Below are 72,089 nucleotides of genomic sequence, written 5' to 3'. Positions count from 1 at the left end.
ATAAATACACAAAAAAGGGGAAACCTAGTCAGTTGCACAACTGAATGCATTCAACCCAACCCCTCTGAATCAGAGAAGTGTAGGGGGTTTCCTTAATCAACATCATTGGCACCCAGGGACCAGTTGTTTGGGTTAACTGCATTGCTCAAGAACAGAACAGCAGATTTTTCCACCTTGCCGGCTCAGGATTCAAACTAGTGATTTTCAGTTACTGGCCCAATGCCCTTAACTGCTAGGCTATCTGCCGAAGAACAAACCTTCGTTCATGATGATCCAACATTACATGGGTGACACAGTAAAAATGTAGTTTGATGCGGAAAATGTAGATATCAAAGAACACTGCTGTTCACAGGCAGAGTGGTGGGTGAAACCATTCACTTCAGAAAAAGGTGTGATATTAATAAAAAAGTTTCCTTTCATTATGTGTTGTCGAATTCATGCAAATATTTGCTGCCATGTTGTAAGGTTGGCAATACGAGAGGTCTTCAGACGTAACATTTTTGTATTATTTTCCTTGAAAGAACAACTAGTGGGTTTTGAGTGCTTCTCCCCTATTTGGAAAGTTGGTCTGTCTGCTCTTCAGTCTGAGAGAGATATTCCGAGAGCAGGTTTGTGTCTCCTTCTTCTGTATGTAAAAACTGTTTACAACTCTATAACAAAATAGTGTCTTTGGAAAACTGGTTCATATATCCCAAATTCAATAGCGAATGTGACTATGTACATATTTATGTTGCCGTTAATGCATTTAAAGCCTATTTCGGAAAGTTAATCAAGTGTTTGCTTCTTCATTGAAATATTAAGTTAATGTTTATTTTCTTACTACCTTAAAGGGTTTATATAAAAAGGGTTGTGCTCTGTATTTATGGGTTAATGTCATTTCACATTGAGGGCATGTATCATTACTGTTGCTCCTGTCTAAAAGATACTGTATATTGTGTCCTACCTAACGAGTGAAGGTGTGGCTGTGACTGTCCTGTCATCACTGTTTAAATATTTTACTGCAGGTATGCATTTTTACGCATGCACACATGAAGACTCACTCAAGGACCCAAGTATTGTGCATTGTATATCTATTGTCATTTTCTTTGGACTGTACTGAAATTGTTATTGTTCAGCTTCATGGCTGTCACAATAATGGGGGTCGTGTGTTAGAGCGATTTTGCATGTGAAAGAAGATGTACGACCTCCTTTTCCACAGCAACCAGTGATCTGGGTCAACAGCATCAATGTAACAGTATAGCTTCCATTCCTATCCTCTCCCCTACATGGGCTCAAACCAGGGACCCTCCGCACACAACAACTGCCTCCCACGAAGCATCATTACCCATCGCTCCACAAAAGCAAGGGGAACAACTACTTCAAGGTCTCAGAGCGAGTGATGTCACCGATTGAAAAGCTATTAGCGCGCACCCCGCTAACTAGCTAGCCATTTCACATCGGTTACACATACACTCAATTAGTATTTGGTAGCATTGCCTTTAAAATTGTTGAACATGGGTCAAACGTTTTCGGGTAGCCTTCCACAAGCTTCCCACAATAAGTTGGGTGAATTTTGGCCCATTCCTCCTGACAGTGCTGGTGTAACTGATTCAGGTTTGTAGGCCTCCTTGCTCACACACTCTTTTTCAGTTCTGCCCACGCATTTTCTATAGGATTGAGGTCAGGGCTTTGTGATTGCCACTCCAATACCTTGACTTTGTTGTCCTTAAGACTTTTTGCCACAACTTTGGAAGTATGCTTGGAGTCATTGTCCATTACGAAGACCCATTAGAGACCAAGCTTTAACTTCCTGACTGATGTCTTGAGATGTTGCTTCAATATATCCACATCATTCTCCTACCTCATGATGCCATCTGTATTGTGAAGTGCACCAGACCCTCCTGCAGCAAAGCACCCCCACAACATGATGCTGCCACCCCCATGCTTCACAGTTGGGATGTGTTCTTCGGCTTGCAAGCCTCCCCCTTTTTCCTTTTAGACCAGAGGACATTTCTCCAAAAAGTACAATTTTTGTCCCCATGTGCAGCTGCAAACCGTAGTCTGGCATTTTTATTGCCGTTTTGGAGCAGGGCTTCTTCCTTGCTGAGCGGCCTTTCAAGTTATGTCAATATAGGACTCGTTTTACTGTGGATATAGATACTTTTGTACCTGTTTCCTCCAGCATCTTCACAAGGTCCTTTGCAGTTGTTCTTGATTGATTTGCACTATTCACACCAAAGTACGTTCATCTCTAGGAGACAGAACGCATCTCCTTTCTGAGCGGTATGACGGCTGCATGGTCCCATGGTGTATATTCTTGCATACTATTGTTTGAACAGATGAACATGGTACCTTCAGGCGTTTGAAAATTGCTCCCAGGGATGAACCCGACTTGTGAAGGTCTACAATTTTTTTTCTGAGGTCTTGGCTGATTTCTTTTGATTTTCCTGTGTCGCCAAGCAAGAGGCACTGTGTTTGAAGGTAGGCCTTGAAATACATCCACAGGTACACCTCCAATTGACTCAAATGATGTCAATTAGCCTATCAGAAGCTTCTAAAGCCATGACATCATTGTCTGGAATTTTCCAAGCTTTTTAAAGGCACAGTCAACTTAGTGTATGTAAACTTCTGACCCACTGGAATTGTGATACAGTGAATTATAAGTGAAATAATCTGTCTGTAAACAATTGTTGGAAACGTTACTTGTGTCAACCACAAAGTAGATGTCCTAACCGACTTGCCAAAACTATAGCTTGTTAACAAGAAATTTGTGGAGTGGTTGAAAAACGAGTTTTTAAATGACTCCAACCTAAGTGTATGTAAACTTCCGACTTCAACTGTATATATAATTGAGTCAAAGCCACATACAAACATGGTATTTTTTGGCTTTCTTGAGTAAGGCAGCTCCAAAATGCAGGTGTTTCAGCCTAGTTCAGTGCTTTCTGTGGTGGTGGGGCAAGCCAGTAGAAAATACGGAGTGTTGTGCCGTGATTGGCTCAGTGTTCTGTCACTCATGGGGACACTACGTCACCACCAAGTCTAAGGGGAGAGCTAGAAAATTCTAGCCCTTTGGGTGCTGTCCTAGAGTTACACTAGATGTGTCCATCCAAGAATGCTCAAGGTCATTGGCCACAGGTAAAATTACGTCAAATCACATATGCACAGTAGCTTTGATTGGACTGATCATGTCAACATCATACTTTCAAAAATCTTAGCTAGTAGTCATCTTGAATCAAGTCTACAATCTACTGGCAAATCCTTTTTAATCCTTCTCATATGAAGAGAAATAATGAAGAGAAATTATAGATACAGTGGGGCAAAAAAGTATTTAGTCAGCCACCAAGTGTGCAAGTTCTCCCACTTAAAAAGATGAGAGAGGCCTGTAATTTTCATCATAGGTACACTTCAACTATGACAGACAAAATGAGAAAATAAATCCAGAAAATCACATTGTAGGATTTTTAATGAATTTATTTGCAAATTATGGTGGCTTCGTAAGAAGCATTTCAAGGTCCTGGAGTGGCCTAGCCAGTCTCCAGATCTCAACCCCATAGAAAATCTTTGGAGGGAGTTGAAAGTCAGTGTTGCCCAGCAACAGCCCCAAAACATCACTGCTCTAGAGGAGATCTGCATGGAGGAATGGGACAAAATACCAGCAACAGTGTGTGAAAACCTTGTGAAGACTTACAGAAAACGTTTGACCTCTGTCATTGCCAACAAAGGGTATATAACAAAGTATTGAGATAAACTTTTGTTATTGAGCAAATACTTATTTTCCAAATAAATTCATTTTGCAAATAAATTCATTAAAAATCCTACAATGTGATTGTTCTGGATTTTTTTTCTAATTTTGTCTGTCATAGTTGAAGTGTACCTATGATGAAAATTACAGGCCTCTCTCATCTTTTTAAGTGGGAGAACTTGCACAATTGGTGGCTGACTAAATACTTTTTTGCCCCACTGTAAAATGCATCGGTGCTCATTGGCCGTTGGACATAAATATTACACAACAAGTTGGGAATCTCAAATTCAACAATGAGTGGTTTGGAAGGAAACAGTGACAGTGGCTAATGTTAACTGCAGGCATTGCAAAGCAATCACTAGCCTGCTATTCAGTGGAGTGTATCAGGAATCGAGGTAAGACCCAGATGCAGACACATCGAATTGACAATGGTTTAATATTCCAACAGAGGCAGGCAATAGACAGGTCAAGGCAGGCATGGATCAGTAAACCAGAGGTGGGGCAACGGTACCGGTCGGCAGGCAGGCTCAGGGGAGGCAGAGGTCAACAATCCAGAGGTGGGTTAAAGGTACAGGTCAGCAGGCAGGGTCAGGGGCAGGCAGAGTGGTCAGGCAGGCGGGCTCAGAGTCAGGACAGCCAAGGGTCAAAATCCAGGAGGCCGAGAAAAAGAGACTGGGAAAAGCAGGAGCTGAGAACAAAAACACTGGTTGACTTGACAAACAAGACGAACTGGCAACGGATTAACAGAGAACACAGGTATAAATACACAGGGGATAATGGGGAAGATGGGTGACACCTGGAGGGGGGTGGAAACAATCACAACGACAGGTTGTGACAGAGTGGCTGTGTGGTCCCAAATCTGGGATTAAGGGGCTCTTTTCCAAGTTTAAAATTATAAACATTCAACATTGGCCATGCTGACAATGAAGCGTGATTTGTGTCACAAAACAACTGTTAACTCGGATCTGCGAAAACTTGACTTCAATGAGTTCAAGACAACAGGGAAGTACTGTATGTTTTGAATGGTCATCCAACTCAGAATTGTAACTCCAGCTTCTTTCTAGAGCTATGTCTTGAAGATCATTGACGTCATTGTGACGGAGACGCTGAAAGTCGAGAAGGAGGTGAAACGTTAAATAAAACAACAAACAAGGAACGAGACAACATAACAGTAGCATCTACGCATAAACACAGGAACATTACTGACTGGGGAAAGACCAGATATAGGGGAGGTACTAAGTGAGGTAATGGAGTCCAGGTGTGCCTCATGATGACGTGCAGGTGCGAGTAATGATGGATCCCAAGACCGGTGGTTAGTATACCTGCGACGTCAGGAATGGGAGTAGACGATGATGACATTCCTCTAAAACAGCCTATAGGCTACATGTGCACTGCCAATTCAGAACAGTAGGCTAAGTTATGAGGTGGAAAGGGACCAAAGTACTGTGAGGCACATGGGCTACTAACAGCTTACTACACAACATACACTTAGTATTACTTTCTTAGATACAGTAAACATATCTCCCTGGCATATTACATAATTTATGCAGCAGCATACAAGACATTTTTGGACTCACCTTGTTGTGCTGTTCTCACTTGAACAGGAAGGTGGCAAATTTCATTATGGGCAAATTTTGTCATCAAACTTTGTCATCAAATTCTAGCATTCTCTAGATTTATGGTGCTTTCAATACAACTGGGAACAAGGTTGACTCATAAAGTCAGTGTACTTCAGGCTGGAGCTTGAGAAAGAGGCCCGTGTTCCCGACTTGGAATTCCGAGTTGGATGACCATTCAAAATGTATTTTTCCAGTGGGAGCTAGTTTTTTTCTTTAACTTAATGAATTCTGAGATTTCCCAGGTCCGAGTTTCCAGTTGTTTTGAGAGCGGCAGAAGTCATGCTGGATTGACAGCATGGCCAATGTATTCAACCTTTTCTGGCCCATGGTGTTGCGTGTGAATGTTTATCCTTTTAAGCTAATATACCATTACAATGCTTAAAAGCCAGATCAATGCCAGTGGGCTGGACAGACCATAATATTGTGATCATAACCATGAACACCAAGGTTCCAAAGAAACCCCCTAGGATTGTGGTGAAAATACATTTTAAAACATTTAATCATGAGTTATTTCTAAATGATTTAGCTGCTGTACCCTGGGAGCGGATTAATCTAGAGGATGATTTAAATCACGCTACAGAATGTTTTATTGATTTGCTCATGGAGGTAATGGACTATCATGCCCCTGTAAGAAAGAGAACATCTTGGTGCACGTTCATCTCCATGGATTGATGATGAACTGGGTGAAGCTTTTTCTCAAAGAAATATGGCAAAAGTCTTAGCAGCCAAGTCAAAATTAGAAATTGATGAACAGAATTATAGAACATTACGTAATTATGCAGTTAAATTGAATAGAAAGAAAAAAAAGTTATTTTACAACAATGCTTTTACTGATTGTAAAAATGATTCTAAAAAGGTATGGAACACAGTTAAGGGCTTACTTGGTACATCTATCTCATCATGCACATGTAGTGTGGAGTTTGACGGGAGAATAATAACAAAACCAGTTGATATTGCCAATCATTTTGCAGATTTTTTTACACAGAAAATTAAATTACTAAGCAACAATGTAGACAAACATTCTTCCAAACAAGCTATTGTCCAATGGATTGATGATCATATTATGATCAATAAGATCTGCTCTTTTAGTCTACAAACGGTGTCAGTGGAGGAGGTGTTAAACCTGTTGAAGTCATTACCTGATGGTAAATCTACAGGTTATGGTCTTATGGACAATTTTTTGCTTCGCTGTGCTGCTCCCCAGATTGCAGTTCCTCTGAGATACATATTTAATTGGTCACTGGAAAAGGGGTTGTTTGCAAATGTATGGAAGCATGCGAAACTGTGTCCTATTCCAAAAGACTGTAAAGAACCCATTACTCCTGCCAATAGTCGACCAATTAGTCTACTCCCTACACTCAGTAAGATATTGGAGGGTATTGTGAGTAGACAAATGTGGGAGTATATGGAAAATAATAATCTGATTACAGCCAATCAGCATGCTTATCGCAAAAACCATTCCACTACCACTGCATTGGTTAACATGACTGACCAGTGGCTCAATGCTATGGATAATGGCAAATTTGTAGGTGTACTATTTTTAGATTTCAGTGCAGCATTTTATTTAGTGGATCATGAAATAATTTTGATAAAATTAATGCATTATGGTTTTAAGGAGGTAGTATTGAATTGGGTACAGTCATATCTAACTGACAGGAAACAGTCCACCTATATCAATGGTTCATTTTCTTCCCCTAATGTGTTAAACTGTGGAATACCGCAGGGCAGCTGCCTTGGGCCACTTCTCTACTTAATATATACCAACGACCTTCCCTATGCCTTGGTTGAAACTCAAGCTACTATATTTGCAGATTATACTACAATTTATGCAGCAAGACAATCGGTTCAACAGGTACAGCAAGCTTTACAAGGAGATTTGGAGAATATCAGGAAATGGGTTTGCCAAAACAAACCTGTTGCGACGAGCAATCCCGTATCCGGGAGCGTAATTATAGCCTCAAGCTCATTACCATAACGCAACGTTAACTATTCATGAAAATCGCAAATTAAATGAAATAAATATATTGTCTCACAAGCTTAGCCTTTTGTTAACAACACTGTCATCTCAGATTTTCAAAAAATGCTTTTCAACCATAGCTACACAAGCATTTGTGTAAGAGTATTGATAGCTAGCATAGCATTAAGCCTAGCATTCAGCAGGCAACATTTTCACAAAAACAAGAAAAGCATTCAAATAAATCATTTACCTTTGAAGAACTTCGGATGTTTTCAATGAGGAGACTCTCAGTTAGATAGCAAATGTTCAGTTTTTCCAAAAATATTATTTGTGTAGGAGAAATCGCTCCGTTTTGTTCATCACGTTTGGCTAAGAAAAAAAACAGAAAATTCAGTCATTACAACGCAAACTTTTTTCCAAATTAACTCCATAATATCGACAGAAACATGGCAAACGTTGTTTAGAATCAATCCTCAAGGTGTTTTTCACATATCTATTCGATGATAAATCACTCGTGGCAGTTTTGTTTCTCCTCTGTTCAAAATGGAAAAATGCACGCACCTGGAGATTACGCAATAGTTTTGACGGAGGACACAGAGCGGACACCTGGTAAATGTAGTCTCGAATGGTCAATTTTCCAATGATATGCCTACAAATACGTCACAATGCTGCAAACACCTTGGGGAAACGACAGAAAGTGTAGGCTCATTCCTTGCGCATTCACAGCCATATAAGGAGACATTGGAACACAGCACATTCGAAATCTGGTTCACTTCCTTTATGAAATTTCATCTTGGTTTCGCCTGTAGCATTAGTTCTGTGGCACTCACAGACAATATCTTTGCAGTTTTGGAAACGTCAGAGTGTTTTCTTTCCAAAGCTGTCAATTATATGCATAGTCGAGCATCTTTTCGTGACAAAATATCTTGTTTAAAACGGGAACGTTTTTCATCCAAAAATGAAATACTGCCCCCAGAGGTTCAAGAGGTTAAACACCAAGAAAACCAAAGTTATGTTGGTCTGTTCAACTAGGAAAAGGCCAAAACAGCATGGGATGCAATTAAGTATGGGAGGAGTACAAATTGAAGAAGTGGCAGAAACCAAACTACTGGGAGTGCAGCTAGACAACTGCTTATCATGGTCGTCTCAAATTACTAATCTATGTAAATTAAATATTAAATCAGCATGCATAATCAGAAGGATAGCTAAATGTTTACCAGGAAAAATTATTCAGCAAATAACACAAGCATTAATTGAGAGTCAGGTGAACTACTGTTCTGTGGTCTGGGGAAATGCATCATCAAGTGAAGTTAGGAGGCTGCAGAATGCACAGAATAAAGCAGCAAGGATTGTTTTAAGGTGGCGATATGGTTCTTCTGTTGCAGTCATGCGCAGTGTTCTTGGTTGGTCCTCAATTGACAAGATAATTGAAAAAAAACATGCTTATTTAATTTTATAATATGCATCATTTAAAATGGCCAAGTTCTATTCACAATGGTATTCAGTTGGTAAGAGACAGACATTCCGTAAATACTAGGAATAGATTGTCCACCATCTATGCGTTATCCAGACAGAAAAGAGAAATAGGCAAAAGAACATTTCGATTTAGAGCAATAAAGAAATTGAATAAATTAACTGAGCAAACTAGAAACCTTTCAATATATAAATGTAAACATTATTTTAAAACAATTTAAATATAGTATATAGAAATGTTGTGGGACTATAGTAGATGAAGAATCAATATTTTTTAGATTGAGTATTTATTGGGTCATTATGCTAGTATATTATGTATGTTTGTAATAGTGTGTTATAAGTGAAAGTGTGTTTGTATTATAAATTGTATTTTAATGTTAAGGACTCTTGGAAGATTAGTCCAAATAGGGACTAAAAGAGATCCTAACAAAATCAAATCAAATCAAATCAAGCTCGGAAAAGAGACCCTTAAAACCAGACTTGGACCACACACCCTCTCAACCGAATAGCAGGAAGGGGAAGGAAAAAAGTGATTGCTTTGCAATGCATGCAGTTAGCCACTGGTTGCCCCTCCACCACAAAAAGCACTGAGCTTGGTTGAAACACCTGCATTTTGGAGTTGCATTACTCAAGAAAGCAAAAAGAGACTGTTTGATGTTTTATTTTTTACATTGTTTGCAAACCTTTGTGACATATTAATGCCAAAATCACATGCAAAACAGGCATCAACAAATATATATATATATATATATATATATATATATATATATATATATATATATATATTTATATATATTTTTTTTATATATATATTTATATTTATTTTTTTATTTTTATTATGAAAAACCCTTGAATGAGTAGGTGACACACCTACTCATTCAAGGGTTTTTCATAATAAAAAAAAAAAAATTCTACATTGTTGAAATAACATGTAGTAACCAAAAAAGTGTTAAACAAATCAAAATATATTTGAGATTCTTCAAAGTAGCCACCCTTTGCCTTGATGACAGCTTTGCACACTCGTGGCATTCTCTCAACCAGCTTCTTGAGGTAGTCACCTGGAATGCATTTCAATTAACAGGTGTGCCTTGTTAAAAGTTCATTTGTGGAAATTATTTCCTTCTTAATGCATTTGAGCCAATCAGTTGTGACAAGGTAGGGATGGGTATACAGAAGATAACCCTATTTAGTAAAAGACCAAGTCCATATTATGGCAAGAACAGCTCAAATAAGCAAAGAGAAATGACAATCCATCACTGCTTTAAGACATCAAGGTCAGTCAATCTGGAACATTTGAAGAACTTTGAACGTTTCTTAAAGTGCAGTCGCAGAAACCATCAAGCGCTATGATGAAACTGGCTCTCATAAGGACCACCACAGGAAAGGAAGACCCAGACTTACCTGTTAATTGAAATGCATTCCAGGTGACTACCTCATGAAGCTGGTTGAGAGAATGCCAAGAGTGTGCAAAGCTGTAATCAAGGCAAAGGGTGGCTACTTTGAAGAATCTAAAATGTAAAATATATTTCGATTTGTTTATGTCACGCCCTGACCTTAGAGATCCTTTTTTGTCTCTATTTTTGGTTTGGTCAGGGCGAGAGTTGGGGTGGGCATTCTATGTTTTGTGTTCTATGTTTTCTATTTCTGTGTGTTTGGCCGGGTGTGGTTCTCAATCAGAGGCAGCTGTCTATCGTTGTCTCTGATTGAGAACCATACTTAGGTAGCCTTTTCCCACCTGTGTTTTGTGGGTAGTTGTTTTCTGTTTTTGTGTCCGTACCAGACAGAACTGTTTCGAATTCGTTCGTTCTCTTTGTTATTTTTGTTATTTCAGTGTTCAGTTCAAATAAACGTATGAACACGTACCACGCGGCACCTTGGTCCTCTCCTTCCAACAGCCGTTACAGTTTAACACTTTTTTGTTTACTACATGATTCCATATGTGTTATTTCATAGTTTTGATGTCTTCACTATTATTCTACAATGTAGAAAATAGTTCAAATGAACAAAAACCCTTGAATGAGTAGTTGTGTACAAACATTTGACTGATACTGTATATACATATACATTTTTTTTTTTACTGAACAGGTGGGGCTCAAAACACATGCCCTGAATGACGAGTCACCACTGACAATACCAGAGATATATTTTTCGGAGGGAATTGAATATCTTCAACTGCATTGAATGCATTCTGATCTCCAGGACTAATCAGGATGTAGATGAAAGTTACTTCAAAGCAGAAAAAAACAACTCCTCATTTCAGTGCAGCAAATCAGTAAATCACCATATTTTTTTTAAAATTTATTTTACCTTTATTTAGCCAGGCAAGTCAGTTAAGAACAAATTCTTATTTTCAATGACGGCCTGGGAACAGTGGGTTAACTGCCTGTTCAGGGGCAGAACGACAGATTTGTACCTTGCCAGCTCGGGGGTTTGAACTCGCAACCTTCCGGTTACTAGTCCAACGCTCTAACCACTAGGCTACCCTGCCGCCCATATAATCTGCCTGAGGGAAATCAATCTCTTTTTATTGATTGCTTTTCTGAAACTTTAGTACTTTAAATGGGTTTCATCGTCGTCAGCATTAGAGAGAGACAGAAGCAGTCTTTGGTCAAGGTATAACAGCAATCCATGCTTTGGTTTTGTTTCCATGGCACATTTTAGCATTTGTGGCACAAATCCCATTAAAGTTATCGTACCGAAATTAGCATTTTTCGCTAATATCCAAATCATTCAAAAGTGTCTAAAATTGATTGTGATGCTCAACAAAGTCACTTATACATGATTTGAACATGATGCGCTTCAATGGGATTTGTGACACAAATGCTAAAACGTTAGCACGTGGGAACGTTGCCAGGGAAACTAAACCAAAACATGAATTACTATCATACCTTGTCCATAGACTGCTTACAGGGTAAGAAAAACATGTATTTTTGTCATTTGTATGAACCATCCCTTTAAAACATATTCCCTTATTTGAACACAGGGTATGGCTTGTAAAATAATGATAAAGAAGTTGTATTTCATGTTAAAGTACATAAAACATAAATATTCAGTACAAATAGGCAGATATGCACATTACATCCTGCCAGTACCAAACCTACAGTATGTTCATGGCTTTTTCTACCCTCTGCTGCCACCTCCTGGCCATGCTCATCTACTGTAGTGTGTGTGTGTGTGTGTGTGTGTGTGTGTGTGTGTGTGTGTGTGTGTGTGCGTGCGTGCGTGCGTGCGTGCGTGTGTGTGTGAGAGAGACGTTCCCAAAGAATTTGAGCAATGGTAAGAGTCCCTCGATAATTAACTTGTCGTACTGAGATGGACACTCTCAGCTCAACACCACTTTTCTCCACTGGATGTCACATGCTTAAAGGAGCTCTATGTGAGGACTATCTCAAACCACTCTTAACTGGTTAGGGGTACAGACTTTGTGTCATGCATGACTAGTAATGTTAATTGGATACTTTTGCTTGAGCTTAACACTTATAGCCATTACTTTGCCTTGACCCTAACATGACATTTCTCCCAAATCCTGGCAGGCAGAGATGGGATCTGTGCTGCCACAAGAAGCCCTGCAGAGGACAGTGATTCTCCACAAAGGGTCCATGTCAAAGTCAAGGGACGCTGCACAGTAAAATAGTGAACGTTGTCTGAGAGAAAGCTCTAAGTACAGGCCACAGAATTAGGTTATATGCTATCAATCCATTCTTACTTCTGGTGGATATTAGCAATAGAGCCAACTGGATATAGACCAACTATATCAGTCAACCTATAGCTATAGATTGCATCAAAGAAATTATAATTTTAAAGTGTTCTCGTATCACTCACTCAAAAAAAAAGAAGCCAACTGACATTTACTCATGAGGTGCTGACCTGTTGCACCCTCTACAACCACTGTCATTATTATTATTTGACCCTGCTGGTCATCTATGAACATTCGAACATCTTGGCCATGTTCTGTTATAATCTCCACCCAGCACAGCCAGAAGAGGACTGGCCACCCCTCATAGCCTGGTTCCTCTCTAGGTTTCTTCCTAGGTTCCGGCCTTTCTAGGGAGTTTTTCCTCTAGCCACCATGCTTCTACACCTGCATTGCTTGCTGTTTGGGGTGTACAGCACCTTGCTGATGTAAGAAGGGCTTTATAAATCAATCTGATTGATACATTGCTTTCCAATTTTACTAATACATTCACAATATAGATTATGGTGACAGTGTCAAGTGTGAATCAGGGCTATATCGAGATTCATGTATAACATTTTTATTTGCCATCAGCGTGCCTACCTTGGTGCCAGTCTCTGAATGCGTCTCCTTTAAGAGTGTTTTATCACACGGTTGATGACGCTCTCTCGTGCTGTAAACACGGCTCGCTCAGCTGCGTGGCGGAGACAGCTCATACCAAGGGCCCGAGGTAGGCTACTGTATTTACGTAGACTGGGCTATTAAAACGCTGTTCACCTCCTCATATGATATCTGCAGAATCTCCTGTCTGAGGTGCAATGGCTAGGAAGACTGACATTCCTCCTTCATACTATGGTGAGTCGCCACGTTCGTCTTTGTTTAACGTCGGTAACCGTTCTTTCTTCAAGACATGACAAAGGATAGCCTACAACAGTATGCTTACTTTTGTTATTGGGTCGCTTCTAGCGCTAGCTCTGATTTCCAAAATCTAACATTGTAGCAAGATACAATACAATATTATGCACATGTAACGCTCATATAAAGCAATACTTTGTTACAAAACTGGATGCCGAATTAACCATGCGTGTTGGCTACCAAAATAACAATGTTTTAATTTCGAAAGTAGGCCTACTGGATATAATAATGCCATGATATTGTTTAATTCACTCCAGTCATGAAATGTAACACAAGTGAAACTTTCTATTATAGTTTGGCTATGGAGCTCTGCTTTTGTTGATCACAGAATACAGTGCACCCTCTTGGGGATTAACACTTGGCGTGCAGTGTACACAAACATATTGGTACAAAAGGTTATTGTTACAGTTTTAAACGCATACTCTGGTTAAATTCAACAATTATTATTAAAACTTTTCCATTTTCCTGTTCAACCATTGACAATGGATGACTTAAATGTATTGGTTTGATGAAGAAAACAAGTGAATTGCATCTGAAAGCCAAGATAAACAACAATGCTCATAAACAATGTCCATTGTTATTTGGCAAATAGGCAAGCAATGTAAAGAGAGTATTTGTTTCCCTTTGTCCCTAAGTGACAGTTTTCGGACTGGTTGGCATATGAATATTCAATCTCTGGGCAGATTGACTGTCCATTAGCTGGTCCTCTTTGTTAGGTTGTTTATGAAAATGATATAATCCTGGACTCGTGCCAGATGCCATAGAAGCCACATAACTACAGTATTTCAAGTGTGAAATGACAGCTTTTATGAGCAATAATACGGTAATAACACAGTTTGCCGCAGATTATTAGACAAAGGAGCACTGATACAGTATTGCAGGCAGAGCTATGTAAGCTCTAGCTATGGCTTATGTAATTACAGAGTAATAGTCAATACACTGAAGGCTATTTTACTCATGTCTGTTGTTATTACAGAAAGTACATGTCACAACGTCTTATAAGTAGTGATTTTACAGTCATGATTATAGGATGGCTTGACCCTCATTATAATCAATCATTACTGTGCATGATCAATCATTATAATTGGGTCATCCTTATAATAGCTGAATAGCTGAAACCAGTGTGTGAGCCAGCCCAGTCCAAGCAGCTTATCTGAACACATACAGTATCTTATCCACAATGTAGTCTTTGAGACAACAGGCAAAGGTAGGCTACACTTCCCTAGTATTTATTTGGACAGTGAAGCAACATTTTTTTTATTTGGCTCTTATACTCCAGCATTTTGGATTTGAGATCAAATGTTTTCATGCATAGCTATCTGTTTTACCATTTTGAAATGAATGCACTTCATGTACTCTACATGACCAAAAGTATGTGGCCACCTGCTCGTCAAAAATCTCATTCCAAAATCATTCCATTAATATGGAATTGGTCCCCCCTTTGCTGCTATAACAGACTCCACTCTTATGGGAAGGCTTTCAAATAGATGTTGGAACATTTCTGCAGGGATATGCTTCCATTCAGCCACAAGAGCATTAGTGAGGTCGGGCACTGATGTTGGGCGATTAGGCCTGGCTCACAGTCGGTGTCCTAATTCATCCCAAAGGTGTTCGATGAGGCTGAGATCAAGGCTCTGTGCAAGCCAGTCACGTTCTTCCACACCGATCTCGACTAACCATTTCTGTATGGACCTCGCTTTGTGCACGGGGGGCATTGTCATGCTGAAACAGGAAAGGGCATTCCCCAAACTGTTGCCACCGGTATCCTCTGTATATAGCCTCGCTATTGTTATTTTACTGCTGGTCTTTAATTATTTGATACTTTTATTTCTTATTCTTATTTTTTAATAAATGTTTTAAACTGCATTGTTGTTAGGGCTTGTAAGTAAGCATTTCACCTGTTGTATTTGGCGCATGTGACAACTAACATTTGATTTGAAGTTGGAAGCACAGAATGGTGACCTTAGGCTTGTGTGCGGCTGGTCGGCCATGGAGACCCATTTCATCACGCTCCAGAAGAACAGTTCTTGTGCTTACGTTGCTTTCAGAGGCAGTTTGGAAATTGGTAGTGAGTGTTGGAACCGAGGACAGATAGAGGTTACGTACTGTGAGATTGCGTGGTCTACCACTTCTCGGCTGAGCTGTTGTTGCTCCTAGACGCTTCCACTTCACAAAAACAGCACTTCCAGTTGACCAGGGCAGCTCTAGCAGGGCAGAGATTTTATGAACTTGTTGGAAAGGGGCATCCTATGATGGTGCCATGTTGAAAGTCACTGAGCTCTTCAGTAAGGCCATTCTACTGCCAATGTTTGTCTATGGACGTTGCATGGCTGTGTGCTCAATTTTTGTAAATAACAGCTGGTGCACGATATCTAAGGAAGTCTTGAGGTTTTGCTCGCCTGAGGTAAAGTATCTCATGATAAGTTGTAGACGACACTATCTACCTAAAGTGTTTTCATCTGTATTTTTCGTAGCTGTTTACATACCACCACAGACTGATGCTGGCACTAAGACCGCACTGAATGAGCAGTATTCCTCCATTAGCAAACAAGAAAACGCTCACACAGAGGCGGCGCTCCTAGTAGCCGGGGAGTTTAATGCAGGGAAACTTATATCAGTTTTACCAAATTTCTATCAGCATGTTAAATGTGCAACCAGAGGGGGAAAAAAACTCTGGACCACCTTTACTCCACACACAGAGACGCATACAAAGCTCTCCCTCGCCCTCCATTTGGCAAATCTGTCCATAATTCCATCCTCCTGATTCCTGCTTACAAGCAAAAATTAAAGCAGGAAGCACCAGTGACTCGATCAATAAAAAAGTGGTCAGATGAAGCAGATGCTAAGCTACAGGACTGTTTTGCTAGCACAGACTGGAATATGTTCCGGGATGTTCCAGTCATTGGCTTCATCAATAAGTGCATCGATGACGTAGTCCCCACAGTGACCATACGTACATACCCCAACCGGAAGCCATGGATTACAGGTAACATCCGCACTGGCCTAAAGGCTAGACCTGCCGCTTTCAAGGAGTGGGACTCTAAACCGGAAGCTTATAAAAAATCCCGCTATGCCCTCTGACGAACCGTCAAACAGGCAAAGCGTCAATACAGGACTAAGATCGAATCGTACTACAGCGACTCTGATGCTCATCGGATGTGGCAGTGCTTGCAAACCATTACAGACTACAAAGGGAAGCACAGCCGAGAGCTGCCCAGTGACACGAGGCAAATAACACTGAAACATGCATGAGAGGACCTGCTGTTCCGGAAGACTTTGTAATCACGCTCTACGCAGCCGATGTGAGTAAGACTTTTAAACAGGTCAACATTCACAAGGCCGCAGGGCCAGATGGATTACCAGGACGTGTACTGCAAGAATGCGCTGACCAACTGGCAAGGTTGAGGTTGAGCGCCAGTTCTAGGTCGAAGAGGCTTCTAAACAGCTTCTACCCCCAAGCCATAAGACTCCTGAACATCTAATCAAATGGCCACCCAGACTATTTGCATTGCCCCCCCCCCCCCCCCCTTTACACTGCTGCTACTCTGTTGTTATCTATGCATCGTCACTTTAGTTAATAACTCTACCTACATGTACATATTACCTCAACTAACCGGTGCTCCCGCACATTGACTCTGTACCGGTACCCCCTTATATATTGTCTCACTATTGTAATTTTACTGCTGATCTTTAATTACTTGTTACTTTTTTATTTCTTATTCACATTTTTTAAAACATTTTTTTAACTGCATTGTTGATTAGGGGCTCGTAAGTAAGCATTTCACTGTAAGGTCTACTACACCTGTTGTATCCGGCGAATATGACTAATACAATTTGATTTGATTGAGTGTTTGTTGCAGCTCGTTCCAGTCACTCGCGACCCAGGGATGTGTCGGTGTGTCCAAACTTTTGACTGATACTGCATATATTCTATTCTTATTAACAATAAAAGTGACTCCAATATGTCACAATATCTTATTTACCAGTAATTTCTATTGGGCACAACAGCATCTGAAACACAACCAAAACAACTGCAAATGCATCCAACGAGTTTATAGAGTCACAAGCTTGATGTAGTCATTGCATGCTATGAGTAATTGACCCAAATACTCAACTTTTGACTAAATTGAAAACACTAAGTGAATATGTGTATATACAGTGGCAAGAAAAAGTATGTGAAACCATTGGAAATACCTGGATTTCTGGAAAAATTGGTCATAAAATGTGATCTGATCTAATCTAATTCACAACAAAAGAAAAACACAGTCTGTAGACATTCACAGTGCAGGGTGGGAAAAGTATGTGAACCCTTGGATTTAGTAACTGGTTGACCCTCCTTTGGCCACTCCAGAAGGCATATTTTCTTTTGTTGAAGCGTATTTTCTTCTGTTGATTTACTTCTGTGTTTTGGGTCGTTGTCCTATTGCATCATCCAACTTCTGTTGAGCTTCAATTGGCGGACAGATAGCCTCCTGCAAAATGTCTTGATAAACTTGGGAATATATTTTTGTGTCGATGATAGCAAGCTGTCCAAGCCCTGGGGCAGCAAAGCATCAGCAAACCATGATGCTCCCTCCACCATACTTTACAGTGTTTTACGTATTGTAAACTCGTCAACAGGGATGTTAGCCTGTTCCAGAGATTTCTGTAAGTCTTTAGCTGACACTCTGGGATTCTTCTTAACCTCATTGAGCATTCTGCGCTGTGCTCTTGCAGTCATCTTTGCAAGACCGCCACTCCTAGGGAGAGTAGCAACAGTTCTGAACTTTCTCCATTTATAGACAATTTGTTTTACCGTGGACTGATGAATATCAAGGCTTTTAGAGATACTTTTGCAACCCTTTCCAGCTTTATGCAAGTTAACAATTCTTAATCTTAGGTCTTCTGAGATCTCTTTTGTTCGAGGCATGGTTCACATCAGGCAATGCTTCTTGTGAATAGCAAACTCAAATTTTGTGAGTGTTTTTTATAGGGCAGGGCAGCTCTAACCAACATCTCCAATCTCGTCTCATTGATTGGACTCCAGGTTAGCTGACTCCTAACTCCAATTAGCTTTTGGAGAAGTCATTAGCCTCGGGGTTCACATACTTTTTCCAACCTACACTGTGAATGTTTAAAATATGTACCCAGTATAGACAAGAAAAATACAATAATTTGTGTGTTATTGGTTTAAGCACCCTATTTTGTCTGTTGTTGTGAATTAGATGAAGATCAGATCAAATTTGATGACAAATTTATGCAGAAATCCAGGTAATTCCAAAGGGTTCGGATACTCTTTCTTGCCACTGTATAGTGTATCTAGTCCCCCCATTTGAATGTGTCATATAGTGTATTCAATTGAATCAAAAGTTTAGTATTTGGGCCCATATTCATAGCATGCAATGACTACAACAAGATTGTGACTCTATAAACATGATGGATGCATTTGCAGTTGTTTTGGTTGTGTTTTGGGATTATTTTGTGCCCAATTGAAATTAATGGTAAGTAATGTATTGTGTCATATTGGCGCCACTCTTTTATTGTTAATTAGAATATAATATGTTTCTGAACTCTTCTACATTAAAGGGATACTTCGGGATTATGAAAATGAAGCTCTTTATCTACTTACCCAGGATCAGATGAATTTGTGGACACCATTTTTATCTCTCTCTGTGCAGTTTGAAGGAAATTTCTAACTAACTTTAGCACAATGACTGGAAGTCTATGGTAAAAGCTAGCAGGCTAGTTTTACCATAGACTTTGTCATTGCACTAACGCTAGTTAGCCTTGGCTCGCCAAACTACCTCTAACGTGATTTATACTGGACGCAGAAACATTAACAATGTTATCCACCAATTAATCTGACTCTGGTGCAGTAGACAAAGGGCTTCATTGCCAAAATCCTGAAGTATCCCTTTAATGTGGATGCTACCATCATTACAGATAATCATGAATGAATTGAGAATAATGATGAGTGAGAAAGTTATAGATGCAGAAAGGTCATGCCCCATAACATGCTAACCTATCACCATTACCACCAACTGGAGAGGTTAGGATTGTCTTGGTTGTATGATATTTATGCATCTGCTACTTTCTCACTCATCATTAGTCACGATTCTTTCAGGATTGTCCTTAATCATGGCAGCATCCACGTTAATGTAGAAGTGTTCAGAAACATATTCTATTCTTATTTACAATAAAAGTGACTCCAAAATGACACACAATACATTATTTGCCATTCATTTCTATTGGGCATAGCATCATCTGAAGCACAACCAAAGCAAACTGCAAATCCATCCAACAAGTTGGTCGAGTCACAAGCTTGATGTCGTCATTGCGTGCTAGGAATACGGTACCAAATACTAGACGTTTGACTAAGTGCAATACACGATAAGTGAATTTGTCCAAATACTTATAACGCCTTCAAATGGAAGGACTAGATACTTAAAGTGCTTTAATTTCTAAATGGTATAAAAAAAGATACTGAATGTATGTAAATATCCTCAAATAAAAGGTGACATTATGTACTGTCACCTCATAAAACAAAATGCTGGAGTATAGAGCCAAAGTATAGAGACAAGTTCTAAATAAATATGTAGGGGAGTGTCTATAGTAGAACTAATTGTCATTGTTAGTGAGTGTCATGGTCCGTATATTCAGTATGACTTCATGGGAAAGTTGCAGTGTCTGTCATCTCTCTCCACACTAACCCTGTGTGTCACTCGGTTCCCATGACTCCAGGCCCCTGCCAATCATGTTTCTAGCATGTCAGCTGGAGTTTGACCTCTTACCCCAAACTCAGGATTCAGCCCACACTTTAACGGGATAGTTCGGGATTTTGGCAATGAAGCCCTTTATCCGCTTCCTCGGAGTCAGATGAACTTATGGTACCATTTTTATGTCTCTGCGCCCACTGCTAACTAGTGTCAGCGCTATCTTAACGCAAAGACTGGATGTCGTCGGGAAAGGCTAGCATGTCTTTGCGCTAAGCTAGTTAACGAAGTCTCGCAAAACTACCTCCAAATTCCTTCATACTGGACGCAGAAACATAAAAACGGTACCACATGTTCATCTGACTCTGGGGAAGTAGATAAAGGGCTTCACACAAAATCCTGAACGATCCCTTTAACACTGTGATGAAGCAGAGCTAGAGAGAAAGCTTTACTGCAACATTCTGAACATAAAGTTTCAACATTTGATTGTATGCTTATGGTGTAAACTACCTGATCACTCCAATGCAACACGTTGCTGTAATTATCTAAAGGATGGGAATAAGCTCCTCCATCTGAGAAGGGAATTGAGGCTCTGCGTCTTTAAATGCAACCTGGGCAGTTGGAGATTTAGTCAGTGGCGCATGGGATGGAGTTGTGCTGACTCCCCATGTTTAGGTCAGCTGATCTGTTCAAATGGCCTCTCTCTGGTGCTGTTGCTCAGTCAGCCAGCCTGTCCAAATGGTCTTTCACAGGCAGAGAGGGATACTAGGGGTAAAAAGTCTATCGTCCTCCCCAACCTGCCTTTAGCAAAATGGAAATGGATGAGATGGTCACACTCACACACACACACACACACACACACACACACACACACACTAGGCAAGCAAGCAACAATACACATAGATTTGATACACACTTGCAGACATGCTCAGTTTGTGCACATTCTATCACACACCAACTTTCACACTTCCAGTGCTTTTTCACAGACAATCAAAAAACCGTTATTAAGTGACAATTTAGATAGAGTAGTGTTCACCGTCAAAAAATGATGAGCTGGGCACCTTGATAATTAACACATTTCTCGCATGATCAGCTTGCCTGAGTGTGGCATTTTTACACCCATGATTGGCTTTTAAGTGCCTCGGCTCTCTGCTACCACTCACTCAATATGAAGACTGATGGTATCACAGTGTGGTACTCCTACACACCTTCGTTTACTCTGCATGATGCTCGTACTCATTATTTTGAACGAGGTTATGTTCTTCCCCTGTGAAATGCCTCAGCACTTTCCTCAGACTATTACAGTGGAGCCTATCACGGTTGCCTGAAGTTTCGGAGATGATGACAGACTTGAGTCAGTTAAAAACTTCCACAAGCACACATTGTATCAAGTCAGGCGAACATGAACTGCCTTTTCTTGACCCTGCGCAAATTGAACAGAGTTGGCTCTAAATGGACAACTATGTCTCTTTGTTTCAGGCAACGCTTTGCACACAGGCGTTGCTTCAATATCCAATTTGCAGCATGGATACAGTCCCTCTCTGTGTTGGACTGCTGGGCTAACTTACAACGACAGTGATTTATTAAGCACAACCCAAAGACAGAGTGAATGAGACGGCTGCAATCGCAGCATGCAAACAGCTTCAGGTCTTTGTTTGAGTCTGTGATACTGTGAGGTCGGGGATCATGATGACGGTGGTGGAGCATACACGGTGTCGAATGATTCAGGTCCAACAACCGATTCCACACACAGCTGGATCATTATCCTGAGATGAAAGTCATCGATTGCTGCTCCCGTGCTATTTATTCTGTACGTGGGGCTGCAGAGGTGAGGGCCTTTATGTAAAACACTTCAGGGATATGCTATTATACTGGGTTCTCAGCCAACTCCACACTGATGTGAATTAGAAAATGACTGAGAAATAGAGAGAGGAGAGCGAGAAAGGAAAAAGCGCTTGAGGCATAGGCTTATGAAAATCCCTTAGCCTGAGGATAAGCACCAAGAGGTTCAAAATGAACATTAACCACATTAAGAGGCTGGCCCTCCCTCAAGGCCCCAAAATCAATTCTTACTGTCACTTAATCAATTAAGTTAACTAAGTGATTGTTTTGGGTACTGGCTGTAACGCCACATGCAACTTTAGTCAAATTGGCAACAGACTGATATTAGAGAGTTGTTGTGCACATCATTGAAGTGTCACATTTGATTAGATGTTCAGGAGTCTTATGGCTTGAGGGGTAAAATATGTTTAGAAGCCTCTTGGACCTAGACGTGGCGCTCTGGTACCGCTTTCCGTGTGTATTGCTGTGAATTGTTAGATACTACTGCACTGTTGTAGCTAGGAACACAAGCATTTCTCTACACCCGCAATAACATCTGCTAAATACGTGTATGTGACCAATCACATATGATTTGATTTGATCACTGTATTAGGGAGAGGATTTAGTCTGAAATGCAATGTGTAGTGTTAATAACAATAAAGGAACAACATTGCATGCGTTTGTGTGTGTACTTGATTTAGCATTTAAACTGTGGTGCCTCTCCCCAAACCTACATATTACACAAGCCCCCGAAGGTGAATCGAGATTAATAAACAGGCGTCGTTTCCCGCGTCTCACCCCTAAAATCTATATAAACCCAAACCAAAGCCAGTTGAGCCTGTCACTGGTCCAGAATGAGACTCATTTCACAGGAAAACAGGGCCGCTAGTGACATGCCTGGGGACCTAGCTCCCCCCCCTCCCATCACACCCTGCTACATCAAACAAGTAGCCAAGGTCACAGTCCCCCAAACACACTGCCTGCTTGCCTATCTTTCTCTCTACTCTGGCTCTGTCTGCTGCAGGCTAGCTGTCAGAGGCTGACACTAAAATGCTAACCCTAACCCCCTGGGGGAGCCCACCCTGTGCCCTGCTACCTCTCTCCCTCCTACAGAGTGGATGTCAGTGTGGTGTCTTACGGTTTTGGAACAGGGGGCTGTTTAAATATTGCTCCTATGTTGAAGTCCACTCCAGATATGCCAGCCACAGTGCATCTGTGGTTCTGGTGGCTCAGTTGGTTGGAGCATGGTGGTTGTTAAGCCAGAGTTGTGGATTTGATTCCTGCATAGGCAGAGGATCTATTGGGGGTAATTGAGTTAAGCTGAGTGAGGACTCAGGAGTCTGATATAAGTGCAGACATTTGGGAGTTCTAGTTTGTTAAAGGAAAGGATAGACTTTTCCAGGTGTATGTGACATTAGTGAGAGCGAGAGGGAACAGTGCTGAGAGAAAGAGTGGTTGTGTATGCATGTCCTAATAAACTAAAATATAATACAGCCCTCTAGAGTGTTTAGACCGCTTTGATTTCTTCTGTGATGGATTCCAAATCCTTTATTTAGGTTGGGCCATAGCAGGGAGAGTGGGTAGTGTGATCAGCATGCTGCACCCAATGTGAGGCTCAGCGCGGTTTTATGTTAAGGCAGTTCTCACTGTGTGTGTGTGTGTGTGTGTGTGTGTGTGTGCATGCTTGCACGTTCAGTGGGGTTTACTAATATCTAATATACTAATAACACTTTGAAGCCGAAGGTCTGCCCTAAAGATCCGCTCTCTTGACCCTTGGTGTCCCAAGCTTGTGATAAGTTGGGTTTGGTGGAGGGTTATGACAGAACACAACACAGACGGACTGGGTCGATACAGTATACAGGCCAGAGAGAAGAAGATGAGCCCCAAAGAACTGCTACGGTTTTCAAATCAAATCAAGTGGAATGGTATTTGTCACGTGCACCGAATACAACTGGTGTAGACCTTACCGTGAAATGCTTACTGACACGCCCTTAACCAACAATGCAGTTTTAAGAAAAATAAGACTTAAGAAAATATTTACTAAATAACCTAAATTTTAAAAAAGGAACACAATAATGAGGCTATATACACAGGGTGTACCGGTATTGTAATATGTACATGTAGGTAGGGGTAAAGTGACTATGCATAGATAATAAACCGTGAGTAGCAGCGTAAAAAAGGGGGGGGGGGGGGGTCAATGCAAATAGTCCGGATAGGCATTTGATTAGCTGTTCACCCATCTTATGGCTTGAGGGAAGAAGCTGTTGAGGGGCCTTTGGACCTAGACTTGATGCTCCGGTACCGTTTTCTGTGCGGTAGCAGAGTGGCTGGATTCTTTGGCAATTTTTTGGGTCTTCCTCTGACACTGCCTGGTATAGAGGTCCTAGATGGCAGGAAACCTGGCCCCGGTGATGTAATGGGCCGTACGCACTACCCTCTGTAGCGCTTTGCAGGGTAGAATTATGGTAAGGGCAACGGAGAGCTTTGTACATGTCTCTGTGTGTGGAGTAAAGGTGGTCTAGAGGTTGTTATTTTTCAGCAATCTACACACAATACCCCATAATGACTAAGAGAAAACAGGTTTTTAGATTTTTTTTTGAAATGTATTAAAAATAAAAACAGAAATACCTTAATTACATAAGTATTCAGTCTCTTTGCTATGAGACTTAAAATTTAGCTCGGGTGCATCCTGTTAACCTTGATTGTCCTTGAGATGTTTCTACAACTTGATTGGAGTCCACCTGTGGTAAATTCATTTGATTGGACATGATTTGTCTTTATAAGGTCCCACAGTTGACGGTGCTTGTCAGAGTAAAAAACAAGGTGACCAAGAATCCGATGGTCACTTTGACAGAGGTCTAGAGTTCTTCTGTGGATATGGGAGACCCTTCCAGAAGGACAACCATCTCTGCAGCACTCCACCAATCAATCAATCCATCAATCAAATGTATTTATAAAGCCCTTCTAACGTCAACTGATGTCACAAAGTTCTGGACAGAAACGCAGCCTAAAACCCCAAACAGCAAGCAATGCAGATGTAGAAGCACGGTGGCTAGGAAACACTCCCTAGAAAGGCCAGAACCTAGGAAGAAACCTAGAGAGGAACCAGGCTATGAGGGGTGGCTAGTCCGCTTCTGGCTGTGCCGGGTGGAGATTATAACAGAACATGGCCAAGATGTTCAAATGTTCATAGATGACCAGCAGGGTCAAATAATAATAATCACAGTGTTTGTCTAGGGTGAAACAGGTCAGCACCTCAGGAGTAATTGTCATTCAGAGTATCTCTACCGCTCCTGTTGTCTCTAGAGAGTTGAAAACAGCATGTCTCGGACAGGTAGCACGTCCGGTGAACAGGTCAGCGTTCCATAGACGCAGGCAGAACAGTTGAAACTGGAGCAGCAGCACAACCAGGTGGACTGGGGACAGCAAGGAGTCATCAGGCCAGGTAGTCCTGAGGCATGGTCCTAGGGCTCAGGTCCTCCGAGAGAGAGCATTAGAGAGAGCATACTTAAATTCACACAGGACACCGGATAAGACAGGATAAATAGTCCAGATATAACAGACTGATCCTAGCCCCCCGACACATAAACTACTGCAGCATTAATACTGGAGGCTGAGACAGGAGGGGTCAGGAGACACTGTGGCCCTGTCCAACGATACTCCCGGACAGGGCCAAACAGGCAGGATATAACCCCACCCACTTTGCCAAAGCACAGCCCCCACACCACTAGAGGGATATCTTCAACCACCAACTTACCATCCTGAGACAAGGCAGACTATAGCCCACAAAGATCTCCCCCACGGCACAACCCAAGAGGGGGCGCTAACCCGGACAGGAAGATCACATCAGTGACTTAACCCACTCAAGTGATGCACCCCTCCTAGGGATAGCATGGAAGAGCACCAGTAAGCCAGTGACTCAGCCCCTGTAACAGAGTTTGAGGCAGAGAATCCCAGAGGGGAACCGGAGAGAGGGGAACCGGCCAGGCAGAGACAGCAAGGGTGGTTCGTTGCTTCAGTGCCTTTCCATTCACCTTCACACTCCTGGGCCAGACTACACTCAATCATAGGACTTCAATAAAATAAAGACTTAAAGGTTGAGACAGAGTCTGCGTCTCTCACATGGGTAGGCAGACCATTCCATAAAAATGGAGCTCTATAGGAGAAAGCCCTGCCTCCAGCTGTATGCTTAGAAATTCTAGGGACAGTAAGGAGGCCTGCGTCTTTTGACCGTAGCGTACGTGTAGGTATGTACCGCAGGACCAAATCGGAACGATTAGGCCTTTATGGTAGAGTGGCCGGACGGAAGCCACTCCTCAGTAAAAGGCTCATGACAGCACGCTTGGAGTTTGCCAAAAATCACCTAAAGACCCGCAGACCATGAGAAACAAGATTATCTGGTCTGATGAAACCAAGATTGAACTGGAGGAAACAACTGGAGGAAACATGGCACCATCCCTACGGTGAAGCATGGTAGGGGCAGCATCATGCTGTGGGGATGTTTTTCAGCGGCAGGGACTGGGAGACTAGTACGGATCAAGGCATTGATGAACGGAGCAAAGTGAAGAGAGATCCTTGATGAAAACCTGCTCCAGAGCACTGAGGACCTCAGACTGGGGTGAAATTTCCCCTTCCAACAGGACAACGATCCTAAGCGCACAGCCAAGACAACAAGGCAGGAGTGGCTTCGGGACAAGTCTCTGAATGTCCTTGAGTGGCCCAGCCAGAGCCCGGACTTGAACCCGATCGAACATCTCTGGAGACCTGACAGAGCTTGAGACGATCTGCAGAGAAGAATGGGAGAAACCAAAAAAGACTCAATGCTGTAATTGCTGCCAAAGGTGCTTCAACAAAGTACTGAGTAATGGGTCTGAATACTTATTTAAAAGTGATATTTCAAATGTCTAAAACCTGTTTTTGCTTTGTCAATATGTGGCATTGTGTGTAGATTGATGAATAAATAAAAAATTCGAATTTAGAATAAGGCTGAAACGTCGAGACGCCTATGGATCTGCTGAGGGCTTTGCCTCATCAAATATGAATGAAAAGAGAAGTTCTCTCAAACCTGCACGCTGTGCTTGCTTTGCTAAGCTGTTGATATTTGCAATGCGGAACGTTGAAGATTTTTTTTCCCTGCATGACACCATGCTGAAAAAAGGGTGAAAGGGGTTGAGAAACACCCGACCCTCAAAGATGAGAAACACCCGACATTCTGCAGCCAGCCACTCCGTCTAATTATGTTCATGAATGGGCAGAATGGAAAAGGCCAACTGAAAGGCGTCTCAGCTCCAACCCAGGCGCTGCACCTGCAGTGGTGGAGCCGTTTGCCTGGCCACCCTATGAAAGAAGCCTGTGTTACATAGTGGAACATGAGGACACTGGTGCCTGTGTCCGCCTGTGTTGTTGTGTCTGTGTACTGGATGTGTTTATGGGGAAAGGCTGAGAAAGTCGGAGGAGGAGGAGGGGAGAGAGATGAGAGCAAGGGGAAACAGTGCCATACTGTACTTGGGTTGACATTGACAACAGTGTATATGAGGACAACCAAAAATACAAAAGCCCAATATATATCTCCATAAAGAGGCATTTAATCAAGGAATATACTTCTGTTTTTGTGGCCTTAACTCATCCCTGAATAATGATTTTATAACAGACACAAATACAGTCAGTCTGGCATCCCTTTCTAGCCTTTTTACAAAGCCTCTTCAGCCCTATCACAGCCCTCTACCAAGGACATCCAGTCCGACCAAGGATAATGACACAATTCAGTTCAGTAAAAGGTCACATTTACAGTGATTTGAAAAGATCTTTGCCTAGTAGTTTTTTCTCTCTCCCAGTAATAAGATACATTTTAGTTTCTGCTATATCTACGTTGCTCTCACATGGAACTAGACCAAGAACTGACTGAATGAATTGTTATATTATCCAGTATCAGACAGACTATTTGCCTGGTGAATCAGTTTGGGCACGAACTCCATAAGTCTACACTATTACAACCAGCCCCATCAGGAGGGCTCCAGTAGAGGGATAACAGCATTATGTTCTCTTCCACCAAAAAACTTGAAATACAACATGATGAAAAACACCCTCAAATGATTTTCCCTGAAGCGCTGAGCTTTATCACCCCACGCCGGGCTGTTACGTTTGGAAAGGCTCCAGAACAGGCATTTTGAAGTTGCTTCCCACCACTCAGCTTACTTTAGCACTGTTTGGAATCGGCCTGACTGAAACGAAGACTGTCTAGTTGAAGCTCTCCTATAATACTCACCGGACAATTTTTTTTTTTAGGTACTCCACCCCGTTTAGGAAAATGGCTGTGGCTTGTTATATAAAGCAGGCAGACCAGCATCGAGGCATTCAGTGACTGTTCGATTGAATGTTAAAATGGGCAAAACAAGTGACCTAAGCAACTTTGAGTGTGGTATGATCGTCGAATCCAGTATCTCAGAAACGGCCGCCCTCCTGGGCTTTTCACGCACGACAGTGTCTAGGGTTTACCGAGAATGGTGCGATTAACAAAAAACATCCAGTTAGCGGCAGTCCTGTGGGCGAAAAACAGCTTGTTGATGTCAGTGGTTGAAGGAAAATCGCAAGAATCGTGCAAGCTAACAGGCAGGACACAAACAGACAAATAACGGCACAGTACAACAGTCGTGTGCAGAAATGCCTCTCGGAATGCACAACTTGTCAATCCTTGTCACAGATGGGCTATTGCAACTGACGACCACATTGGGTTCCACTCAAATCAGCTAAAAACAACAAGAAGCGGCTCCAGTGGGCACGCGATCACCAACACTGAACAATTGAGGAGTGTGAAAACATTGCCTGGAACATGACAGTGAGTGGCCTGCGCAGACCCCAGACCTCAACCCAATAGAGTATCTTTGGGATGAGATGGAACGGGCTGTTTGCAGCATGAATGTACCGCCGTCCAATCTGCAGCAACTGCATGATGCCATCGCGTCAGCATGGACCAACATCCCTGTGGAATGTCTCCAACACCTTGTAGAATTCAGGCTGTTTTGGAGGCAAAGAGGGGGGGTTATGACCCGGTACTAGATGGGTGTACTTAATAAACTGTCCGGTGAGTGTATATCTTCAAGGACATCCATTGATTAACCACTGAATGATTGGAATGTGGAATTTGAGGGGAGTGACACAACTTTGTTAAACCATCAATCTGTTATGTCACGGTCAATGATGGCAGGTCAATGCTGTGGTGTAGATTGACCCATAATCTTTAGCTTTGGCAGACAGAGGATGCAAATGGGATTGGAGTACAATGATTTGTGATATGTAATTCCATACCCAGTCTGCTCTCAATGCCCCAGAGAGTAGCTATACTGACCAGTTCATTTGCATTGGATGATGAAATCTCCATTGGATGATGAAATTCTCCTACAAAAATTGCTAACATTAGACATGAGAGATTTGCTGAGCCTTGTTATTTGCTTGGACAAATAATGGCCACTAGCCTCTGTCTAGACTACGGCATCTGGCTTCGCAAGACTAACCCCTCACTACAGCACACATCACACATACTTGCAAACTGTACATTGCATTTGTGTATATATATTGCTAACATCCTCATTCCATATTTAAACACTGTAAACACAAACCAACTACAGACACATACTACCTACAGATAACTACAGACTAGAGGTCGACCGATTAATCGGAATGGCCGATTTAATTAGGGCCGATTTCAAGTTTTCATAACAATCGGAAATCGATATTTTTGGGTGCCGATTTTTTTATTTGTATTATTTTTTTATACCTTTTATTTAACTAGGCAAATCAGTTAAGAACACATTCTTATTTTCAATGACGGCCTAGGAACGGTGGGTTAACTGCCTTGTTCAGGGGCAGAACGACAGATTTTCACCTTGTCAGCTCGAGGGATCCAGTCTGGCAACCTTAGTTAACTAGTCCAACGCAATAACGACCTGCCTCTCTCTCGTTGCACTCCACAAGGAGACTGCCTGTTACGCGAATGCAGTAATCCAAGGTAAGTTGCTAGCTAGCATTAAACTTATCTTATAAAAAACAATCAATCATAATCACTAGTTAACTACACATGGTTGATGATATTACTAGATATTATCTAGCGTGTCCTGCGTTTCATATAATCTGACTGAGCGGTGGTAGGCAGAAGCAGGCGTGTAAACATTCATTCAAACAGCACTTTCGTGCGTTTTGCCAGAAGCTCTTCGTTGTGCATCAAGCATTGCGCTGTTTATGACTTCAAGCCTATCAACTCCCGAGATGAGGCTGGTGTAACCGAAGTGAAATGGCTAACTAGTTAGCGCACGCTAATAGCATTTCAAACGTCACTCGCTCTGAGCCTTCGCTCAGCCTTGCTGGTTCGAAGCCCAGGGAGGAGCGAGGAGAGGGACGGAAGCTATACTGTTACACTGGCAATACTAAAGTGCCTATAAGAACATCCAATAGTCAAAGGTTAATGAAATACAAATGGTATAGAGGGAAATAGTCCTATAATTCCTATAATAACTATAACCTAAAACTTCTTACCTGGGAATATTGAAGACTCATGTTAAAAGGAACCACCAGCTTTCATATGTTCTCATGTTCTGAGCAAGGAACTGAAACGTTAGCTTTCTTACATGGCACATATTGCACTTTTTCTTTCTTCTCTGACACTTTGTTTTTCCATTATTTAAACCAAATTGAACATGTTCCATTATTTACTTGAGGCTAAATTGATTTTATTGATGTATTATATTAAGTTAAAATAAGTGTTCATTCAGTATTGTTGTAATTGTCATTATTACAAATAAAAAATAACAAATCGGCCAGTTTAATCGGTATCAGCGTTTTCAAAATTCATAATCGGTCGACCTCTACTACAGACAACATATTTGTCTGTGCCCTACGTGCACAACATGCACTGTCATCTCTAATTTCATACGTAAATCATATATTTATCAAAAATGTATTTAATACATTGAAATACATCTGGACATTATAAACACCTGCTCTTTCCCTGACATAGACTGACCAGGTGAATCCAGGTGAAAGCTATTATCCCTTATTGATGTTAAATCCACTTCAACCAGTGTAGATAAAGGGGAGGAGACATGTTAAAAAATGATTTTGAAGCCTTGAGACAATTGCATTTAAAAAATGTGTCTGATAAATGTATTAAATATATTTTTAGAAAAATATATGATTTGGCCAAATCTTTATATTATCTAATGTATTGTGGAAATGGATCTAAAAATAACTATATTTTAAATGTAACATAAACTAAACACACTGAGTTACTTCTTAATCTGTAAATATTTTATTTAAAACTATTCTAGAACTGAATATGGGTTGTTGATTGACTTTGGTGGGTTATTTCATCTGATTTCATAGCTGTACAGAAAATTGCTTGAGCGTTTATTGAACTGATATTCCATTTAAGTTCAATCTTACCTTCAAATAGGATGCTGCTATCATAAAGACATCAGGCAGGCACCATCAATGTGTTGGGTAGATGTTTAGGGGGTAGAACTGCTTTAACATTGCAGACAGATTGTGGCTTCTATCAATGTAATTATCGGCATCATATTATTTTTTGGTAAATATTTATTTTAATATATTTTCCTTCTTTATTATTTTACCCTAACCCTATCATCCCTCCCCTAATTTGTGTAAACTAATAGACAACAATACTTAGGCTTCTACTTCCAGCTCATACATACCATATACATTTTACAGACACATATTTTACATTAGTTATGTTTTTTGTTAAAAAAAAAAATAATTACTCTGACCCTTCAGCTTCTATTAGCCATATATTTTTCAATTGTGCTAGACAAAAGTGTTGCACCTTTCTATTCTCAAAGTTTCTACAGATTGTAAATTAAAGATGCAATGTTTTGATAAGAGTATTCTATTATTGATTGGTTGATTATGTCTTTTCAAATCCCCTAGCAGTGCTATTTGCAGAGTTAGCTAAACCTTCAGCCATTCCTGAACCTGCGACCAAAAACCATCAATGTTGGTGTGGACAGTGAAATTAGTACTTAGGTGTATTCATTGCAGATCAGCAATTTAGAATTTAAAATGATGTGCATTATCCTGAAAAAGGATTGCACCGTGTCTTAACATTTTTCTTCCACATTTAGTCCATTCCCTTCGACAAAATTTTTAGCATTGACTCACAATTCCAAGCCTTATTCACCTCTGCTTAGTGCTTACACATACAGTATGATCTTCAGGGCTGCACAGAAATTCTCCATTAACTTCAGCCTTTGGAAACAAAATGGGACAGACACATTTTATAACATTTCTTGAAGTAATTAGTTAGAATCATGACAGTCAAAGCTTAGAAAATCATGCAGTTATAAATGCTGGGGAATCAAATTTGAAATAAGTATATGTTACTTGACTGTTTATTGAACACCTTATTTAGCAAAAGTTCAATATTTACCTTCAAAAATGATGCTGCTATCTTTAGGACACCAGGCACCATCAGTTTGCACCCTCGATGTTGCTGTGCACGGGTTCAACAGAGCCAACACAATGATGTTATCTAACTGCCACAATATGCCTTGCAGGCATTTTCCACATTTTGTTGACTATAGCCCTTCGTTCATCCTGACCCCAGCAACACATCACACATCCACTACTCTCTTTGCACTGGCCAAGTCTGAGTACAGTCATCAACCAAGGCCAAGTATACTGGTGGTTCAGTGTTACTGGTGAATGTCGGGCCCGCCGGTAATGTATAATGGGTCTATAGTCAGTTTTGTGAACCAGAGTAAAGCTCAGAGGCCTTCTGAGAGGAGGAAATGCCAGGCTACTGTGGTGAGTACACTAATAAAGCCAAGCGTTCAGGATTCACAGGTTGTGCCCAATAAGCAAATCCTGGTTTAGTGTGTTTGTACTGATGAGAATCTAGTGAATTTCAGCCACTCATGTTGTTGATTAATGTTGTAAGAGTGCTCTGGAAACTTGCATTTAGGTCTGTGAGTATATGCACCCAATAGTATGGTATAGACATTGATCGCCAAGCTGGTGACCGCTTTTTACACCCTAACAAGAGGCTGATGCCCACGGCCCCCATTGGTTCCCCAGTAGAACACACTGGCGGGCCTCTACATGGACTTACTGAGTGTTCATCACTGACATAGAGAGAGAGCGATATCTCAGGCTCTCCCAAGACAATTTCCTCCTGCCCCTTGCTGTTGCGCAATCTGTCCTCTTGCCGTTGGCTTCCCTTCATCTCTGTATGAATTCCCATCCTCAATCCTCCCCTTGATACCGACCCGTCTGTTTTCACCACGATGGCTGACAAAGACCAGGGAGCACTCAGTCGCTTGAAATATTCACACACCATAGCAATATCTATGAAAAAATGTTTTCTGTCGATTTGCATTCTGCCTGGTTGCTTGAGTTCCGGTCCAACAGATAGCCAGCTCACAACCCCCGGCAGCTGGAGCTCTAATTAGCTCTGATATGAGTTAATGTGATGCAACCTGCCAGCCACCGGTTTGTAAGAACATCCACCGGGATATAAAAACAACTTAAGGCAACTAATGATGCATCACAGAAAGGTAGCAAGTTTCTATTAGTATCATACGCCTTGCGGAAGTGCTGACACAGATCCAACCAATCTCCTACTGCACAGGACCCACTTTCAATATCTACTCTGAAGCCATATACTGTAGGAATTGTCAATGGCGAATCTGTTTGGCCAATAGTCATTGCCAGTTACTCGAGCTGGCTGTGAAAGTTCTGTTGGAAGCGTCTATAGCAGGGGATTTCAAACTTTTCTTGCCCAGGGACCCCCCACACAGGCAAACCGGCAACCCAGGGACCCCCATCATGTTATCAACAACAAAAAAGTAATGTCTTGTCGTGAATGTTAATGGAAAATAAGTAATCAACATTTCAAATTAATAGATTTGGTAGACAGTGTCATTATTTTGACCTCCCCACAGTTCATTGGAAGAGGAAGTGGAAACTAACATCTAAGTCTATTAGCTAGAAAGGTATCTTTGCGGTGTAGAGAAAATGTTGCTGTTGTAAAGATAATTTCCAGCAATTCTAAACAGTTTGGCATGGAGCTGAGAGACAAGTTTGCAGTTTTAAAGCTAATTTCCTGCAAGTCTATGCATTTTGCCATGGCTAATGCTATGTTTCTCCGCTTTTGATTCCCCCCGAGTGTCTAGCTTTTATTTGATTGTAAAGCCTTGTTCTTATTGTCAGTTAGAAGTGACTCAAATCATATAAAACTAAATCATATTCAATTCAAAACTGTTCTCTTTCTTGAAGTCTGAACAGCCAAAAAGCACATGGAATCTGAAATTTTAAGCCACATTTTAAAACCACCTTCATGGGTTATTTGAAGTCGGATACAAATCTGATTCTTGGCCAATTGGATATATTTGCCCCTCAAGTGGTTTTTAGATTGTTATTTGGCATATCTTGTTGCTTGCTAGCTACTCTGTTGACAGTTTGACAAGGACATGTGGTAGCTAACTAGCTTGTTAATTGTCCACAAACAAATAGGGAATGTGCTAGAAAGCGAAGCAGCTACCTAGCTAGCTAGTTGACTGCTTTGGCTAGCCAAAAAGGACTTGTTTTGTAATTTCAGATCATTATCACACTACGATTTTGAACATTCAAAGCAACTGGGAAATGTCAATGGCAGGCATTGTTGTCACCTTAGCTTGCACGAGCATGAGCACCACCATAAATTAGCCTACACCACTGTGCACGGACCCATCGTTACCATGTCAACTAGCGTAGCCATGTCAGCAAAGGACTTTTGTCAGAACACACACATACGATTTGGTCACTTGTAAGAAAACGGATTTGAAAAGGAAAACTGATTTGAGCGTTAATAAGGCCTACAGTGTGAACGAGGCTTTACTTTTCAAAGATAGTAATGTTAACTTGACACTGAAACAGATTTTCCATTCTTTAAAATTAACACTTAGACGGCCTGCCTAAGAATTTTCTATACAAAAAAAATTAAAATGCTCCAATGACTGTAATTTCCTGGATGCAGAGACATAAAAAGGGTATCCACGAAGGTATTCTGTTGCAGCTAGTGATGGTCATAAAATAATAATGTTCCACATAAAAAATCCCCCAAAATCCCCCCCTCCCAAATAAAATCATGGGCCCCCTGCAGTACCTCGTCCGCGGATCCCAGTTTGAAAACCCCAGGTCTATACCTGGTGCAGGTGTCCTGGGTCCCATTCCAACATCTTGCACTGATTTAATGCCGAGTTTTTTTTTGTTGCTGCTTTTGCCTGAGGAAATAGATGTTGTTGCTGTCATGACCTTCACGTCTTGGAACATGGCAAGCTAAAGCATACTGCCATAGTACAGTAAATGGCATTTCACTGCATCATTGATGTCTCATATCTTTATAGCATCAATTTGCATCCGTGTCTCTATCATATCGATGTAGTTTGCCAATTAAAATAAGTAAATGTGCTGTATAAGGCGGTAACACACTAGCCTGGTCCCAGATCTGTTTGGGCTGTTTTGCAAACTCCTGTGGTCATTGTCATGCAAAACATGACCAGGCTATTAACACACATCAACTACGACTGCACCTGGTCCTGTGTCTACGTGTCCTTGGCTGAGAGATGCAGATTTATCCAAGAAAATCTCCAAGGTCCCCATCTTTTTATTTAGAATCAAAACACAACAGCAGTACAGAACAATAGGCTCCATACTCAGTGGTTTGGATTATAGTGTTTCTGTCGCAAGGGTTATGGGTTCAATTCCCTTGGATCTGATACATTCTGTACATCGCTTCGGATAAAAGCATCTGCTAAATAACTAATGACTCTTCCGAATGTTATGCTAATTAACTAATGACTCTTCCGAATGTCATCCCTGAATATCCTAACAGTGCCGCTCAGAGAATGTCTTCCACCAGAAAAGATGAACATCACAGCCATGGGATTGATCATCGACATAAGAGTGATTCCATGCGTCTTTCTCACTCTCTCTCCGTCTCAGCCAATGACATCCAGTGATTAATGAGTGCTCAGTTAGGAGGCCCAGTGCATAGTACAGTATCCATGGTGCTGGGTTCTGCCAAGTGAGCTGTATCTCTCAGAGCAGAAGCAGGTCTTCAGAGACAGGCAGATGGGAGATAAGCCCACTCATGCTGCTCTGAGAAATTACACTCTGTGTGATGATGAATGTGCTCACAGGAACCGTTCATACTGCAACTCCATGGGGGCACTAGCAAACCATATGCATTATGCATACACACACGTGTGGGCATACACGTCGACACACACACACACACAAGTTTACAGGCAACAGGCACACACGTGCGCATGCACACACACACATAACCAGATTTTTAGGAGGGCCACATGGGGTGGTGTATAGTGTGTTTAAAGTGGGACTGATAACATTTACAGGGTCAAGTGGAGATTCCTGTGCACTGACCCAGATATGCCTTCTGTGCTTCTGTGCAGTTAAATTAGATGATTTATATACCCCCAAACGCTCTGTGTGAAACACAGAACTTTCTGTTATCTGTAGCAGTGGTTCCCAAACTGTGGGGTGGGACTCCGTCCGGCTTTCAACTTACTCTTGAAAGTTGTAATAGTAGAATGCACAAGGTGCAATTTTGAAATTGGGTAATGCATCATCAGTTTTCCTCTTGTCATTGCATACCTTAGAGAGCTATTTATAACTTGTCAGAAATGTCCAGAACCACTAGCCTATGCCAGCTAATGTTTTTTAAGTCCATAGATTTTGTTGTAATCTTTGAGTCACTCAAATATCACATGAATACACATACAACATGGCAAAATGTATAGAATTACAAGACAATTAGCTTTAAAACTGCAAAATGCTCTGTTCACCCTATGACAAAATGTGTAGGATTGCAGGAAATAAGCCTTCCACCAACAAGAGGCTTGTGTACAGAGTATAAGACAGAAATAGACGTGGGATGTTCCCCCGTGCTGAATTTGGGAACCCCTGATCTATAGTAGCTTGGCATCATGTTAGCACCTCAGTACAGCTACAGAGGCTGTGTCCCAAATGGCACCCCATTCCCTACATAGTCCACTGCTTTTAACCAGAGCCCTATGGGTCCTGGTAAAAAGTGGTGCACTATATAGGGAATAGGGTGCCATTTTGGACACAGACACAGAAAGGACTTGTGAACTGGGATAGTTAGTGCCCTCCCAGGCAGTTGCATGTTATGTTTATTGCAGGACAGGACCAGACACAATGTTATGACTAATGGTACATGTGCTGTTGTTTTACTCTCTCATTGATCGCCATGAGCATTCCTGTCAGTAATGCCATGTGCAGTTATCGTATGTTTCTCGAGGACAGTTTCTGCTCTATAGTCTAAGTCTACATGCATTAACTTATCATTTGCTCTCTTACATGTCACTTGTCTGGTTATTGGAGATTTACTGTGGATGTTCCTGTTTCTAAGCCTTGTAGTTCACCAAGGGCACAGTTGTTTTGCATGTTAGAGGCTAACCATGCAATGATCTGCTTCGCTTACAGGTGAGCCACGCAAGTTTGACCCGGGCTTCAGAGGACCTATCCATAACAGGTACTGTATCCTCTGGTCTCCTCCAACTTCCCTTGCACGAAGAAGCAATAGAAACATGTTCAGTAATGCGCTTGTAAATGACTCCACGGTTGACGTTCAACAGCGTACTGATAGTTATTCCCCAAAGGTTTCTCTTTTTGATTTGCGCCAAAGATGGGCCTATCGTCTTCTTCTCAATCTGCCATAGAATTGAATTGTGCATTCTATCAAAACCACTACACATCTTATTTTATTCTTCTTCTATTATCTCCAAATAAAAATATTAACCTCATTGTTTCATAAGCTCTTTTGCACGTCACTCTATGTGTTGACGGATTGATAATTTGCCAGGCACTGTTAATGGAGAGGGAGGCTGAGTGCTGGCAGCTGTCTTCGCTACATCACACAGATCAATAGCTATTAGTCACACGATCGGCTGGCGTTAGCCCAATGACACACATTGTTAACCAGCCTGGGAGACCGGAGGAACACAAACTCGTATATCACAGGGAAGGAGCCAATTTAGGTACTTCTTTCCAACATATACCATTCATGTATAACCTGGCTACGTCCTTTCTATTTGAATGCCGTCTTTATCTAGTACATATACCAATGTCCTGTTGCTATGTCTTGTTTACATTTGTTTGGATTGTCATTGGCTCTCACTGGAGTCCGCCATCCCACAAGACAACCTCGTAAACAAGATTTCTCAATTACCAATTTAGGATGCAGCTGTGTATGTCTTATAGCCTTTCAAATTTGTGGTTTTACTCTTTACACCACTAATTTCTGCCCTGAAGCGTTTCATTACTTCATACTGTAGAATAGACATATTCAGGACCAGCTTCATATACACTGCTGGGGAAAGCATGTCCCCCCCCCCGAGCCTTTATCTCACCCTCTCCAGTTCGTTTTACTCCTACAGCTGTGGACTAAAGTGAAGACACTTTGATGTTTATCTGGCTTAGAGTTTTTTTTAAATGAGAACTGAGAGAGGACTGACTCTCCTTCGGTTGTCTTTTTTTCTCAGAAGCTCACCGCCTAAATTAAGTCTGTATCTGTGGTTATTGAACAGTCCTCTAAAAGAGTAGAGAAAATGGAGATGCATTGTAGCTCTGAATAATTCCGGCTTCCATTATGCTGCGGTACGGGTGATATATCAATCCATAAAGTACATCTGAATAATGTATGAATTGAATGATGCCATTGACTAGGGCCCGCGCGATACCAGTATCGGGATTCCCATTAGTATCGTGGCAAGGAAACAAAATGTGAAGCAGATTTCAATTCTTTAGGAAAACAGCCCTAATGTTGGAAACCAACATCATTATGTTGTCATCCAGAGTCACATTTGATTTATTTTCCAAGCTACAGCACACAATATTTTACATACAGAAGGTCTGCTTTGTTTTCATTTTTGCCTTGAAAAAAATATCCCGATATTGGTATCTTCCCGCCCTGAATAGTGGACTGCACACCTTTTAGTCAAGACACATACATGGACTGTAAAATGTGTCCTTGAGACTTCTGCAGTGAAGTTGAAAAACATTCAAAACCCCTGTGCCTTCCACTGCTATAACTATTGGCTCTCCAGACCTTGAGAAACTTTCCGGTGTGTTTCAACATGTGAGAATCCATTTTCTCTACCCCTCTCTCCCAAACTCTCTCCCTGTTAATTCCCATTGTGTGGTGGAAACAGTCGAACCAATGGTGACACACCAGAATTGCAGCCACGCTATTCTGTGGCAGCGTCGACCGGTCATCACCACCACAGCCATGGCACCAATGGCTCCCCAAGTGGAGTCAGCGTTACGAATAGAACACTCTGTCACAGAGCTTCACATGTCACTGACAGGAATGCCAGCCGGTACCCACTGCCTAACAGCACTTAGAGTAGCAGCACACATACATACCAACCCAGCAGGGGAAAGGAAATGGTTCTAGCCGACAGATTTTGGTTCAGCTATGGAGATCTAAGACTTTTAGACTATGACTGGGATTTGGCATTGGACCACATTTGCAGTTGGGCTTCGTTTGCGTCACAGAGATGAGAGAAAGATACCTAGTTTTTTTTTTGTCTCGTTTACCAGCTTCCTTTCAGCGTTCACCTGACTCAAAGGTTGTTCTGTGTTAGCTCTGTAGTGCTAGCTTTGACTTTGCCTTAATAGGTCGTCTCTGTCTAATGTAGCCTATTTGAAATGATGAGCGCTTCTTACAGTCCACTTTTCCTGTTTGTTTTTCATGAAAATACTTTTCATTCAAGTCGTACAGTTTGGTTTCATTACTTCAAAACCAGATGGGAGGTCCAGGTAGTCACAAAAATAGATGGGTGTTGGTTAAATTGTGATTTTAATGAATCGAACACATTTGGAGTGTCATTTTTTCCCCCCCTGTGAGCGAGGAGCGGTTTTTCGCGGTGCAGTTGGAAAGGACTTGGCGCACCGGAAAGCACCACTCCTTGAGCGATAAGAGGGATTCTGACTGCTCAACTCCGCTCACATACTCTGCTGAGTACCACTCTTCATATTTTCAGTATGGTGATGGCTGCGTCATATTATGGGTATGCTTTTCATTCAGCAAGGACTATGAAGTCTCTAGGCCCTGGGGGTTTGGGTAGAAGACAGTGGAGACTCACTTCACGGTGAAGAGGTGAAGAGGTGACAGAAGGTCTGCTTCAGGGTCCCACCCCCTGGATCTCATCGACTAATCACCCATGATTCCTAGCTGCCCTCTGGTCCGATACCTGACTCAACTCCTAATGGACGCTGAGAAATTCAGTCCTCACCATGGCAACCTCGACAGCTCTTGTTCCTTGTCTTTTGAATGAAATGAAAAAGTAGTCCCTCGTCTGCCTCTTTTTAATACCGTGTTTAATATCAGAGCCGGCAGTGCCTTGGGCACACCACAGGTCCACTTCACACTGTATCACACTGTCTCTACAGGAATGTTGTCGGTGTGAGAATGGAGACATTTTCTGCCTCGGCTCCCTTGGACTGGGTTTGTTTGTGAAATATGGCTTAGCCTTTAAAGTCTCAGTTCCATAGCCATCATGTTATAGACTTGTGTCATTCCTTGAGTCTATGCCATCAAATATGATTTACGGTCAGGATTTTTGTGGGTAATGGTCTTTGACAGGAGAATGCAGATCTGAACAGATGGTCCATGGGTCAGTTATTAGCTGGAGGGGATTTATGGGCAATGTAATTTGGAGAGATATCTCAAATTGGACATTCACAATTAAGTATCAGGTCTTAATGGGAAAATTGCAATCACTGATGGCCACTAGATTATCACCAGCTGATCTCTCGTTAAACCATCATTACGCTCTAAAATCACCCGCACAGCTGATGTCAATTGCAACCATCATCCGTCACCGATTTACCACTCCGTGACGTGGATTTCTGAATTGGAAAGAAATGTAGTAGGGAGAGTAATTTCTTATTATTTGGAAATCGTTATCTTAACCAAAGAAACCGTTGCAAAGTGCTTTGCTTTATAATTACATTTTAATTGTCTTTCAATGTTGTTGCATTCCATATAAAAAAGTATGTGAATTTGGCTATTTAGTGGATTCGGCTATTTGAGCACACAGCCATGCAATCTTCACAGACAAACATTGGCAGTAGAATGGCCTCACTGAAGAGCTTAGTGACTTTCAACGTGGCAATGTCATAGGATGCCACCTTTCCAACAAGTCAGTTTATCAAATTTCTGCCCTGCTAGAGCTGTCCCGGTCAACTGTAAGTGCTGTTATTGTGAAGTGGAAACGCCTAGGATGTCAGGTATGAAGGTAAGGCCCAGATGCAGACCACGTCGAATAAACAATAGTTTAATATTCCAACAGGGGCAGGCAATAGACAGGTCAAGGGTCAGTAAACCAGAGGTGGGGCAACGGTACCGGGCGGCAGGCTCTGGGTCAGGGCAAGGCAGAGGTTGGTAATCCAGAGGGGAGCAAAGGTACAGGTCAGTGGCAGGCAGAGTGGTCAGGCAGGTGGGCTCAGAGTCAGGACAGGCAAGGGTCAAAACCAGGAGGGCGAGAATAGAGAGACTGGGAAAAGCAGGCGCAGAGACACAAAACCCTGGTTGACTTGAACAAACAAGACAAACTGGCAACAGACAAACACAGGTATAAATACACAGGGGAAATGGGGAAGATGAGCGACACCTGGAGGGGGGTGGAGACAATCACAAAGACAGGTGAAACAGATCAGGGTGTGACATAGGAGCAACAATGGCTCAGCCTCGAAATGATAGGCCACGCAAGCTCACAGAACGGGACCGCCGAGTGCTGAGGCGCATAAAAATTGTCTGTCATTTGCAACACTCACTACAGAGTTCTAAACTGCCTCTAGACATCAACACCATAACCCCAGAAACCCTAGACCCACTCCAATTCGCATACCGCCACAACAGATCCACAGATGATGCAATCTCAATCGCAGTCCACACATAGGAACACCTATGTGAAAATACTGTTAATTGACTAAAGCTCAGCTTTCAACACCATAGTGGTATATTTCACTGGTCATTCCCAAAGCCAACACTTCCTTTGTCCGCCTTTCCTTCCAGTTCTCTGTTGCCAATGACTGGAACGAATTGCAAAAATCACTGAAGCTGGAGTCTTATATCTCCCTCTCTAACTTTAAGCATCAGCTGTCAGAGCTGACCTGTAATATTCGGCGCATGTGATAAATACATTTGGATTTGATTTAAAGGAATCAAGCGTTAACCTGCAGGAGCATGTTAAGTTCTGACTGTTTGTTGCAATCAAGCCCATGTAATTCAGATGAGATTGGTAATAATAGGCCCATTTTAATTCAGCAGTGAGAAATGCGTTTATTATAGGTACTGTAGTTCTGGATTTCAGCCATTTTTAACTGTGAAGAAATCAAAATCTTCACTAATGTTGAACTCAACAAGCCCCATTTTCACCAATACAACTCATTAGCATGGAATGCAAATGCAGTTGCAATTACCTACAGTATTTATGTAGGGCTATGATCATTCTGCTTAGTAGCAACAGCACTAGCAAAACATTCCTGGATAATTTGTGATGCAAAGATTGAACTGTGCAACTCCCTCAGTCTAAATCAGTTTAAGAGCCACCCTTGGTAACCTAAACGTTCTTGCATGTGTGTTTGTATGTGTATACAGCATATTTGTTTCTGTGTATTTCTCTATCTAAGTAGTTTATCCTTTTTAATATCCATTGCAATGAAATTGATATTCTATGTGCATCTGTGGCCTGAGCTCCGCAGGACCATCTGCTATTTAATCACAAAAATGGTGTTCGAAGGCTCAAAAGCAATGTGCGTATGTACTGCTCGTGGAGTCTATGGTGGCACCACACTGCATACAAAACAAGGACAAGCAGCTACCTCAAAGGAGCGCCACAGCAGACCTGCCTCTGGCCTCCACTCGACACTGGCTTTCTTCCTGGGGATGAAAGAGGAGTGTTTAAAGCACAAGGGTCTTACTTTCGGGTGTGTAGTTCCTTATTGTAGCCTTCACAGAGCATGCTCTGTATGATAAAGTTCAGACTTGGATTGTACTCGCTCTGAGGGGACACAACAGGGTGGAAGTTGGGGAGGGTTTTTGAGGACGGGGCCCTGGCGGGGCAAGGCTGACAGCTTCTCTGGGGGTGAGAGAAGTGTGAGAGACGAGAGAGGACTTCTTATTTGTGGACAGGAGGAGAAACCCCAGCTGTGAGAGAGAGAGCCTCCCCTCTCTAAAGCAGAGATGTAACATACTATTGTGCAATCCAACCTTCAAAACCTCTGTTGGAGGGATCTCTGTGGAGAGCATAAACTCTGGGGGTTGGAGCGTGTCTCATTAGAAATTGGAGCTCGGAATGTTTTTCTCTGAGCCCTGTGTCTTGAGATGCCACCTGGTCTTGTCAGGTGGCAAATGCTGCACCCAGCTTAGGAGCTCAAGTACAAGCCCACTGTCAGGGATGCCATGGCAAGGGCAGAGCCCTTGGTACTAGGCTCATCTAATTGACACTCTTTCTCTCTTAACTCACTCCTTCTGTCCCTCTCTTTCTCTGTCTTCTCTCCAGGGGCTGCACGGATGTGGTGTGCTGTGTCGTATTCGTCATCTTCATCCTCGGCTACATCGCTCTGGGCACCGTGGGTGAGTTGTCATGTTGCTGCTTATTTCATCAGACACGTTGGTTTCGTAACACCACAGCCCACCCTATGATGATGCTCCACGTTGTGCGAGTCGAAGTCCCATGTACATGTAGAGAGAGAGAGAGTGTGTGGGTGTGTGTGTGTGTGTGTTCATGAGTTTCTGCTTGCCTAGCTCTCATCTTGACAAAGTCTTTGGGTGGGAAAGGGAAATGCATTCAAGCAAAATGTGTCTTCTGCATTTAACCCAACCCTTCTGAATCAGAGAGGTGCGTGGGGCTGCCTTGATCGATGTTCACGTCATCGGCGCCCAGGGAGCAATTTTTTTCCACCTTGCCGGCTCGGGGATTCGAACTGCGTTCCACCGACTGCCATTTAAATGCTAGATAACGTTTTGTATTGGATCCCGTTTTGCGTTGGGCAACAGAGCTTCTGGTGTTGTGAAGTGTGTGGGAGGTGGAAATATGAGTACTTGAATTTCCCCAGAGTCAGACCCATTCCTTAATGAGTGGGAGTCTGCAACATCAGAGTCTAATGATTTTATGTGAGTCACTTTCTGTTTCTGAGGTTACTGTATGGCATCTCCCTAATCTGTGTGTCTAATCTCTTGATTGGGGGTTTTGACCATGTTCTCCAGGGTTATGGGTGACATCCTCTGGCCTCCATTCCTTTTAAGGGACTTAGAGAAGTTGTGCGTGACGATGTAAACGCAGCCTTACTGCAGTGTGTTCCTCTCAGTAGATTGGAATCAATCATGTGACTCTCCTCACACGCACACACCTCAGTCTGTACAGACACAGACATGCATGCTTAAACACACACACACGTGCCCACACACAAACACATTTGTTTTACTATTCTTGTGGGGACCAAACAATTGATTCCCATTCAAAACCCGATCTCCTAAACCTTACCCCTAACCATAATTCTAACCCTAACCTTAAAGCTAACCCCTAAGCTTAAAATATATTTTTTTCCTTGTGAGAACCAGAAGGATAGTAAAACCAAACACACACACACACACATACACACACACACACCCCTCCCCCCCACACACACACCCTAAATGAGTCAAATCAACTGTCTTTTCTCAAAGTGCAGTCCCTCTGACTCCCGTGTGCAGTGGAGTCACGTCTCAGTCTGGGCAGAGGAAGGACTGTCTGTTGCCCAATTACTTTAAGAGAGCCAGAGCCATGAAAATGGAGGTGACTTCAAATAGACGCTGGCGTGTTTGCAATTACGTGAACAGCTTTTCATTCTTTCTCCTCGCCCGTGGTCTTCCTCATGCATAAACTCTTGTTTCATCCGGACTATTGGGTGAGGCAGGTACAGTGTTGTTGGCTAGAAAGGGAATAGAATGCCTTGTCCTCTAACAGAAAATAATTACTTTAATGACTGAAACAGGTTAGAAAAACAAATTTGCAGCTTGGATTGAATTTCAGAGTAGTCTCAAAAGATACAGACTGGCCTTGGTTCTGTTGGTGGTGTCGTTCCATGAAAAGAGTGCATTTTGCATCACTTTGATATTTAAAATAGAAATTGTGCCCTTTTTTAATATAGTGCCCTTTTTAATATAGACCACAAGGAAAATTCAACAAATCAATATTTTCAACAATTTCAACAAACAATTTTTTTAAAGACTTGCTAAAGTGCCACATTTCAGCATTTTTACATGTCCCTCAGGGGCCCCTTCTGTGACTTCCAGGGAGAATTTAACCCACTTAATCCCAAGATTTCAACAAGTTATCACCATTTATTGTTATACCCTAGTTATTTTGTTGCCTTGACAGTCATTTCTAAAATATGATTATTTATTTATTGTGACTAGTGACTCATTTACGTATGGCCCTCATTTTAAGTTCAACCCTGTTACGTAAGCAGAACTCTTGATTTCATATGGGTAAACTATTCCTTTTTAAGTATTATTTTCTAAAGAAACATTGAACATCTAATGGTCAAATAATAGTGTAAAAGCAGGTGAGCTGGTTTTACCCTTTTTGGCCATTTTCTGGTGTTTTGTGATGGAAAACAGACCATAATATGTAAACCCTGTACCCCATAGGCTGTTTACTCTACAATTAAATGTATTGCATTCAATTGTCTCTCCCTGTTGCACAAATCAAGCTTCCATTCCCCCTGTCACAAGGGGATTTTTGGCTGTTACTTTATATGGCACTTAACAGGCACTTACTGAAGTCATTTTTTAAATGTAACCTCTTGAGATGGGAAAACTTGTTTTTTTTAATGAAGTTAAACATGTGTTCTTTATGACAATGTTAAAAGTAGTTGAAATCAAAACGTTTTATACTAGGTTACACTTCTCAAAAGGTACCTAAATTGGTGAAACAACCCAGTGGTTTTCACTCAAATGATCTCTCTGTATTCTGTAAGGGTAGTCTCAAGGTTTTCAGGTTGTCCTGTAATTGCTGAGCAGCCAGCTCTCAGCTTGACTCGCTAATCTTTTCATATCTGGTTTTTCTGATTTGTGATTCATAATAGGAGTCTTACCTTTGATCCCGTTTGACCTGCTTCTTTAAATTCGGAAGTGATTATGTTAGTGTGCGTTACAGACGGGCAGAGTATTACCATGCACACACAGCCAGGGAGGTCCTGTCACTGACTCATAAATGCCCAGAGTGATTGACAGTTGAAGGGGCAGGGAATGAGGCTAATGATGCGGCCATTTTTTGTCTGGTTGCAGCCTGGATCCATGGCGACCCCAGGAAGGTGGTCTACCCCACCGACAGCCACGGACAGTTCTGTGGACAGCAGGGGACCCCCAACGCGTGAGTATAAAGACGGATGCCAATCTTTTAGTGCACTTGGAAGAGATACCAAAGCCGCTTGGGAGGTGTGTCGGCTCGAACACTTTTGACACCCGCAATACGGCACAAACAATATGAGAGAAATCATAATGCAGAGAAACTGCTATTTCCTACCTTTTTAATATCCGGCCTCAGCATGTCAGTTGTGTTAGTCTCAGTGAGTTGAGGACAGGGGTAGGTCGGCCCTCTAAATGGCAGGTAACCCAGTAAAGAAAACAAGTAGGTGGCCAGTATGATGCAGGAAAACATTTTTTTTTAACTATATGCAAGTTAGATTTATAACAATACAAATAAAGAGCAACGTTGCCTGAAGAAGACTATAGTTGAAACACAGTTGCAGTTGTGCGTCCTGTTATGACAATCACAGGCTGATCTGCTCCTTATACCTATTCTTTGTCAATATAATCTGAGTATAGTTTTTCTATGGGTTTTCCTGCACCGCACTGGCTGCCTACTAGTTGTATTGTTGTCTGTAATAGTTTGTTTATTGAGTGCTTTGCGCACCGTGTATGAAAAGTGCTTAACAAAGAAGCATTGACAACCGCCACGGGCGTTCCTGCGACAACCGCCACGGGCGTTCCTGCGACAACCGCCACGGACCTTCCTGCGACAACCGCCACGGACGTTCCTGCGACAACCGCCACGGACGTTCCTGCAACAACCGCCACGGACGCTCCTGCAACAACCGCCACGGACGTTCCTGCAACAACCGCCACGGACGTTCCTGCAACAACCGCCACGGACGTTCCTGCAACAACCGCCACGGACGTTCCTGCAACAACCGCCACGGACGTTCCTGCAACAACCGCCACGGACGTTCCTGCAACAACCGCCACGGACGTTCCTGCAACAACCGCCACGGACGTTCCTGCAACAACCGCCACGGACGTTCCTGCAACAACCGCCACGGACGTTCCTGCAACAACCGCCACGGACGTTCCTGCAACAACCGCCACGGACGCTCCTGCAACAACCGCCACGGACGCTCCTGCAACAACCGCCACGGACGTTCCTGCAACAACCGCCACGGACGCTCCTGCAACAACCGCCACGGACGCTCCTGCAACAACCGCCACGGACGTTCCTGCAACAACCGCCACGGACGTTCCTGCAACAACCGCCACGGACGCTCCTGCAACAACCGCCACGGACGTTCCTGCTCCCTGTGTTTTTACACACTGTTTGACAGACGGATCAATCTGCTGTTAGATTTTCCATACCACGTTTGTTCTCCGCGTTCTCTTAATAAAACTGTCATTGTCTTTGTGTTGGGAAACTAATGACTATTCTCTCCATTTCCCTGTGGTTACAGCAACAAAGCCATATTATTCTACTTCAACATATTGCAATGTGCCAATCCTGCCGTTCTCATTAACCTCCAGTGCCCTACAACCCAGGTGAGTGCTGCCTCTTAACGCTGCAGACATTATGCTATTAAGTTCCCGCTCGTTTTTTTCTTGCTTGTTCTCTGTCACGAAGCGTTGATTTGATGTTTGGCTGTCCCTTTCTCGTCTCTTCCCAGCTCTGCGTCTCCAAGTGCCCAGACAGATTTGCCACATACCTCGACATGCAATACAACTACAGGTACAACAAGAGCTACTGGGAGTATTACAGGCAGTTCTGCAAGCCGGGCTTCGACAATCCAAGAAAGGTACCGAGACTGATGCCTCCAGTTACTTGTGGTCTCACTTATCATTGTCGTTGAGTGTTCGATCTTCTGTAATGGTTATCGATCTATAAGTCGGTGGAGTACTCGCATCCACTGCAGCCATTTTCTTTCTCAATATTAAAATATTTTCTATGGAGCATTTAAGTACATTACTGTGATTTGTTTTAAATTAAAATGGTCAAAAATAAACAAAAATAGCTTCCTAGCAAAGAGCAAGCAAGAATTTTGCTAGGACTGTCTGGGAGTGGTCTGAGTGGGGAGGGGAAAACTGATAACTAGCTGTTATTGGCAGAAAGTTTTGGAACTCTCTTTCGTATTGGTCTATTAACTAATTTACCGCCTAGTGATGTCACCAGACAGGGCAAAACTCCATCTCACCAAAATAGGCAGAAATTTCAGGCAGTCTTTTCAGACAGCTCTTACACAATTCCACAGTATTATTCCAATTGGGGCTGACCCCAATTAGTCGACTGGTTGATTGTTTGGTCGATAGGCTGTTGGTCGACCAAGATTTTTTTTTGAGCAGTAGCAAATATATATTTTTTTATGGCACACGAGAAACCTGTCTGATTCGCATCCATCTCAGTAAACGAATCCATTGCGGAGGCCGTAGGGATGGCACAGCCCAAGAAGAAGGGGAGTGTGGCTACAATGCACATCTCTCTGCAGAATGCGCTCTCTCCCTACAATTTGTGCACATTTATTGTTTCTTTCGTAACTTCATTTTGTGAATTGTTTGTGTTGGATTGTTAGTGTATATCAATTCCCCATTACATATATCACCAGTAGTACATTTACCATGAATTCCTATCATTTCTAATCTACAATGTTACGGTCATTTCTGTTAATGCATTCAATATATTATTATTCCAGTCTTTTACCGTTCTCATTGTCGGAGTGGACACGTTGTTTGCAGAACACACAACCTATGCTTGTGAGAAACCAGTTTTGGTTGATTTCATTCCATTTCCGAGTTTTGTCAATTTAGTCATTTTTTGTTTGGAGCCCTCATGTCAATGTTGAGTAAGGACGTGCACCTGATTACGCATAGAAGTAGGCTTATAGGCTACAAATGTTGGCATGTAAATGTGCCCATTTGGGGATCTGATAGTATTTCTGATTGGCTTAATGCACCACCACTAATGAGTTGTGGAGCTTCTCAAAGTAATGCTTTTTTTTCACCTCAAACAGCAAGTTAACAAAGTCTGTTTTTTTTTTTTACATCCGTTGAGAAACGTCTCTCCAGCTCTTCCTTTCAATAACCACTCCGCATGAAAGGGGAAAAACATCACGCTGTGATCCAGTGGAAACATCATGAAACAGGCCTGCCTAATGACCTCTTATCCCTTGCGCAAAATAGCCTACAACTGTGTCTGTTCTGAGCTCACTGCTGCAGGAAACAATAAGCTCCCAGGATATTTTATACGATGTTGCAAGTTTGCTAGCACAAGCTTTGAGACTGACCCAAGTTGATACAGTGCTTCAAGTTTGTTGCAGACAGGCCATGCATTGCCAATGTGATTTAGATTATATTTATTTTTATCGGGATATTTTCTACCTGCAGGCTGCAATGTTTTTATTTGTTGGCTTTATGTGGGCTTTTTTTTAACATTGTTTGTAATGAAGACACAGGGAGTCAGGAAGCAAGTGCAGTTGGTAAGTTTACAAGGAACATGAAGATATACAAAACCAATACTGCCTGAAGACTGAGGCTAATGAGGGCTAAATAAAGGTGAAGTAATAAAAGTAATGATGATGTCCAGGTGTGCATAACGATGGGAAGCAGGTGTGTGTAATGATTGTTGCCAGGTGTGCATAATGTAGGTTGCAAGGACCGGTGGTTAGTAGTCTGGCGGCGTCAAGCACCGGAGCGGGAGTAGGCGTATCATCATTGGCAATGGCAACGAAGGTTATGTTTTAGGTTTGTGTCACTTTTTCATTTAGATTTGGATAGAATTTAGATGAACCACTTGACAATGATTTTGAGATATGAAGATGTTATTATGAATGAAATGAAACAGTTCCACGAAAATGTGCATATGAAAACCATAACTGGAAGGCAGATGGGTAGAAATGGTAAGATAAATTGGCATTCCTTATGAGGAAGGTTGTCAAATACTCGTGTAGCCTATTACCAGCATCTTCAGGAGAGTAACGGCAGAATCTGCAAAAGCCAGCAGGGGGGAGAGGAGGATGTTCGGGTCAGGTTAAGTTTTTTTTTTTTTTGGGGGGGGGGGGGGGGTTTATCTTGTTATTTGGCTCTCTCGTGAGTAATTAGTGTCTTATTTCATCAAACAGTGTGCTGAAAGCATCAGATAAGCTCAATACATATAGTTGATTTTATTTAATCACACAGGGTGTGTCTAGGGTGTGTCTATACATGGAAAATACACATTTTAATATTTAGACCAATTTATTAGTCGAAAGAACAGGTGACTCTCGGTCGACCAAGATTTGTTTTAGACGGGGACAGCCCTAGTGGAAATATATATTCAACACAGGACAATCATGATTTTGACGACACTGGGCCTTTAAACAAACTTTCTTTTGTTTTTGGAATTAAATTAAGATCAATAATAGTGTTCAATAGTAGCGACCGAGGCCCTTCCTCTTCAGGAATTCAAATCTTATTGGAGTCAGATTGAGTCATTTAGTTGTTGCATAGAATATATATTGTTGTATAGAGATGATACAAAGTAATATCATTGGATGCGTTTTTCTGTAAGTACTGGGCCTAATGTACTATGTAAAGGAAACATGATGTGAATGTCATTTGAAAGTCCTGTGAGAGAAAAGCGTGAGGAAGGCGGCATCTGCTGATGTCACTCACAGCTCTGACGAGTTGGTTTGTGGGACACAGACTGATACTGGTCCGTGTTCGTCAGACATGCTGGCATGGCACCTCAGATGAGACTTAGAGAGACAGAAAGAGAGAGAAAGGGGGGAAGGGAGAGTGTATGAGATGGTGTGTGGGAACTCATAATCACACAATCACACTGTTACTGCTGAATCGTTGGTTCTCCCACCCACACTGTGTCTAGTCAGTCAGTACCCAGAGCAGAGTGCTAAACTGAGGAATAGAAGATAGAGCAGAAAGGGTTCCCTACCAGTCTGTTCTGTACTGTATGACAGACAGTTGTCTGTTCCTAGTCAACTCAGCCACACGCCCACTCTCCTCATGGTCCTGTTGGATAATGGCAAAGTCATAGGATATGATGATAGGATGTCTTACCAGTCATCCTAACCTAAAATACACGTTTTAATATTCCGACCAATTTATTAGTCGAAAGAACAGACGACTTATTGAAAACTCAAGTCTGAGGCTTTGACGTCACACAGTGGGTATTGTTTGACTTCTTCTCCCTCTCGCCTTTTTTCTGTTTAGTCCGTTGCACAAGTCTTGAGAGATGAGGACTGCCCTTCCATGATAGTGCCAAGCAGACCTTGTAAGTGAATCCGAGTTCTGCACACGGTTCATCCACTATCCTTATTGTGACTTTCATACGGTCTATTCCTAAGACTTAGATTCTGTGGGAGGGGAGGGTATGTGACTGGTTGGAAAAGGGATATATATATATATAATCTATCACAGTGTATGAAATTGAAATACCAAGTTGTTTGTTTGTGTGTTTCAGTCCTCCAGCGATGCTTCCCAGACTTCATCACCAGGAACGGGACGCTAACTGTCGCCAACAAGACAGTCTTCAAAGACGGCTTAGGTAAAACAAGGAGCGTGATCGATCTCCGAGACGCTGCCAAGTAAGTCCTGCTCTCCCCAATGTCGCTCTGCAGAAGCCTTTGTTGTTGTCGAAATCTTGGAATTTCTGCCGAGAGAGACTATGGGATGAATTGTATAAGTGGGAGGCCTATTAGGGGTGGTGGATTCACATGGTTGAATATCTTTTGACCAGTAGACCTGAAAGATGAATTAACGCTGTACAAATCTGTTCACTGTGGCTTCATTGAGGCCATGTTTGGGAATTCAAATGCATTTAAACTATTATATTGTCATAGGGATTCTAACTTGGAACCCAGAGTCAACTGGACAGCTATTGCAGGGTAGGACAACTGGGCCATGATCCCTCATGCCCAGTAGAGTGTGGATCATTCATGCACATTGAAATCCGTCTATGCATGTTTGCTTGGAAATGCAGCTCACGCTGTAGCTTCAGAGTAGTACAGTTAAGTGACTTTCCTCATGCTATGCATATACAGTCTATAAAACGATCAATACGTATATGGATTAACTTGTGGGAGAGATAAGAGAACAGCAATTAAGACCGATGCAGGGTCTTGATCGTTTTGTGTTAACGAGCTGCCATCATTAGTACATCATGTTTGCCTTTGAAAGAAGGATGTTATGACCAGTTGAATGCTTTTTTCTTTTTTAGCCGAGTTACCGCCATGCAGCAAGGAGTGGAAAGGTCTCAAACTAATTACAGTATTTTAACCTTGAACCGTAACCTTCTGTAGCCCCGAGCTCACTGTCTGCAAACTAACCTTCCCACCTGACTGTGCGTCATGGGTAATCTGCTGCTGTTCCTCTCCGGCTTGTGGCTGTGGAAAGGAAAGAGGACAGATTACCTTCAAATGTTGCCCTGATGTGGAGCTAACATCCGTATTGAAGCCCTAGCAAAGACGAGTAACAACTTGGCTTACAGTTAATGTACTATATTGGTCTTTAAAAGCTGAGACTTACGTCACCCCCTAGCTTTCATCAACATCTTCCTTCAGTGATATTTTCTCATCATAATGTTTGCAAAGATTTCATTTCGTGAAACTGGATAAGAGCAGCCTCAGCATCACATTAATGCAGTAATTAGCGTTATTACCACAGTAATTACCACAAGTTATATATATGCCTACCTCTGACTTTCATAGACTATATTTGAACACAAATAGAGTTCCACAGTTGACTAGTCATCTAATGTCATCTGCATTGTTTTGACTGGTAATGTCATTGTTTTGACTGATGTAATGCTTTTGTTATGACAGGTGTAATGCCATCTTTCATCTCGCCCAAACTTTGAGCTGTGTATGTCCTCAGCATCTGTAGTTGATGACTGCGCCACCATTTCCTATTAGAAATTACAGTCTTTGTAGAGGGGCGTTTTTGTCAAAGTAAAAAAAAAAAAAAAAATCTCTCCGGCTATTATTCTGTTATGCCTGATGGTGAACCCTCAGGCATGGCTAGGCTCATCTCACCCTCACGCATGATTTGTCAACAGCCCACCAGTGCCTTTCACATATTTTCCCCTGAATGCCAAGCACTTCAAAGAGTTGTCCAATGACAGAGCATTTCCTTCCAATTACACTGCCTCCAACCAAAACCTTTAACAAAGCATCAATTATTTTGTTTTCGACAGGTTCGGCCAAACTCCATCTGTTATAGCCTGGTCTGTGGAGTGCGTTAGGCACAATGGCACAGCACTTTCGGTTTCATTGGTACATTGGTAGGGTTTCATTGGTATTACTAGGGCTCCTTTTTCATAACAACATGAATTACTTGAGTAGGTTGCATTATGTGCTATTATAGCTGTACGGTCATGGGCTTTTTAGAGAAATATGATGGTCGAGATGAAAATAATGCCTAGAGTGAGCTTTCCTCCTGACGTGTGGTAGCTGTCCTCATAAAACAGACCGAGATTGGTGCTCCACTCACGAGACATTCTGCACAGCTCCAAGGGAAGGTTGGTTCTAGTCTCTCGCTACTGCTGTTCACCAGTCCCGTAGAGGCTGATAATATAGTGAGTAAAAGCACCAGGGGAATACTTTGGGTCCGATGTCTACAATAACACTCTAGGAAAAAAAGGTTCCAAATGGGTTCTTTGGCTATCTCCACAGGATAACCCCTATTGGTTCCAGGTAGAACCCCTTTGGGTTCCAGGTAGAACCCCTTTGGGTTCCAGGTAGAACCCTCTGTAAAATGGTTCTACTTGCAACCAACAAGGATTCAAGGGTTATCCTATGGGGACAGCCGAAGAACACTACGGTTCTAGATAGAGCTGTAGGTAGAGCTGTAGGTACAGTGGATATCTGGTGAAGTATTCCTGGTGATTTTTGCCATCAGCTCTTTGTCAAGCTTGTACTGTACATTGAACTGTTACCATTTTCTGCTTGTTCATGTAGTTATGACAGAAAGAGATGCCTACAGGAATAGCTAAGCTTCAATACTCATTTGTATGTATTTTTCCTGTTAACAATCCTCGTTCCTGAGGGTTCCTTTGCTACTGTGGTGGAGTAGTAACCTGCTGCTTCAGAGTCATAGAGAGCATTGCTGCTTCCTAGCGCTTTGATAACACTAATATGTTGACGTGTGACACATTTATAAGGGACGCCTGCCTACAACCTGTGCCGTCTCCCAGGGCTGTACAGCACCCTCATAAACTGCAGTGTGTCGTGGCCCTGTGCTGTGTGTGCAAGTGAGAGGGATTGCAACACAACACAGGCCAATGTTCTCTCCGTAAATGAGCACGTTCTCATTCTTTATTTCTCCCTCAATCTTTTGCTCTCGCTTCTCCTCTCCCTCCCCTCACAGTGGCATTACCAGTCTGCTAGACGCCAAGGAGGTTGGCATGAAGATCTTTGAGGACTATGCCAACTCCTGGTACTGGATCTTAATGTAAGACCGACACACGTGTGTCCTCATGCATTCATGCATGTATTTTTGTATGTGTATATGTTTTATTGTGGTCCTCACTCTTACACAACAGGTGTGTTTGTGTTTCTAGAGGTCTGGTGATAACCATGGTGGTCAGTCTGGCCTTTATCCTGCTGCTGCGGTTCACAGCCGGAGTGCTCCTGTGGCTCATCATCTTCGGAGTCATCGCTGTGGTGGGCTACGGTTAGTAATGCAGTACGCTCTCCGTCACTGACCCAAAAGCTACTATAGCCTCACTAAAAGAGCACAATGCCATCTTTAGCCTGAGTACATTATCCACACTTCACCAGCCCATACTGTACTGAAGGTCAACATACCGCTACTGTATGTAGACTTGTGTGGGAGACCGTGTCCACATCTTCTCACTTCCAGCTGTCAGTCAACCCCTCTGTTGTCATGGCAAGCTAAATGTAGCAGATGTACAGGTGCAGTATCTCAATGTGTCACATCTCTTTCTCTCTCTGTCTCTCTCTCCTCTGTCTTTCTCAGGGATCTGGCACTGCTACTGGGAGTTCAGTACACTGAGAGGGAAGCCACACGGGGATGGTGACGTCACCATCTCTGACATCGGCTTTCAGACGGACTTCCGAGTTTATCTGCAGCTCAGTCAGACCTGGCTCATCTTCAGTGCGTGGCCGTCCACTTCTCCCATCTATTTGTTTAGCACGGGAACTACTAGCCTAGCACAAGGCTGTCGACTCAGTTTTACTGTGTTTATCACAAGGTGCAGAGTCTCTTGGTCTTGCTGTGAAGCAGTTGGGTGCGAAGCATGTCTGCTGGTTTTGCTTTTGCTTCTCAATCAGTAGATGAATTAGAGATGGGGAAACCATAGGATTTCCTGTTAACCGTATGCAACCTGATATTGCTTAAATTAATTGGGCAAACGCCAGGAGAGTCTATGGTCTGAGGAATAGCACCTTTTTTCTTCTGCTTAATTGTTATAATTTGTATTGCAGTGATCTCCCTGTCGGTCATTGAGGCGGTCATCATAATAATCCTGATATTCCTGAGGAGGAGAGTACGCATCGCCATCGCTCTGCTGAAGGAGGGGAGCAGGTGAGTGGCAATCTTTTCTCAGGAGTTTGACCTCTTGACCTTCTCTTGTTGTGTCACTTTGAATCGAACCCGTCGTCTGTGTGCTCGGTGTGGGAAAATTGAAAATTAACCTAACTTTTAACTACCCCCCCCCCCCCCCACACACACTTTCTCTCCATTCTCTTTCCCTCTCTCTCTTCTCCAGGGCCATTGGCTACATCATGTCCACTCTCTTCTACCCGATCATCACTTTTGTGCTGCTGGCCATCTGCATAGCGTACTGGGCGGTCACTGCTGTGTATCCTCTCTATATATTTACCAAGCCTCATCCTCACTGTGCTACAGTGCCTTGCGAAAGTATTCGGCCCCCTTGAACTTTGCGAACTTTTGCCACATTTCAGGCTTCAAACATAAAGATATAAAACTGTATTTTTTTGTGAAGAATCAACAACAAGTGGGACACAATCATGAAGTGGAACGACATTTATTGGATATTTCAAACTTTTTTAACAATTCAAAAACTGAAAAATTGGGCGTGCAAAATTATTCAGCCCCCTTAAGTTAATACTTTGTAGCGCCACCTTTTGCTGTGATTACAGCTGTAAGTCGCTTGGGGTATGTCTCTATCAGTTTTGCACATCGAGAGACTGACATTTTTTCCCATTCCTCCTTGCAAAACAGCTCGAGCTCAGTGAGGTTGGATGGAGAGCATTTGTGAACAGCAGTTTTCAGTTCTTTCCACAGATTCTCGATTGGATTCAGGTCTGGACTTTGACTTGGCCATTCTAACACCTGGATATGTTTATTTTTGAACCATTCCATATTTTGCTTTATGTTTTGGATCATTGTCTTGTTGGAAGACAAATCTCCGTCCCAGTCTCAGGTCTTTTGCAGACTCCATCAGGTTTTCTTCCAGAATGGTCCTGTATTTGGCTCCATCCATCTTCCCATCAATTTTAACCATCTTCCCTGTCCCTGCTGAAGAAAAGCAGGCCCAAACCATGATGCTGCCACCACCATGTTGGACAGTGGGGATGGTGTGTTCAGCTGTGTTGCTTTTACGCCAAACATAACGTTTTGCATTGTTGCCAAAAAGTTCAATTTTGGTTTCATCTGACCAGAGCACCTTCTTCCACATGTTTGCTGTGTCTCCCAGGTGTCTTGTGGCAAACTTTAAACAACACTTTTTATGGATATCTTTAAGAAATGGCTTTCTTCTTGCCACTCTTCCATAAAGGCCAGATTTGTGCAATACGACTGATTGTTGTCCTATGGACAGAGTCTCCCACCTCAGCTGTAGATCTCTGCAGTTCATCCAGAGTGATCATGGGCCTCTTGGCTGCATCTCTGATCAGTCTTCTCCTTGTATGAGCTGAAAGTTTAGAGGGACGGCCAGGTCTTGGTAGATTTGCAGTGGTCTGATACTCCTTCCATTTCAATGTTATCGCTTGCACAATGCTCCTTGGGATGTTTAAAGCTTGGGAAATCTTTTTGTATCCAAATCCGTCTTTAAACTTCTTCACAACAGTATCTCGGACCTGCCTGGTGTGTTCCTTGTTCTTCATGATGCTCTCTGCGCTTTTGACGGACCTCTGAGACTATCACAGTGCTGGTGCATTTATACGGAGACTTGATTACACACAGGTGGATTGTATTTATCATCATTAGTCATTTAGGTCAACATTGGATCATTCAGAGATCCTCACTGAACTTCTGGAGAGAGTTTGCTGCACTGAAAGTAAAGGGGCTGAATAATTTTGCACGCCCAATTTTTCAGTTTTTGATTTGTTAAAAAAGTTTGAAATATCCAATAAATGTCGTTCCACTTCATGATTGTGTCCCACTTGTTGTTGATTCTTCACAAAAATACAGTTTTATATCTTTATGTTTGAAGCCTGAAATGTGGCAAAAGGTCGCAAAGTTCAAGGGGGCCAAATACTTTCGCAAGGCACTGTATGTGTACACAGTTATCTTGACATGCAGCGTTACCTACAGGTGAAGCATTCTGAGCTATCACCCATGGAGTCATAGTGATTGGAATATATTTGAACTTGACTGGAATTGAATTGAACCTAATAAAACTGCTGAGCCCTTAGTGGAAATCCCAATATTGATGGCTCATAGGCAGGTACAAATTGTGATGCTTGTTTCTGCTTCCATTCCTCTTTGTTGCCCTTTACTGGTTTTGCCCTCAGCTTCTTGGCGTCTTCCGGCGATGCTGTCTACAAGGTCATGTCGACGCCGGACAAATGCGTGTATGCCAACCTCACCTGTGATCCAGAGGTTCGTTTTTCTCTCTACTCTCTTCCTCTTTATCACATTGGTGTTATAGCTGTATTGAAAACTACTGTATGCTATTGGCCTTGAAATCCTGAACAGGAGTACACATCATTCAGCTGTGAAATAGCTAGCCAGTGACAACATCTGTGAGCTCTGGCTACATTCGGTCTTTCATGAAATGGCACCCTAGTCCCTATTCTAGGGAAATCGAGAATGGGAGAAGGCTGCTGTTGTATGCTCTGATCAGAGGGGAGTGCTCAATATAGGGAATTGGGTGGCATTTCCTTCAAACCGAATAACTTCCCCTATCTCTCTAGACCTTCAGTCAGACCAACGTGACCAAGGTGTGCCCTGGCTCCCAGTGCACCTTTGCCTTCTACGGCGGCGAGACCCTCTACCACCGCTACATATTTGTGCTGCAGCTGTGTAACCTTCTGGTGTTCCTGTGGCTGGTCAACTTCACCATCGCCCTGGGACAGTGCACCCTGGCCGGGGCCTTCGCCTCCTACTACTGGGCCCTGAGGAAGCCCCAGGATATACCGTCCTGTCCACTGTTCTCCTCCTTCAGTAGGGCTGTAAGGTAGGCTTGCTCAAATCACTTCACTCGACAGAAAACACTCACGTTCATTGAATGGGGCGGCAGGTAGCCTAGCGGTAAGAGCATTTGGCCAGTAACCGAATGGTTGCTGGATCAAATCCTCCGAGCTGACGAGGTAAAAAAAAATCTGTCGTTCTGCTCCTGAGCACTGTTCCCGCGCACGCCGAAGACGTGAATGTCGATTAAGACAGGCCCCCGCAACTCTCTGATTCAGAGGGGTTGGGTTAAATGCGGAAGGTCGTTCAACTGACTTTCCCTTTCTCAGTTATATGGGATTAGCACATAAGGAGGAGGGGGTTGAGTAATCCTAGTCCTGCACTAAAAAGCTATATTAATGGAGAGTCTCTATTACGCATGCCTTCTAGTCCAGGACTACTCTTAATCTGTGTCCAGGAAACTGGCCCTAAGTGCGTTTAGGTGTTTAAGCCTATGATTTGAAGGGGGAAGTGAGTGTGTGTATGGTGGATGTGTACAGTGCATTCGGAAAGTATTCAGACCCCTTGACTCTTTCCACACTTTGATACATTACAGCCTTATTCTAAAAAAGGATTAAATAATAAAAACGTGTCCTCATCAGTCTAGACACAGTATTCCATTATGACAAATCGAAAACATTTTTTATAATTTTTCATTTTGGCAAATGTATAACAAAAAAACACACCTTATTTACATAAGTATTCAGACCCTTTGCCTTTTGACTCGAAATTGAGCTCAGGTGCATCCTGTTTCCATTGATCATCCTTGAGATGTTTCTACAACTTGATTGGAGTCCACCTGTGGTAAATTCAATTGATATAGACAGGCACGCACTTGGGCAAAAACCAAGCCATGAGGTTTAAGGAACAGGATTGTGTCGAGGCACAGATCTGGGGAAGGGTACCAAAACATTTCTGCAGCATTGAATGTCCCCAAGAACACATTGGCCTCCATCATTCTTCCAGAAGGACAACCATCTCTGCAGCACTCCACCAATCAGGCCTTTATGGTATAGTGGCCAGACGTAAGCCACTCCTCAGTAAAAGGCACATGACAGCCCGCTTGGAGTTTTCCAAAAGGCACCTAAAGGACAGACCATGAGAAACACGATTCTCTGGTCTGATGAAACCAAGATTGAAGGAGGAAACCTGGCACCATCTGGAGGACACCTTGCACCATCCCTACGGTGAAGCATGGTGGTGCAGCATCATGCTGTGGGGATGTTTTTCACCTGCAGGAACTGGGAGACTAGTCAGGATCAAGGGAAAGATGAATGAAGGAGGAGGGTGTTGGGAAGGTGCTCACCTTCCAACAGGACAACAACATTAAGCACATAGCCAAGGCAACACAGGAGTGGCTTGGGGACAAGTCTCTGAAGATCCTTGATTGGTCCAGCCAGAGCTCTGACTTGACCTCGATCTAACATCTCTGGAGAGACCTTAAAATAGCTGTGTAGCGGTGCTCCCTATCCTGACAGAGCTTGAGAGGATCTCAAGAATGGGAGAAACTCCCCAAACAGAGGTATGCCAAGCTTGTAGCCTCATACCCAAGAAGGCTCTAGGATGTAATCACTGCCAAAGGTACTTCAACAAAGTACTCAATAAAGGGTCTGAATACTTAGGTAACTGTGATATTTCAATTTTTTTATTTGTAATATATTTTCAAACATTTCTAAAAAACCTGTTTTTGCTTTGTCATTATGGGGTATTGTGTATAAATTGATAAGGTGGGAAAAAACAATTTAATCAATTTTAGAATTAGGCTGTAATGTAATAAAATGTGGAAAAAGTCAAGGGTCTGAATACTTTCCGAATGTACTCTAAGCAAAATGTTTTCAACACACACACAAGCAGTTTGGTAATAGAGTGTATGGTGTCTCTTCCAGGTACCACACAGGCTCTCTGGCGTTTGGCTCTCTGATTCTGGCTGTAGTGCAGATGTTCCGCATTGTTCTGGAGTATCTGGATCACAAACTCAAAGGTGGGTTTTGTGCTCATACTAAACCCACTGCCTTTTTTATATGTTTATATACAGTGGTGTACATTTATTTGATCATGGTCGTCATCTTTTCAGGTGCGCACAATGCTTTTGCCCGCTTCCTGATTTGCTGTCTCAAATGCTGCTTCTGGTGCCTGGAGCATTTCATCAAGTTCATGAACAGGAACGCCTACATCATGGTGAGTTTGGGACGGTGCAGAGTTAAATCTCTTGTTTTCAGACATTTACTTTCGATACCATTCCTTCAAGAACAGCAGATATGACAGTTCTGATAACCATCTTACGCAAACTGTTGGAATCATGAATACTTTCTCGCACCAGATCGCGATATATGGGAAGAACTTCTGCACCTCGGCTAAGGATGCTTTCTTCCTCCTGATGAGGAACGTAGTGAGGTAAGGCACTGTAAAGCTTGCTTTCCATTAGAATAGAGTGAGTCTGTCTATCATGGGGGTGACTGTCTGTCTCTGGGCTTCTCCAATGAGTTTCCTCTCCTCTGTAGGGTGGCAGTGCTGGACAAGGTGACAGACTTTCTGCTCTTTTTGGGAAAAGTGCTTATTTCAGGGAGTGTTGGTGAGTTCCCTGTCTTTCCCACACACTGGTGTACTGACTATGTCTAACCACTGTATGAGTCACGATACACAAAGGGAAGGAGTACTTTGAAACAGTGACACTGTGCATGCTGGAGTTCAGGTGTCTCTTTGAAAGGCACTATTTGTATTCTCGTTTTTAGTCGTTCATTTTTCTTTTGTTATTCCCCCCCCCCCAGGTGTTCTAGCGTTCTTCTTCTTCACTCGTAAGATACCAGTTATTCAAGAAGAAGTGCCATCACTAAATTACTACTGGGTCCCCCTGCTGGTAAGAAATCAAATGTAGTTTGGGTTAGCATTGCTTGTTGCTAAGTGTGTTCACGGACTTTGACTCTTCTCTCATTGACAGACGGTGATATTTGGATCCTACCTGATTGCCCATGGCTTCTTCAATGTCTATGCTATGTGTGTGGACACCTTATTCCTTTGTTTCTGTAAGTACACCATTCACCTCTTTAAATACAGCCCAGCCTGGGGGTGCAAGGGCCTTTTATATGATACAAAGACACAGGGGTCTGTGTTGGAACTTTGTTGGTGAATTGAAAGGTTTTCCATGTCATATGACCCTATTAGAACGTTAGTGGTGGACCGTTTTCTTAAATAAGTCAGGCGAAAGGTTATTCTTGCGTAGTGTTTTTTTACACTGTAATTATTGTTTTACCAATTAAATTGTTTCTATCACGTGTTCTTACAGTGAAGAACTAGTGAAGACTATTAAATGATTTGAATTGTATGGAGACAGTGTTATTTGCATGTCCCGTGTCAAACCTTACCTTGGCTGCACTCTAATCACTGAACTAGATGGTTATAATTCACTGGCCATTTTGGCTGACTTGAACCATCCTAAACTTTTCTCCTAATTAATTTTGCTGCTTGACTTTCTAAATCGTTTGGCTCTGCTAACTCCTTTCTCTCGTATTCTCTCTTTCTGCCTTCCTACCTACATGTTGTCTGCTCCTCTCCTCCTTCTCCTCTGTGGCAATGCTGGCTATCCCCTGGGGTCCGGTTAAGGTGAAGACCTGGAGAGGAACGACGGCTCGCCCCTCAAGCCCTTTTACATGTCCCCTCAATTGCACCGAATCCTCCGCAGAGAGCAGGGCTCCAAACTCTATGCTACCTCCTGATAGGCCACCACGCTGAACATCTGCCTAGTGACAGGCCAGAACACTGACTCACTGAAGGACTGGCCCATTCACCGTCTGTGTGGGAGTGTTTGTGGTCTGGAGCATACTAGAGCAGAGCCTAATGGTTGGGCTGGACTCCAGACTGGCCAGGACTGACCAGAGAGGCCTTGGCAGGACATGGCAGGGCCCAAGAGGGTGGTGTATGTGGGTGGGGGTTATGTCTATTCAACTTCCTCCCTCTCGCCGCCACCGCCGTTGATACTTCTGATACTTGCCTTTTTTCCTCTGTCGTGCTTCTGTCCCTTTCTTTCTCTGCCGTGCCGACACTGCTGATCTCTGCCTTACTTGGAGAGCGCTGCAGCAGCACAGTGGACGTGTGTGTGTGTGTGTGTGTGTGTGTGTGTGTGTGTGTGTGTGTGTGTGTGTGTGTGTGTGTGTGTGTGTGTGTGTGTGTGTGTGTGTGTGTGTGTGTGTGTGTGTGTGTGTGTGTGTGTGTGTGTGTGTGTGTGTGTGTGTGTGTGTGTGTGTGTGTGTGTGTGTGTGTGTGTGTGTGTGTGTGTGTGTTTGCCATTAGCCCAACACATAGCTAGAGGCACACATACTGCAAAAGGAGATCTCTGTATTTCGGATGCAATTGGTGTACTTTTTCAGATGGTCAAGACATTATGGAGTTGTGGGGTGGCACAGTACAAGGGCACCCCCTTCTGACACTACTGTGTTTGTGCAACGGTTATATGTACTGTCATGTAAAGGTCATGTTTAAGGTGAAGTTGCCCTTAGACGCTGATCTTGGGTTGGTCTGTTTAGCATTTTCCTCACCAGTGGTTAAGGTTAGGATTGTGGGAGGTTTTACCCAACCTCAGAGCTGTTTTAGGCACTCGTGTGTGGAAAATAACTTCGAGGTGGCTTTTCTGTCAAGCATGATTGTTGTTTTGGCTGTTTATGCTTAACATTAGGTGAAGAGGCACTTTTGGTCCACCATATTTATTGACACTGTTACAGATACTTCTACAGAGTCCTGGGCACAAGAACACTGCTCCAAACTTAACGTGTAACGCTACATAGATAAACCCAAACGCACCCACGAGTCTACAGAGTCACAGACACTTGTAGGACGGTTTGGTTTAACAATCCTTGCTTGATATGCTGTAAGTGACCGATATAATGTTGACCGACGAAGGTTCAAGACTTCTTGTACACACGAATGCTGATGCTAAGAATGAGATTTGAATAGACCCTGACACGTTTCAGGAATTCCCGAATGCAGTTGCTAGTAAACGTGCCTAATTCTACATGGGAGAAATGTTCCTCTTTATTGGTTTTGTGGTTTTACATTCTAACGCCGAGAACCGTTTCTAAAAGAAATACAGTTTCTACAAGGATGTTAAAGCCATTTTTAGTCCTTTTATATGGAATAGTAGTGCTGTTTTTAATACTAGGTACTGTAACTCGCATCTGTTTTGGAATATTTTTAATGTTTTTGTACAGCGGAATTATTTTGTATCGATGACTCCATTTTTTTTTGGGGGGGGTGGGGTTGTTTTTGTGAAAGGTTCAATTATAGCACAACTCTTGGGTAATTGATATCTTAATTTGTATTAAACAGAGGGCTTATGAAATATTTACGTTGACACTGGGTTTGTGGTATTGCACAGGATTTGGGGAAGACCTGTTCTCAAACAATGGTAATAAAAGATGGTTTGGTTGGGATCAAGTGGATTTTATGAAACCATGCTTTGAGAGTAAGTATGAAAAATGAGTTTGGCATTTCAAATAGATTTGTAGGAATATGACTGTGTTACAGAATGTTTAATGGTAGGTTAAGGGGTATGTAACATAGTGTCTGTGGTATGTGACTGGCTGTGTGTTCCTGTCCTTAGTGGTGGATCTGGAGGTGAACAGCGGCTCTGCTGCCAGACCTTTCTACATGAGCAGCACCCTGAGACAAATTCTCGACAAGAAGAATAGCAAGAGGAGGAAAGACAAGCGAGAGCGGGGAAGATGAGAAGAGAGGAACGGATACAGGGTGACTGGAGGAGACCGAGGCAGGAGAGATGATGGAGATTGGGGGGAAGGCACCGGTGCATGATGTAGAGATAGAAGACAAGACTATTCTAATCCTGGTCCATATTGTACCTGATACCATTATTATTATGCTCTTTGGACATAATATGTGAATTGTCTTATCTTGCCTTACAGTACTTGGATGTACTAACAAACGTATCACCATGAATGCACAATGGCAACAGTGCAGTTAGCTTAACTGTGGCCAAATCGTGCATTTAAAGGCAACTGCAAGTTCTTGGTTTTACCAATGTACTGTGAAGCACTTACTTGAGGGAACAGCGAAGTGTACATTTGTATAATAATATTTTGCACCACATGCTACCTGTCAGCAGGCCTGTGTCATTCTGTATGCAGGAACTCAAACCAGCCACAAGATGGCACTCTTAAGGTGGACATCTTAAAGGTCCAGTACAGCGGTTTTTAATTGCGATATCAAATCATGTCTGGGTAACAATTTAGCTGCGTTACTGTGGTTTCAATTAAAGTGGTCAAAGAGAAACAAAAATAGCTTCTTAGCGAAAGAGCAACTTCTCAAGTAAGAATTATGCTAGGACTGTCTGGGACTGGTCTGAGTCGGGAGGGGGAAACCAGCTTTTATTGGCAGAGAGGTTAGGAACTCTCGTTCTTATTGGTCTATTAGCTCATTTGTCACCTGGTGGTGTCACCAGGCAGGCCAAAACCCCATCCCACCAAAACAGGAAATATAAATGTTGATTGCACTGGGCCTTTTAAGAAACCTCCCAAGAGGTTACACCAAGACAGCTGAGTGAAGGGCTGCTTGGGTTAATACTGTACATGAAATGTCCGTAGTTACCATGTATAATTATGCTCTTCAAGCTCCTTGGAGCACTAACTTTTATTTTCTCCTATTGAGAAAGCTATTTGCCATACATTGTCCATTGTGCTAATGTCTCGTTGTAGCAACCTTCTAACTTGTCCAATTGTAAGAATGTAATAGCCCTACAATTAGGTGCTTCAGTAAGTGCCAAAGAGCAATGGAAATCAGCAGGAATGCAGCGTCGAGGACCCTTACCTGTATTGGATTCTAGCCACCGTTGACCATAAATCACAGTGTTACAAATGATGTTTCCCTCTTGTATGCCATTCAAAGTTTTTGGTGGACGGTCTTCGTCCCATTCCTTCTTTGTGCAGCAGCACTGTGGGGACAGATCATGTGCCATTACTGCGTCTGTCCCATAGTGGCATCACTGCCAGTATCAGAGATGGAGCATCCTTTCCTACTGGTACACAGTACAGTAGCACATGCCCATACATGCACACGCCAATACCATTTTTGTTATTGAAATTCGACCTGTGTAAGGGCACAACAACTTTATGATTGTGTAAATATGGAAGTAATGCACATCCGAGAATAATTTGAATGGATTACTACAGGCGCCTGTGTTTTCTTCTCTCCCTGTTATTGCCATGAAAGAACAGTCCCGCTTTAACGCAACGATGCCAATAAACTATCTATGCCTATGCTATAGTATGTACAGTGCCTTCAGACAATATTCACAACCCTGGACTTCTTCCACATTTAGTTGTGTTACAAAGTGGGATTCAAATGGATTGAATTGTCATTTTTGTCAACGATCTACACTAAATAATCAGTAAGTGAAAGAAGATTTTGAGAGAATGCCAAGAGTGTGCAAAGCTGTCATCAAGGCAACGGGTGGCTACTTTGATATCAAATATAAAATATATCTTGTTTTGTTTAACACTTTTTTATTTGTGGTTACTACATGATTCCATATGTGTTATATCATAGTTTTGACATCTTCACTATTATTCTACAATGTAGAAAATAGTCAAATAAAAGAAACTCTTGCATGAGTAGGTGTGTCCAAACGTTTGACTGGTACTGTAAGTGAATTATTGCAGACAGGATGCATGTTTTGTAATATTTTTATTCTGTACAGGCTTCCTTCTTTTCACTGTCATTTAGGTTAGTATTGTGGAGTAACTACGACTTTCTCCTATCACAGCCATTAAACTCTGTAACTGTTTTAAAGTCACCATTGGCCTCATGGTGAAATTCCTAGCGGTTTCCTTCCTCTCCGGCCACTGAGTTTGGAAGGACGCCTGTATCTTTGTAGTGACTGGGTTTATTGATACACCACCCAAAGTGTAATGATTAATTGCACCATGCTAAAAGAGATATTCAATGTCTGTTTGTTTTTGTTTTGTTTTTTTACATATCTACCAATAGGTGCCCTTCTATGCCTGGCATTGGAAAACCTCCCTGGTCTTTGTGATTGAATCTGTGTTAAAATTCACTGCTCGACTGAGGGATCTTCAAGATAATTGAACGTTGGGGTACAGAGATGAGGTAGTCATTAAAGTACATTTTTACTCCTGAACTTTTTAGTTTTGCCATAAGGGGTTGAGTACTTATTGACTCAAGACATTTCAGCTTTTCATTTTGTATTAATTTGTAAACATTTCTAAAAACACAAGTCCACTTTGACATTATGGGGTATTGTGTGTAGGCCAGTCAATTTGACATTCCGGCTGTAACACAACAAAATGTGGAAAAGGCAAGGGGTGTGAATACGCTCTGAAGGCACTGTACAAGATGACAAAAGAATATACAGTCTGTAGAGTCGTATCTTTCTACTCACCCGTTCATTTCCATCGCCGTGTGGTAGAACACTACCTTTTGACAAATCGGACAAGGAGGTCAATAAGAGGAATCCCTCCCTCTTTGGGATGTGAATTATTTTTGGTTTACCACCGTCAACGAGTAGACGCACGTAAAAGCTCACGGTTAGTGTGTGCCTTATATTCCCCTCTACCTCTCAAGGACGTCGCGTGGACGGATCACAAACAGCACGGCGACAAGGCGCCAAAAGACTCGGAGAGAGTGCCGGACATGTCTGTGACTGATGCATACACTACGCCTACTGTATCTTCTCTCCAATGGTAGATTCCTAACTTTGTTCAGTGATGTGTTTTTTTTTATGTAAAGAATTTTGTATATCTATGCTTTATTTTAAATAACAGTGAGTATGTATGTGTTAAGGTGAGTGAATGAGGACCCAAAAGCGAACTAACTTAAACAGAGCTTCTTTAATGACCAAACATAGGTAGGCTCAGATAGACCGGCAGATTCCGACAGGACAGGACAAGGTTACAGCAAACATGACGATAGTCTGGCTCAGGCATGAAACACAACAAACAAGAATCCGACAAGGACAGGAGCAGAAACAGAGAGAGATATTGGGACCTAATCAGAGGGAAAAAAGGGAACAGGTGGGGAACGGGGTGAATGGGTAGTTAGAGGAGACAAGGGACAGCTGGGGGAAAGCGGGGGAGAAAAGGTAACCTAACACGACCAGCAGAGGGAGACAGGGTGAAGGGAAAGGACAGAGACAAGACAACATGACAGTACATGACAGTACCCCCCCACTCACCGAGCGCCTCCTGGCGCACTCGAGGAGGAAACCTGGCGGCAACGGAGGAAATCATCAATCAGCGCACGGTCCAGCACGTCCCGAGAGGGAACCCAACTCCTCTCCTCAGGACCGTACCCCTCCCAGTCAACTAGGTACTGATGACCACGGCCCCGAGGACGCATGTCCAAGATTTTACGGACCCTGTAGATAGGTGCGCCCTCGACAAGGATGGGGGGGGGGGGGGGGGGGGGGAGACGAGCGGGGGCGCGAAGAACGGGCTTAACACAGGAGACATGGAAGACCGGGTGGACGCGACGAAGATATCGCGGAAGAAGAAGTCGCACTGCGACAGGATTAATGACCTGAGAGATACGGAATGGACCAATGAACCGCGGGGTCAACTTGCGAGAAGCCGTCTTAAGGGGAAGGTTCTGAGTGGAGAGCCAAACTCTCTGACCGCGACAATATCTAGGGCTCTTAGTTCTACGCTTATTAGCAGCTCTCACAGTCTGCGCCCTATAACGGCAAAGTGCAGACCTGACCCTCTTCCAGGTGCGCTCGCAACGTTGGACAAAAGCCTGAGCGGAGGGGACGCTGGACTCGGCGAACTGAGATGAGAACAACGGAGGCTGGTACCCGAGGCTACTCTGAAAAGGAGATAGCCCGGTCGCAGACGAAGGAAGCGAGTTGTGGGCGTATTCTGCCCAGGGGAGCTGTTCTGACCAAGACGCAGGGTTGCGAAAAGAAAGACTGCGTAAGATGCGACCAATAGTCTGATTGGCCCGTTCTGCTTGACCGTTAGACTGGGGGTGAAAGCCGGAAGAGAGACTGACGGAAGCCCCAATCAAACGGCAAAACTCCCTCCAAAATTGAGACGTGAATTGCGGACCTCTGTCCGAAACGACGTCTGACGGAAGGCCATGAATTCTGAAAACATTCTCGATGATGATTTGTGCCGTCTCTTTAGCAGAAGGAAGCTTAGCAAGGGGAATGAAATGAGCCGCCTTAGAGAACCTATCGACAACCGTAAGAATAACAGTCTTCCCCGCTGACGAAGGCAGTCCGGTGACAAAATCTAAGGCGATGTGAGACCACGGTCGAGAGGGAATAGGAAGCGGCCTGAGACGGCCGGCAGGAGGAGAGTTACCGGACTTAGTCTGCGCGCAGACCGAGCAAGCAGCCACGAAACGACGCGTGTCATGCTCCCGGGTGGGCCACCAGAAACGCTGGCGAATGGAAGCAAGCGTACCCCGAACGCCAGGGTGGCCGGCTAACTTGGCAGAGTGAGCCCACTGAAGAACGGCCAGACGAGTAGGAACGGGAACGAAAAGAAGGTTCCTAGGACAAGCGCGCGGCGACGGAGTTTGAGTGAGTGCTTGCTTTACCTGCCTCTCAATTCCCCAGACAGTCAACCCGACAACACGCCCCTCAGGGAGAATCCCCTCGGGGTCAGTGGAGGCTACTGAAGAACTGAAGAGACGAGACAAAGCATCAGGCTTGGTGTTCTTAGAGCCCGGACGATAAGAAATCACGAACTCGAAACGAGCGAAAAACAGCGCCCAACGCGCCTGACGCGCATTAAGTCGTTTGGCAGAACGGATGTACTCAAGGTTCCTATGGTCAGTCCAAACGACAAAAGGAACGGTCGCCCCCTCCAACCACTGTCGCCATTCGCCTAGGGCTAACCGGATGGCGAGCAGTTCGCGGTTACCCACATCATAGTTACGTTCCGACGGCGACAGGCGATGAGAAAAATACGCGCATGGGTGGACCTTGTCGTCAGAGAGGGAGCGCTGAGAAAGGATGGCTCCCACTCCCACCTCTGACGCGTCAACCTCGACAACGAACTGTCTAGAGACGTCAGGTGTAACAAGGATAGGAGCGGATGTAAAACGATTCTTGAGGAGATCAAAAGCTCCCTGGGCGGAAACGGACCACTTAAAGCACGTCTTGACAGAAGTAAGGGCTGTGAGAGGAGCTGCCACCTGACCGAAATTACGGATGAAACGACGATAGAAGTTTGCGAAGCCGAGAAAGCGCTGCAGCTCGACGCGTGACTTAGGGACGGGCCAATCAATGACAGCTTGGACCTTAGCGGGATCCATCTTAATGCCTTCAGCGGAAATAACAGAACCGAGAAATGTGACGGAGGGGGCATGAAAAGTGCACTTCTCAGCCTTCACAAAAAGACAATTCTCTAAAAGGCGCTGGAGGACACGTCGAACGTGCTGAACATGAATCTGGAGTGACGGTGAAAAAATCAGGATATCGTCAAGGTAAACGAAAACAAAGATGTTCAGCATGTCTCTCAGGACATCATTGACTAATGCCTGAAAGACAGCTGGAGCGTTAGCGAGGCCGAAAGGAAGAACCCGGTATTCAAAGTGCCCTAACGGAGTGTTAAACGCCGTCTTCCACTCGTCCCCCTCCCTGATGCGCACGAGATGGTAAGCGTTACGAAGGTCCAACTTAGTGAAAAACCTGGCTCCCTGCAGGATCTCGAAGGCTGAAGACATAAGAGGAAGCGGATAACGATTCTTCACTGTTATGTCATTCAGCCCTCGATAATCTATGCAGGGGCGCAGAGACCCGTCCTTCTTCTTGACAAAAAAAAAACCCGCTCCGGCGGGAGAGGAGGAGGGGACTATGGTACCGGCGTCAAGAGCTACAGACAAATAATCCTCGAGAGCCTTACGTTCGGGAGCCGACAGAGAGTATAGTCTACCCCGGGGGGGGGTGGTTCCCGGAAGGAGATCAATACTACAATCATACGACCGGTGTGGAGGAAGAGAGGTGGCCCTGGACCGACTGAACACCGTGCGCAGATCGTGATATTCCTCCGGCACCCCTGTCAAATCACCAGGCTCCTCCTGTGAAGAAGAGACAGAGGAAACAGGAGGGATAGCAGACATTAAACATTTCACATGACAAGAGACGTTCCAGGAGAGGATAGAATTACTAGACCAATTAATGGAAGGATTATGACAAACTAGCCAGGGATGGCCCAAAACAACAGGTGTAAAAGGTGAACGAAAAATTAAAAAAGAAATGGTTTCACTATGATTACCAGAAACAGTGAGGGTTAAAGGTAGCGTCTCACGCTGAATCCTGGGGAGAGGACTACCATCCAGGGCGAACAAGGCCGTGGGCTCCTTTAACTGTCTGAGAGGAATGTCATGTTCCCGAGCCCAGGTCTCGTCCATAAAACAGCCCTCCGCCCCAGAGTCTATTAAGGCACTGCAGGAAGCTGACGAACCGGTCCAGCGTAGATGGACCGACAAGGTAGTGCAGGATCTTGAAGGAGAGACAGGAGTAGTAGCGCTCACCAGTAGCCCTCCGCTTACTGACGAGCTCTGGCCTTTTACTGGACATGAAGTGACAAAATGACCAGCGGAACCGCAATAGAGACAGAGGCGGTTGGTGATTCTCCGTTCCCTCTCCTCAGTCGAGATGCGGATACCTCCCAGCTGCATGGGCTCAGCACCCGAGCCGGCAGAGGAAGATGGTAGTGATGCGGAGAGGGAGGCGACGGAGAGCGCGAGCTCCTTTCCACGAGCTCGGTGACGAAGATCAACCCGTCGCTCAATGCGAATAGCGAGTTCAATCAAGGAATCCACGCTGGAAGGAACCTCCCGGGAGAGAATCTCATCCTTTACCTCTGCGCGGAAACCCTCCAGAAGACGAGCGAGCAAGGCCGGCTCGTTCCAGCCACTGGAGACAGCAAGAGTGCGAAACTCAATAGAGTAGTCTGTTATGGATCGATTGCCTTGACATAGGGAAGACAGGGCCCTGGAAGCCTCCTCCCCAAAAACAGATCGATCAAAAACCTGTATCATCTCCTCCTTAAAGTCTTGATACTGGTTAGTACACTCAGCCCTTGCCTCCCAGATTGCCGTGCCCCACTCACGAGCCCGTCCAATAAGGAGAGATATGACGTAGGCGACACGAGCAGTGCTCCTGGAGTAAGTGTTGGGCTGGAGAGAAAACACAATATCACACTGGGTGAGGAACGAGCGATGTCGAATGTTTGGACTGTATATAAGCATATTATTTAATAACACAAATATTTGATTGGGGTTTGCTTCTTTAAAAAACATTTTTTTTTAGAAATTGATGCTAATCAACCATTGGTGCCTTATTGAGTATATGGAGGGGCCTTCCATGCCATGTATCAATCTCAAAAAATGTACATTACATTTATGACGTTGAGTCCATTTTTCCTGTTTAGCTCGGCTTCATTGTGGTTGTTGTTGTGAGTCGAAACTGGTCACTATTCTATAAAGTCATTTTGTCAATAGACATTTATTTTCTTAATCACATACAATAAA

At 43.0% G+C, this 72,089-nt stretch overlaps 1 protein-coding gene across 8 annotated transcripts; it reads left to right on the top strand.

Moving 5' to 3' along the window:
* The first annotated feature begins 13,103 nt into the window (after positions 1–13,103).
* LOC139409005 (solute carrier family 44 member 5b) lies at positions 13,104–66,381 on the top strand. Of its 8 annotated transcripts, XR_011634349.1 has the most exons (25): positions 13,116–13,298; positions 37,385–37,433; positions 43,471–43,544; positions 46,242–46,326; positions 47,678–47,762; positions 47,888–48,016; positions 51,420–51,480; positions 51,670–51,793; positions 52,049–52,093; positions 52,426–52,458; positions 54,573–54,656; positions 54,766–54,878; positions 55,185–55,322; positions 55,652–55,751; positions 55,936–56,028; positions 57,926–58,013; positions 58,328–58,590; positions 60,470–60,564; positions 60,658–60,761; positions 60,904–60,977; positions 61,085–61,155; positions 61,352–61,440; positions 61,522–61,606; positions 63,952–64,038; positions 64,177–64,684. XR_011634349.1 is itself a non-coding variant. In XM_071153610.1 (24 exons), exons 1-24 carry the CDS (start codon positions 13,262–13,264, stop codon positions 62,294–62,296), a joined length of 2,232 nt encoding a protein of 743 aa, XP_071009711.1. In that variant the 5' UTR covers positions 13,106–13,261; the 3' UTR covers positions 62,297–63,915. The 8 variants fall into 8 exon arrangements, 4 of the variants coding, with proteins under 4 accessions (XP_071009711.1, XP_071009712.1, XP_071009710.1 ...); XR_011634347.1 differs by lacking the exons at positions 52,049–52,093; positions 63,952–64,038 and adding an exon at positions 65,883–66,381 and having other exon boundaries at positions 13,104–13,298; positions 64,177–65,821; XM_071153610.1 differs by lacking the exons at positions 63,952–64,038; positions 64,177–64,684 and adding an exon at positions 62,184–63,915 and having other exon boundaries at positions 13,106–13,298.
* The last annotated feature ends 5,708 nt before the right edge of the window (positions 66,382–72,089 follow it).

The sequence above is a fragment of the Oncorhynchus clarkii genome, chromosome 5 (genome assembly GCF_045791955.1).
Source record: "Oncorhynchus clarkii lewisi isolate Uvic-CL-2024 chromosome 5, UVic_Ocla_1.0, whole genome shotgun sequence".
Classification (NCBI taxonomy): Eukaryota; Metazoa; Chordata; class Actinopteri; order Salmoniformes; family Salmonidae; genus Oncorhynchus; species Oncorhynchus clarkii.
This window is presented reverse-complemented; position numbering and strand designations above follow the sequence as displayed.

Bases quoted from the DNA above. Each gene is read 5' to 3' on its own strand.
- LOC139409005 (XM_071153609.1), top strand. From the start codon at position 13,262: ATGGCTAGGAAGACTGACATTCCTCCTTCATACTATG. The intron at 47,763-47,887 runs GTGAGTGCTGCC...GTCTCTTCCCAG, and splicing joins TCCAGTGCCCTACAACCCAG to CTCTGCGTCTCCAAGTGCCC. The intron at 61,607-64,176 runs GTAAGTACACCA...TCCTGTCCTTAG, and splicing joins CACCTTATTCCTTTGTTTCT to TGGTGGATCTGGAGGTGAAC.